Below are 60,948 nucleotides of genomic sequence, written 5' to 3'. Positions count from 1 at the left end.
AATAGGTTAGCTTAATAGGTTAGCTTAATAGGTTAGCTTAATAGGTTAGCTTAATAGGTTAGCTTAATAGGTTAGCTTAATAGGTTAGCTTAATAGGTTAGCTTAATAGGTTAGCTTAATAGGTCAGCTTAATAGGTCAGCTTAATAGGTCAGCTTAATAGGTCAGCTTAATAGGTCAGCTTAATAGGTTAGCTTAATAGGTCAGCTTAATAGGTTAGCTTAATATGTTAGCTTAATAGGTTAGCTTAATAGGTTAGCTTAATAGGTTAGCTTAATAGGTTAGCTTAATAGGTTAGCTTAATAGGTTAGCTTAATAGGTTAGCTTAATAGGTTAGCTTAATAGGTTAGCTTAATTGGTTAGCTTAATAGGTTAGCTTAATTGGTTAGCTTAATTGGTTAGCTTAATTGGTTAGCTTGTCGCCTTGTGAATGGGAGGTTCTGAGATTAAATTATCTGCTACTTGGTTTTTTTTATTGCTACATTTTAATCATTTTAACTGGACACAGGGTTTAATAAAAAGATTTAAAAAAAAACAAACACTTAGATTTATATATATAGAGTTGCTTTGTGTACATTTTATATTGTCTGGAATATAACAGCACATTATCAGGCGCATACTGCTTCTGTCTTTCCTTTTCGTCGCTCTTATATATTGTATCTGAGTTTAACTGTAGGCTCTTTCTTCTTTGTCTACGACTCAAGCTGAGCTGGACGGTTCACTTCAGGTCGATACGAGCTGGTGATTCATTTGAATGTACAGCTCATTACAATATTAGTACACAAATCTATGCCATAGTCAATGTCGTTAAATCGCTTGTTTTCAGGTTTATCCGCTTCAGCGATTAGACTGCTGGCGTGTTTTATAATTAAATAAGTCACTTGAAGCTACGTTGCACAGCAAATAGACTGAAATACAGTCAAACAGTCTTTTATTTACATGGACATATAAGTCATACACAAGTCTGTGTATACACACAATTGTACTCCCTTTTTACAAATGCAAAAATTATATTGTACACAACTATAAACTAATACAATTAGTTAGTATTTTCTGAGTTATATTTTTTTTCTACAGTTGTAGTTGTCATGATTTACCGGTGAATAAAAGGATTTAAGATCGAATTAAAAATACTGAAATTAAAATAAATAAGCAGATATGTACAAAAAACATTGATTCACATCTACCATGCTCACTGAGGAGGAGATTTAATTCATTTTATTTGGAAAACATGTTAAGATAACTCCATTAAAACATGGAGATAGATTCAGATCTAAACTCAAAAATTAATGGCTAGCTTGAGGATATTAAAAGCTAAAACATCACAATTTAAGGCTAAAATATCAATACATACTTCAGTGTTAGGCCTAAATGCATTACTAATAATATCGCGACATGTTAATTTGTTGTTTTAGCTACCTTATCATGTAACTAACAGCCACATATTTACTGATAAGGCTATACTGACCGGTATCCTTTTGTAGTAAATCACTCACTGTTACAGCTACTAGGGTCATGAGCTAATAATATTAACTTGGTTGCATGTAGACAGTGTTTGGTTTTTGATTCTTTTACTTATATTCAATAAAGCTTGATATGGTTTTGAAAATGGCAAGGATAAAAACCATCCAATTCTTCATCAAGCTTATAGCTTATGCTACAATAATATGGTTTCTCATTTGTGTCATCTTTATGGGAAGTGCTAATCATGATGGTAAACCATTGGAGCTAAGAAGGTGAGTTATAAGTTGGTAATAATAATAGATGCTGACAGTGACAGCATTCTGATAATAACAACTAGCATGTAATAATTACATGAAACTGTCTGCCTATCACCTAGTAAATACTCTAACTAGACTGATCAACGTTCACAAAATCGTAATCATTTGTACAGTTATTGCTTACGTATTTGTACTAAAAGCAGAGTTTGTAGAACCCAGCTTTTCTTTTTTCATCAATTGAAGTATATGACTCTTGGCGGATATAAAATCAACTTTTAATGATTCTTATTTTGACTTATAATTGTATTACTTTTAATAATTGTTTTTATTTTAATAAGTTGTTTGCCTTTTCAGCAAGAAACTAGCGATAAAAGTTAACAGCCTTTAAACTGTTATAAAACTGATTAGGCATTTCATAGCCACATTAGTAAGTTATTGCTTTTGTGGGTAACGATCGCAACAGCCAGAGCCAGATCAGAGAGAGAAGCCGACCCCGAGGTGACCGATGCCGCAACAGGGCCAAACCTTGACTCAACAAATATTATGATCCCTAGTAATACTTCCAGTCGGCCAAGGGTTGACTGGCGAGTTGACCGTACTACCAAGGAGCAAAGCCAAACCAAGGTGAAAAGCTATTAAAGATGCAGCAGAAGCGACCAAGAGCAGAGCACCTGGAAAAATCATTATATGAAGTTGATTGTATGCCTACTCTTGACTGTATTGATATATATTTAAAAATATATACATTCATTGCCTTGCACTCTAGTGATTTGTTTTCTTGTAGAGAAATTAGAGGATCTCAGTCGGGTTTTTTTAATTTCCTGTTAAAAGTTTAAATTATTCAATTAGGCTGTATACTTTGTGTCTAATGAAGTCACTTGTTGTGATTTTAAGCACATTAGCATTCATTTTAATATCTGCATGAGCCACATAGAGTTTGCTATTTTCATTTCCTTGATGAGGCTAGCTTTGGATCTTGGTTTCAGGTCTGAAACTCAAACAAATCATCATGAGTTTTACAAACCAAAGCAAGTGTCAAAGATTGTAGAAGTTCCTACCTCCCTACATAAACCAAAAAAGCCAGAAGACAGTTTTTTCAAGTATGTAAACTCAAACAGTAATGTCGGACCTTTATCTCTTCTTTCCCAGATGAGTAAAGCCGTCGCTAATCCTCGTCTTCCGGGTAAGAAGTGATAGGAACTAGTCTATAATGATTCCAAAATAAAACATCAACATAACTTTTTCAAACTGATATATTGAAGCAAGACTTTTCTATCTTTCAAGTAAGCAGATGTTGATAGTCATAGTATTGTAAGCAAATCACAAAAGTTTCAATGTATCAGTTTTCAGTAGAAAAAACATTTTTCTATGACAAACGATGTTCCTTCATAGGTTAACTGTACTAAACTGGGTTTACGCTAACTCCAGCAATTTGTCTTTCAAACTGTGCATACGTGATGTATACATTAGCAAAACTTTAAGAATATCATTAAATAGTGAGTCTTGTAAATTATCAGAGGTTGAAAGAGTATGTAAAGTACATGCGAGTGCGTGTGTGAGCATGAGTGTGCATGCATGTGCGTACATGTGTATTCCTGTGTGTGCGTGTGTGTGTGCATGCATGCGTGCGTGCGTGTGCATATGCGTATGTGTGTGTTTTTTATGTGGTGTGGTATGGTATTGCGTGCTATGCTGTGTTGTGCAGGAGTTTGCATGCGTGTGTATGCATGTGTGACGAAATGGAATTATTTCACCAGTAAAAGTTAAAAGAGAGAGAATGACTAGTCAGAGTTACGCAGAAATAGGATTTCATTTAATGCCTTATTTATAAATTAAAATAACCAAAACCATAACAAGGTTCATACCTATCTATGACAAAAAATGTAAATGAATTAACTGAAAATGAAATACTATACCGTTTATGTTCTGATTTTCATAAGATATGCTTTCTGAAGATGTTTATGTATTACGTATAATTATGACAAATAAAAGTGTACAGCTGATAAATCTGTTTTTTATATGTTTCAGGAGAACTAGGAAAAGGTGTGATGATCAACGAGGAAGACCTCAGTCAAAAGGATAAAGAGAGATATGAAAGAGGCCTGAAGAATAATAACTTCAATGAGTTTGCCAGTGACCAGATATCTGTGCACAGACAGCTCTTAGATATAAGAGACCCTCTGTGAGTGTGTATAACCACTGATTTTGCACTGGTAGATTTACGTGTAGTTCAAGTATTTTCTTCAACTTACCTGTAATTGAATTTACCTGTACATGTACTAGATAAGATGAAATGTGGGTTCGTATTTTTAACTAGCTGGATGCCAGGTGTTAATTGAGTAGTAAAAAAAGTTGCATAAAATTTCTAATTTGAATCAAGATATACAACATTTACCATTCTAATTTTTAAATTACCAAGTATTTTTTTTATTTCTGTTTCTGCTGTAAGTTCAATTAATTTTATGCCATATACACATACTTTTATAGAGGTTTAAGGAGGTTTGGGGACATATTTTTTTTAGTACACTGGCAGTTTCCTGCACCATTGAAGACAGGCAGATGTAATGAGTATATCCCCAATTATTCTATAGTATGGAGTATAGTATAAAGGTTGGGGCGTTTGTCCGCAAAACCAGTGTTTCTGTTTTAAATTCCAGTACAAAGCAGTGTTTTTATTCCTAATGCTAACACATGCTGCAAGAGTGCATGTTTTATTTCTATAACCAGACAAACAAATACTTAGATTTATATATCTACCAGCCGAATGTCCGGCGTTGCACGGATATTAAAAACAGCATATAAACAGTGGCAGGTACTGTAGTTGCCTGCCACTTGCCATTAGCCTAGCATATTGCCAATGGCTAATTTGAGTAAGCAAGTATCCTTATTGCTAAACATAGCAACACAGAGTGCTATGCGTAATTTAGCCTAAATAATTAGATAATGACTCATATTGCCCAGTGAATCCACTGCAACTCTAATAGCTCAATCGGTTAGTTTGTTGCCTGATAAAGGGAGATTCCGAGATCAAATCTTCTGCGATACGGATTTTTCATGGTTAGATACTAATCGACTAAAGCTGAAAAGACTGAAAGATAGACTTTGTGATTTGTTTATATGGACAATTAAATTACTCTCACATATACTAAATAAGATGGAATATATAGTCACTGTATATTTATAAGATTTTATGTAAAAATTTCTGCTTGTATATCCCCAAGTGCTAAATTAAACTCTACTCAGAGCGAGCTTGAAACAAGTCAAATAAACATCAAATGGACATTTTTACACTCTAAATTGATCATCTTAAAACATATGTGTGACTTTTTACTGTTTAAACAGGTAAAAGTTTTAATATTCTTGTATATGAACTCCAAAAACCATTTGTAGTTAACACAATATATACTTGAGTACTTGTTCCTTTTTGCCTGGCAAGATAATGTTTATTATCAAATGTCAAATTCATCCAACCTTAGTGCACTTTGTAGTTTATTCCTCATCTTCTCTCTAGTGGTTGCCTGTTATGAGCAGTTAATTAAACTGAACAGCAATCAGCACGTATTTTCATAGTAGCTAATTGGCAGCACTTACAGCAACTGACAGCAAATGGCAGCAAATTAAATGTGTGTTTAATATTACAAGACTTAATATTAAATAATTAAAAATAATAATATTAAAGTCTTAATACGATTAGTGTAAGCCTTTATACAATGAGACATAATAAACCTTTGTTATATATATTTAAAAAAAATTATAAAAATTAAAATTTTTTTTTAATATTTTATATATATCATTATTAAAATTTTCCACTCGTCTGTCTGTCTGTCTGTCTGTCAGCCGATCTGTGCGCCTGTCTATTTGCTTTTCTGCCACATATCAATCTATATTCTCTGATTGGAACCATTGTTCTGACGTGTCGGAAGGTGGCTCCTTAGCTCAGTTGATTAAAGCATCCGTTTAGTAAGTCGCATGGATTTAAGCTTCATATTGGCCAACATTTTTGTCATCTCATTAATTGATGTACAGAATTTTGTAATTGCATGAAAGTTCGCAAATTTACAGCAAACGCTGTTGTACCATAAAAATAAAGTGATGACATCTATACTGCGCCTTTTCATTTCTTACAATTTAACACCGATTTAAAAGTTGCCTTTTATTAATGAGAGGTCCGTGAGTTCTCTTTGAAAAAATCTCTGATGAAGCTGATTTCAAATAGAAGGAACTGCAATGGAAACTGTTATCTGTCTAATGAAGATTACTCATTTCACCCAATCAAATATTATTCATACAGTAAACTGCTTCTCATAAGTCAACTACAAAGGCTTATGATCGGAAAGAGCAGTAGACATCATTTGAAATTGCAAATTGCAATAAAAAGAACAACTTCAAATATTTTCTGCTGTTTTAATTTTAGCTTGTAGAACTATCACCATCTTTGCTTGCAATATCTTAAATTATTAGTCGTTATCTGCTCTGTAAAAACTTGAAATATTTTTTGTATGAAAAAGTTTAAAAGCTTTTTGCAGGTTCTAGAGGTCAGATCCCAAATCTTTAAAAACTCAAAACGGATATACTAGCTGTTATTTTTTTCCGTGAAAATACTTTTAGTAAGTTGCTAGGTAGGCATCTTTTAACCATCCATAAAATTACTGTAAAGGTTGGATATGTGCCAAATAATTTAGCTGCTATGGCGAGTAGTTATACGAGGGGTTTCCCATGCCTTTAAAAACTTAGGAAAGAATGCGTGAGAATTTAGTCAAACCTATGTTAACTTTGGAAATGATAAATACTCACATAGATAGATTATATATGTACAGAGCAAGCTTTTGGCTTGAACAGTTAAAAGAATCCTGCATAGAACCAGAATCTTCAAATTGAAACTGCAAAATAAAGGTTAAAATTATTTAGGTCTTGGCCAATGTTTGAATGTAATCTATAAGTATATAAGTTTTAGTGTTTGCTTGTTTTTGTTGATCTGTATGTGTGCCGAGTCATAGCAACAAAGTTTTAGAAATAAAAAATCCACTGCGCACTGGATTGGAATTTAATACCTCCAGTTCTGCTAACAGCTATTTATCTAATACACACATCATTCAACTGGCTATACTATGGCATAATTGTACACATACTCCTACCAAATACCAAACTTCCATGGCTTTAAGCTAAACACTTCAGTCTGCATTAAGCTTACAATGTTGGTCAGAAAAAATGTTTAAACTCACATGGGCAGCAAAGCTATTGCAATCAGTGTAGAGCTGTATGAGGCACTGCAGCCGGTACAGTCTGAATTACACAGAAACAAACACCTTCATTTGAAAGCTAGAATGTTAGATGATGTATATGTTGATAAAATATAAATTTTCTGGCAAAAAATTTGTTATTAACTGTGTTACACCAGGCATTAATTAATTAATAACTATAATGCATTATTTTGATATTGTGCTTTTTCGATAGGTTGCAATTGTCTAAGTGTCAAATTTTCCTGGTTTCTGACTAATTTCTAATTCAGACTGTTATTTCAATTTTTCTGTACAAATGAGTTTTCATGATGAACATTCCTACATATCTTTTAAAGTGCAAAATAATTCATTTACACAATTCTTTAGCTCATCAAGTTATTTACAAACCAATAAGATTTAGAGAAAAAGTTTGCTTTTAGAAACTCAATAAAATAAAACTGTTCCATAATAAAGCTACAGAAACTGTATCATTTTGTGTAACTGGTGCATAGGAGATCCTTTAAACTAACTGTAAATAGAGTGTAACTTTGACTGCAATCCGATTCAAATACAATTTTATACAAACAATATCTAAGTAAATATTTATTTGGTATATGGCATCTGAGGTTTCTCAAAATGCTATAAATATGTATAAAGCTTGCTTTCACATAGTTTGGTCCTTAAATAATATTAAACACTGTTTCATACATAGTCTAATCTTAAAATCATGAATGACAGAAAAGAAATAATATTTTCATTATTTATTATTATTGTCATGATTTAAACCTTAAAGCTTGCTGGTTAGTCTTTTAATATTTATCAACAGCTCTATAAAACTTTCTATTCATAATTTGTCTAGCGTGCCTGTAATCTAGACTTGAATCTAGAAACTTTCTAATTCTTTTGGGATTTTTTGTTGTTCATCTTGTTTACTAGTTTTCATTATCATTTTACCTGCTTCAAGCCATTCAAATATTTACCTGCTTCAAGCCATTCAAATATTTACCTGCTTCAAGCCATTCAAATATTTACCTGCTTCAAGCCATTCAAATATTTACCTGCTTCAAGCCATTCAAATATTTGTGAGTTCTTCCTACAAGTTGGTTTAATTGCTATCCACATTTCACTTCCACTCATCTATTTTCCATCCTTTTTTTGACATTTCTAACGTAAAATGTTATCTTTTTGAATTTCTTTCTAATAAAATGTGCATTTTGATAGCATTCATCAGATCATCTAAAATATTTTTCACATCCCCATGCTTTCTCAAATTTTTAATATCAAAATATTAATCTATTTTGTTTTTTTCCCAAAACTGGGATCTCAATTAGCTGTAACAAAAAAAAAAGTAACAGAGAATTATTTTGAAAAAATGTATTTTTTTTATTGTCTCATAAACCAGATGGTTATGATCTGCTACTTGTGGATGTTACTTTGGAATTTAGAATACCAATTATTGGCTGATTATGCATCAGCTCTGCCCTCTTGTAACCAGCACCACACTCTTAGCTTTTCATTTAATCTAAGCAAATAAACCTGTTGCTGTTCAACAATTTTTTCATGCTTCTGGTCATGGCAAAAATGTTTTGTTTTTTTAAAGTCACATGTTTCCTCCAAAAAATTAATCAATTCCCATCTTTATGTTATAGTTTTTCCGCTGATCATTTGTGAAAGTAAAGCTGTTAATGGCACTCTAGCTGGTGACTCCTGCTGTTTATAAGAAGCAGTTAGCCTGATAAGTCAAACTCCTTTAGAGCTATACTATACTAAGAATACTAAATATATTTACTAACAAAAGACTCAGCATATGAAACTTTGAAATTACGAGACACTTTCGGTAGAAAATTTGCTTTGACTATTGAAAGAGGTTTTTAGATAAAAAAGCTAAAAGGCCTTCCATTCTTTATTTTGGCCAAGTCATTTGCTTCATACTTTGGCCAGTTTGCTTCGGGTAGGTGCAGAAACGCAGTTTCATTAGCAAGCAAAAGCTAGTAAATGACAAATTAATGTTTCATTTTTGTTTATTGTATAGTTTGGAACTATCATATCCCAAATGTAGAGTAAAACAATTTTTATCCCACGACCAAACGAGCGGAGCGAATGTTTGAAAGTTTTATGATAAATGCATGTGCACACAACTCACGAAAATTATTCATCAACAACGTTACAAACCCTTGTACCGAAATCTCATTAACAAATTCAACCATTTTGTGTTGAGTCGTTTAAGTATAATAACGATACAAAACACATATAAACCTATTTAAATATATTAACAAGTCTTTGAAAAGTGTCAACAGTATCTTAAAACTTACCCATCTGAACAGATTATACACAAATAGACAGATTAATTTGGCCGAAAATCGTTATTAAAACTTCCAAGCCTTACTTTTATCAAAATTAAGACCGGCAATTGAAGCGCCGAGCGACAGAGAATAGAACCATTAAGTCGTGTGCATTTCTCGAAAAAATAACGTGCACATTTCATCAGTCTATAGCATTGTCGAATTGCCGAAGGTTTCTGTAATTAACGTAGGAGTACTGAAATATAATCGTTTCTTTTTTGCCGATTTCAAAGTAACTGACATTTTATACACTTTTGAGTACTTTGATATTCTAACTGATGTCCAACGCAGTGAAGGTAAAGGACACGACGATGATATTTTTTTCTAACGATTCTTATGAGATTATTACAATATTTAATTATAAGTTTGGATGACTATTGAAGTGTTATAGTCACACTAACAACATCGATGATGGGCAATATGTTACTGCTATTATTTTTTCTAAATAGTTTTGTTAAATAGATTTTCTAAAAATCTATATAAATATCACAACTTCTTGATCTTGTTAGCTATGACGTTTTGAAATGTAAACAAAATTGTGCATTGGTTTTCTATTATTACTGTATTACTATATTACTAATATTGGTTATTCTAACAATATCAATGCATTTTACTTCTAATATTGCATTTCTCCTATTGCAGGGGGAGATATATAAACATACAATCCTTTCCTTTCATTATTGCTAATTGTTGTACATAATAACACCCACACCCAGTACATTACAGCTACCATTGCAATTATCCTATTGCACTGCAGTGCCATTTGACTGCTAATATTGCATTGCTCAACCATCAGTACCCTTTCTTTTTTCCAATATCACTTTGGTCGTGGGCTGTATGACAGTGGAATATCACTTTGGTCGTGGGCTGTATGACAGGGAAATTTCTAGTTTCTAGCAATTAAAGTTTTGTGTTTGCTGTTAGCAAAAATGAGCTTCAGGTCCTCATGCTGTGGAAATTTGTGTTTTAGGCTGCCTTCTGTTAGAAACAGTATTGTCAGTAGTGCGGTAACAGAGGGCAACTGAAAATCATCTATCTTTTGTTGCTCTTCCATTAGTCCGTAAAGTTGTTCTAGTGAAATGTAGAAAAACACCTATTCACATGCATACAATATAAGGCTCTTTTAAAGCAAAAACTTGAAACATCGCTTATGTCAAATAACCCTTTTTGACTGTCTTAGTTTTGCCTTTTTGTTGGGCAAAATCAAATGGTCCCATAACTCTTACAACTTCACTGACAAATATTTTGCATGTTCTTTTCATCATCACAAAACTTTCCATTTTGACAAATTCCTCTATTCTCATATTTAAATTGACTGAGGCATAATTTGGTTGAGGTCAGATGACCTCTTGCTAATGAAGGTCCTTTGGCTTTTACTAGTACCTTGCTAGTCGAGCTGGTTAGCCTGGAGATTTGAGCAGTTCTGTTGAAGACAACCACACTGAAGACTATTAATAAAACTCTGGCTTGATATCTTAAACTTCCGACTACTATAAGACTAATTGTCAAACAATTTTCAGCTTTTATTTGTTCTTTTTTCCAAATTTTTAACATTATTCATTTACTCTTTTTTCTCCTGACATAAACAAAGTAATCCGTTCTTAGTAAAGTACTTTTCTTTAGAAATTTACCTTGTTCATAGTGTCAGCTCTAGTGTTCATATTTCTCTCTACACTGTGTACATAATCCTGTTAAGATTGGGTGTGTGGCTTTCTCAACCTCATAGATGTCGATTTGGCTTTTCCATTTCTATACAGCAATATTGACACTTTATTGAAATATATTATATAAAAAACACATTTCATATTTTTATTTTATTGTCTGCCACCAAGTAAGGTTTTTAGCTAACAAACTATCTCATAAACTCTCTGGTTTTTTAATTTCTGATTTCTGGTTTCCGCTTTCATTCTGTCATTTCTATTTATTGATTGGTATGTTAATTTTTATATTTTTATTGTCTTTTAATTAATGCTTTTTTGTTTGTATCTTTTGCATTTTCACTTTTTGTTGCTACCTAAAAACGACGAATCATACCAGAGACAAAAGTGTTAGAATATTTTTGCTGCTAATTACTCAGGATTTTTGAAAAAAACTGCTGGCAAAATTCAAAGAATTAAAACCTCCCGATTGTTATTGTAAGGAAACTGAAATAGTTTTAAATAAATATAGCTATTTTTTCTGTAGTATTACAAATTTATTTTATTTCAGTATTTTAATTAATTTATTTTAGTATTACCTTACCAAAATACCGTATTTACCTTATGAAAGTTAGCAGGTGCTACTCGTAGTTCATATATAAGTTTTAACTGCAGGTGTAAAACAAAAATATATGCAAAGGATCTACCGGACACAAGTGTGATCATGTGCTTTCATAACGAGGCCTGGTCAGTCTTACTACGATCAGTACACAGTGTTATAGACAGATCCGATTCTAAACTTCTCAAGGAGATTATTCTGGTTGATGATTTCTCTGATATGCGTAAGTGTCTTAGTGACAGTTTTAAATGGAGAGTACTTGAAGCACCTGCTTATGGCTATATCTATGTAGATTGCAATGTTTTGATATTACCTCGTTCTTACTAATTTACACAAGAAATGAGGGATAAATTACCTTTTCACTAAAAAACGTTTTTAGTTAACCATGAATGATGTAAGCTTATCTCTGTATAGTTCGACTTTGCAGTATTGCTTCCTAATTAATCTCTAATCACAAATGATAATGAAAAAGATAATTTGGGCTGTTATCGGGTGTTTTACAGTGAGTTCTATTGACCATCTCGGTAACTAAATGAATATCATGTTTCAAACAGTTTACTAACTTATACTGAATTTCTTTTTAGGACAATTGACTACAAAAGCTGAATTTTTGATAGATCACTATTTAAATTTATTTAATACAATTTATTTAATATTATTTAATTAAATAGTTTAATTATTTCAACTATTTGATTGAGAATATAATTTGTTTATTCAGCTACTTAGAGCTTGAGTTATCAAATTAATTCATCGATTAGATTGAGAAGTTGGCAAGGTAAAGCGTATTAACCACATCGGCACTATTGACCATATGAACAGTATTAACCATATCAGCAGTACTAACTATATCAGCAGTATTAACCATATCAGCAGTATTAACCATATTGGCAGCATTAACCATATCAGCAGTATTAACCATATTGGCAGCATTAACCATATCAGTAGCATTAATCATACCCGTAGTATTAACCATATCAGCAGTATTAACCATATTGGCAGCATTAACCATATCAGCAGTATTAACCATATCAGCAGTATTAACCATATCAACAGTATTAACCATATCAGCAGTACTAACTATATCAGCAGTATTAACCATATTGGCAGCATTAACCATTTCAGCAGTATTAACCATATTGGCAGCATTTACCATATCAGCAGTATTAACCATATTGGCAGCATTAACCATATCAGTAGCATTAATCATACCCGTAGTATTAACCACATCAGCAGTATTAACCATATTGACAGCATTAACCATATCAGTAGCATTAATCATACCCGTAGTATTAACCATTTCAGCAGTATAACCATATCAACAGTATTAACCATATCAACAGTATTAACCATATCAACAGTATTAACCATATCAGCAGTATTAACCATATTGGCAGCATTAACCATATCAGTAGCATTAATCATACCCGTAGTATTAACCATATCAGCAGTATTAACCATATCAGCAGTACTAACTATATCAGCAGTATTAACCATATTGGCAGCATTAACCATTTCAGCAGTATTAACCATATTGGCAGCATTAACCATATCAGCAGTATTAACCATATCAGCAGTATTAACCATATCAGCAGTATTAACCATATCAGCAGTATTAACCATATCAACAGTATTAACCATATCAACAGTATTAACCATATTGGCAGTATTAACCATATCAGCAGTATTAACCATATCAGCAGTATTAACCATATCAGCAGTATTAACCATATCAGCAGTATTAACCATATCAGCAGCATTAACCATATCAACAGTATTAACCATATCAGCAGTATTAACCATATCAACAGTATTAACCATATTGGCAGTATTAACCATATCAGCAGTATTAACCATATCAGCAGTATTAACCATATCAGCAGTATTAACCATATTGCCAGCAATAACCATATCAGTAGCATTAATCATACCCGTAGTATTAACCATATCAGCAGTATTAACCATATTGGCAGCATTAACCATATCAGCAGTATTAACCATATCAGCAGTATTAACCATATCAACAGTATTAACCATATCAGCAGTACTAACTATATCAGCAGTATTAACCATATTGGCAGCATTAACCATTTCAGCAGTATTAACCATATTGGCAGCATTAACCATATCAGCAGTATTAACCATATCAGCAGTATTAACCATATCAGCAGTATTAACCATATCAGCAGTATTAACCATATCAACAGTATTAACCATATCAACAGTATTAACCATATTGGCAGTATTAACCATATCAGCAGTATTAACCATATCAGCAGTATTAACCATATCAGCAGTATTAACCATATCAGCAGTATTAACCATATCAGCAGCATTAACCATATCAACAGTATTAACCATATCAGCAGTATTAACCATATCAACAGTATTAACCATATTGGCAGTATTAACCATATCAGCAGTATTAACCATATCAGCAGTATTAACCATATCAGCAGTATTAACCATATTGCCAGCAATAACCATATCAGTAGCATTAATCATACCCGTAGTATTAACCATATCAGCAGTATTAACCATATTGGCAGCATTAACCATATCAGCAGTATTAACCATATCAGCAGTATTAACCATATCAGCAGTATTAACCATATCAGCAGTATTAACCATATCAGCAGTATTAACCATATCAACAGTATTAACCATATCAACAGTATTAACCATATCAGCAGTATTAACCATATCAACAGTATTAACCATATCAGCAGTATTAACCATATCAGCAGTATTAACCATATCAACAGTATTAACCATATCAACAGTATTAACCATATCAGCAGTATTAACCATATCAACAGTATTAACCATATCAGCAGTATTAACCATATCAGCAGTATTAACCATATCAGCAGTATTAACCATATCAGCAGTATTAACCATATCAGCAGTATTAACCATATCAGCAGCATTAACCATATCAACAGTATTAACCATATCAGCAGTATTAACCATATCAACAGTATTAACCATATTGGCAGTATTAACCATATCAGCAGTATTAACCATATTGCCAGCAATAACCATATCAGTAGCATTAATCATACCCGTAGTATTAACCATATCAGCAGTATTAACCATATTGGCAGCATTAACCATATCAGCAGTATTAACCATATCAGCAGTATCAACCATATTGGCAGTATTAACCATATCAGCAGTACTAACTATATCAGCAGTATTAACCATATTGGCAGCATTAACCATCTCAGCAGTATTAACCATATTGGCAGCATTAACCATATCAGTAGCATTAATCATACCCGTAGTATTAACCACATCAGCAGTATTAACCATATTGACAGCATTAACCATATCAGTAGCATTAATCATACCCGTAGTATTAACCATTTTAGCAGTATAAGCATATCAACAGTATTAACCATATCAACAGTATTAACCATATCAACAGTATTAACCATATCAGCAGTATTAACCATATTGGCAGCATTAACCATATCAGCAGTATTAACCATATCAACAGTATTAACCATATCAGCAGTATTAACCATATCAGCAGTATCAACCATATTGGCAGTATTAACCATATTGGCAGCATTAACCATATCAGCAGTATTAACCATATCAGCAGTACTAACTATATCAGCAGTATTAACCATATTGGCAGCATTAACCATCTCAGCAGTATTAACCATATTGGCAGCATTAACCATATCAGTAGCATTAATCATACCCGTAGTATTAACCATATCAGCAGTATTAACCATATTGGCAGCATTAACCATATCAGCAGTATTAACCATATCAGCAGTATTAACCATATCAGCAGTATTAACCATATCAGCAGTATTAACCATATCAGCAGTATTAACCATATCAGCAGTATTAACCATATTGGCAGCATTAACCATATCAGTAGCATTAATCATACCCGTAGTATTAACCATATCAGCAGTATTAACCATATTGGCAGCATTAACCATATCAGCAGTATTAACCATATCAGCAGTATTAACCATATCAGCAGTATTAACCATATCAGCAGTATTAACCATATCAGCAGTATTAACCATATCAACAGTATTAACCATATCAGCAGTATTAACCATATCAGCAGTATTAACCATATCAGCAGTATTAACCATATCAACAGTATTAACCATATCAGCAGTATTAACCATATCAACAGTATTAACCATATCAACAGTATTAACCATATCAGCAGTATTAACCATATCAACAGTATTAACCATATCAGCAGTATTAACCATATCAGCAGTATTAACCATATCAGCAGTATTAATCATATCAACAGTATTAACCATATCAGCAGTATCAACCATATCAGCAGTACTAACTATATCAGCAGTATTAACCATATCAGCAGTATTAACCATATCAGCAGTATTAACCATATCAGCAGTATTAACCATATCAGCAGTATTAACCATATCAGCAGCATTAACCATATCAACAGTATTAACCATATTGGCAGCATTAACCATATCAACAGTATCAACCATATTGGCAGTATTAACCATATCAGCAGTATTAACCATATCAACAGTATCAACCATATCAGCAGTATTAACCATATCAGCAGTATTAACCATATCAACAGTATTAACCATATCAGCAGTATTAACCATATCAGCAGTATTAACCATATCAGCAGTATTAACCATATCAACAGTATTAACCATATCAGCAGTATCAACCATATCAGCAGTACTAACTATATCAGCAGTATTAACCATATCAGCAGTATTAACCATATCAGCAGTATTAACCATATCAGCAGTATTAACCATATCAGCAGTATTAACCATATCAACACTATTAACCATATCAACAGTATTAACCATATCAACAGTATTAACCATATCAGCAGTATTAACCATATCAGCAGTATTAACCATATCAGCAGTATTAACCATATCAACAGTATTAACCATATCAACAGTATTAATCATATTGGCAGTATTAACCATATTGGCAGTATTAACCATATCAGCAGTATTAACCATATTGGCAGCATTAACCATATCAGCAGTATTAACCATATCAGCAGTATTAACCATATCAACAGTATTAACCATATTGGCAGTATTAACCATATTGGCAGTATTAACCATATCAGCAGTACTAACTATATCAGCAGTATTAACCATATCAACAGTATTAACCATATCAACAGTATTAACCATATTGGCAGCATTAACCATATCAGCAGTATTAACCATATCAGCAGTATTAACCATATCAGCAGTATTAACCATATCAACAGTATTAACCATATCAACAGTATTAACCATATCAGCAGTATTAACCATATTGGCAGCATTAACCATATCAGCAGTATTAACCATATCAGCAGTATTAACCATATCAACAGTATTAACCATATTGGCAGTATTAACCATATTGGCAGTATTAACCATATCAGCAGTACTAACTATATCAGCAGTATTAACCATATCAACAGTATTAACCATATCAACAGTATTAACCATATTGGCAGCATTAACCATATCAACAGTATTAACCATATTGGCAGTATTAACCATATCAGCAGTATTAACCATATCAACAGTATTAACCATATCAGCAGTATCAACCATATCAGCAGTACTAACTATATCAGCAGTATTAACCATATCAGCAGTATTAACCATATCAGCAGTATTAACCATATCAGCAGTATTAACCATATCAGCAGTATTAACCATATCAACACTATTAACCATATCAACAGTATTAACCATATCAACAGTATTAACCATATCAGCAGTATTAACCATATCAGCAGTATTAACCATATCAGCAGTATTAACCATATCAACAGTATTAACCATATCAACAGTATTAATCATATTGGCAGTATTAACCATATTGGCAGTATTAACCATATCAGCAGTATTAACCATATTGGCAGCATTAACCATATCAGCAGTATTAACCATATCAGCAGTATTAACCATATCAACAGTATTAACCATATTGGCAGTATTAACCATATTGGCAGTATTAACCATATCAGCAGTACTAACTATATCAGCAGTATTAACCATATCAACAGTATTAACCATATCAACAGTATTAACCATATTGGCAGCATTAACCATATCAGCAGTATTAACCATATCAGCAGTATTAACCATATCAGCAGTATTAACCATATCAACAGTATTAACCATATCAACAGTATTAATCATATTGGCAGTATTAACCATATCAGTAGTATTAACCATATTGGCAGTATTAACCATATCGGTAGCATTAATCATACCCGCAGTATTAACCATGTCAGTAGCATGAACTACATTGACGGCGTGTTAAAATATTCTTATCAAGTTATATAAGGTAAAGGTTACAAAATGCCTTTGGTCATTATTCATTGGCAATGTGCCAGGCTAATGGCAAGTGGCAGGCAGCTACAGTACCTGCCACTTTTATAAGCTGTTTTTAACACCCATGCAAAGCCTGGCATCTGGCTAATCAAGTTATAAAATGTAAGTGATAGAAAATGCCATTAAGATCGACTAGTCTGGTTTTGCTTTATTGAAGTTGCCATTCCTGTCAGATAGCCCAATTACTAAAAGTCGATGTTGTTCACTTTTTAAAACTTGATTTGCCTCATATTATGTATAGCATATTTAAAGTATAATATATTTAAATCATATTATTAAGCTTATTTAAGAAGAGTGTTCACATAGCAATGATTTGCAAGCAATTACACAGCTAGCACCTCAAACATCTCAAACTTCATGTCTAAAATTAATTTTTGTACAACCATTAAACAACATTTGAACAACCATTTGAACAGCTTTATTTGATTTTAACAATAACTGTTTATTCTTCATTAACTGTTTGTAGCCCATTTGGGTGAGCAACTCCAAAATTACATGGACAAGCTAAGTATAGTGCAAATAATCAGAATGAAGAAGCGGGAAGGTCTAATCAGATCTAGGCTGGCTGGTGCCAAGGCAGCATCTGGTGCCGTGCTGACTTTCTTAGACTCACACATCGAGTGTACTGAAGGTATGTGGGGGTGTGAACTTTATACAGTTTTATCCACTAGCATAGGTAGTATATCGACTTTCCTTTTGAGAAAATTGAGAAGTATATCAGCTTTTGGTTTTTTATACAGTTTATATTGACTTATAAGTTAAGTGAATAGAAGGTAGGTCAAATGTAAATGCCATTTTAAGCCTTTTGGTATAATCTATCCCTGTTGTCTTTCTTTTGAAACTTAATCCATTTTTTTCTGGAACTTACCTATGAATTATGCTGTCTTCATCAATAAAATTATGAATGTTTTGCTCTGCAACCACTGCAACACAATTTGTAAATAATTCATAAAAGACAGCTAACAGATTCTGTTACGAAATTTTGATGACTTATGTATACCTGATTATATATATATTATTATATTGGCAATAATTTCATTTTAAATAGGAATGTTTTAAAATTATGTTATACAATTATAACAAAACAAATAAAAAGAAAGGAAGGACAACAGTAAGCAGTAAATTCAAATAAATGGGTTTAACAAATAAAGTTTAAAATACTTTTCTCTGCTGAGAAAGCGGATAATTTGTTAAAGTAGACGGCAATGAAATTTTCAAAATAATTGTTAGATTTTGTATGCAATTAATTTATGTTACTTAAATTAAATGAGTTGAAAACCTGAAACCGTCGTATAAAAATGAGGACACAAGCCATGAAAGATATTGATACCTTTAATTGGCGTAGAACCACTTCTATTAAAGTAATGTAAAAATGACTTCTCCCTGTTCAGTCATAAAATAGTAAATGTCCCAAACTTGGGAAATTATTTTAGCACTCCTCATTTCAGGACTTTATTATCTAATTTTATTGAGCCACCTCATACTTTTTGGCAAAAAATTAACCTTTAAATTTCTTAATCACCATAAAAAATTTGCCAGTTTTCTTGAACAAAACCTTTGTATTTAAAGCATCCTACAGCAAACTATTTGTTTTTTGACACAATGTGATACATCCAAAGCAGCTCAGCATTTCTTTTGTCTTTCAGGGTGGTTGGAGCCTCTGCTAGATGAGATTCGGATCAACAGAACAACAGTTGTAACTCCAGACATTAATACAATTGACAACATGACTCTAGAATACAAAGCAACTAGTGGAAGTGACATTTATGTCGGAGGCTTCGATTGGAATTTACATTTCATTTGGTATATTCCACCAAAAAATGAGAAGAATCTAAGAAAAAATAAGGTAATAGATAATGTAAAATAGTTAAAAGTATTGTGCTAAAAAAGATTAGGAGATGTTAAAGATTGAACCAGGGTCTGTCTGCATGTACTAAGTTATCTTGCATCTAGACTGCCAACTGGTGATTGTATTAGAATTAAGAAACAGCGAAACAGCTCTCCTGTATATGATAACTAGCTGTGCCTCCTGGCGTTGCCCGGGTATTAAAAATCAGCTTATAAACAATGAGAAATGATGAAATTTGCCTACTACTTGCTATTAGCCTGGCACAATGCCAATGGAAAATGGTATTAAAATCAACTTATAAACAACGAGAAGTAATGAGAGTTGCCTGACATTTGCTATCAGCCTGGCACATTGCCAATAGAAAACTTCAGTAGGCTTGCTAATAAGCCCTAGGCTTCAAATGATGGTACACCATGACATTGCGACAGCGTTGTCCAGCTACAGCTATTCTAATAATAGCTATAACTGGACATACTGAAGAACAACAAAACTCCACATTTATGTATATATCCAGGCAACCAGCTGAATGATAGTTTCCGCTCTAGCCATTCATAAACTTTTGTAAACGATGAATGAAAAACAGATTATGTTATATGTATATTTGATTCATTGTAATGAGAGCTGCAATTTTAATTTTAGTTCCTTCTATTTCAAATCAGCTTAATTTGATTTTCTTTTAAAAAAGACTCACAGGCTCCTCACTATTCAAATATAACTTTTACATCAATTTTAAACTATCAGGACTGATTAAGAGCAGTATGGATGGTAAAGTTCTTTATTTTTGTGTTACTATAGTAGTTGTTTCAAATGTGCCAGTTTTTATGCAATCACAAAACTATGTATACACAATTAATGGGATGATTAATATTATGGCCAATATGGGGCTCAAATGTGGGCTCAAACCTCTGACATTCAGCTTATTACAACGACATGCTCAACAACTGTTGTAACCTCCCACCTCCCACCTCTCAAAGCATCTGAATAATTATGCAAATTAGAGAATAAAGATAGCTTTTGTGACATAAAAAAGAGACGGATGGACAATGACCAACAATAATATAGTTATTGCCTAAAGAAGTAGAACTAGCTAAAACTGAGTAATTGAAATTGCAATTTTTCATATGCGTACTATTTTACACTCAGGCAGGAGTTAGTTACAACTTTATTATGATTAGTGGGTGCAAGTTTGGTTGTTGCTTTCAGTACCAGTCATTGTTATATCTAATGACTATACTAATGTACATTATACTGTTTCAGCGTATGTTAGTATACATGTTGTCACTACATACGTATGATGGTATATCACATTGGCTACAATCTTGGGCTTAGATCAAAGGTACTCAGGGCAAACTCAGATGCTAAATCTAACATAAAATAACATTTCTTACAAAACCAGTTGCAAACTTAAAACAGAAATGTAAAATAGTTACAACTTTGATTGGTATTAGCTACTACAGAGAACTAGAAAAAACATTGTGACTTCCTTCCAAATGTAAAGAAACATACCACATTTAGAAAACTGGCAAGTATATACAGAGGATTGTTTGAGACCTCATGGGTAAAAATTGAGAAATCAACTTATTAACGAAAAGAAAAATATAACTGCTCTACAAGGGAGGAAGCTTTTGAAGTTTCCAACCAGACATATATGTTTCTATGTTTGGTCATTATCTCTGTGTCCTAGGTAGCACCAGTCCATTCCCCTACAATGATTGGAGGCCTCTTTTCCATCAGCAAGGATTACTTTGTAGAGCTGGGTACTTATGATGCAGGGATGGACATTTGGGGTGGAGAGAATCTAGAGATATCATTTAGAATATGGATGTGTGGAGGTACCCTAGAAATCATCCCTTGTTCACGTGTTGGTCATATTTTCAGGTGAGATCAGGTTTTATTTAATTAACCAGCACATCAACTTAATCATACTCGTGTGTATTCAAGTTCTATAATTGCGCCTTATTCATCTTGGTTAGCTTTTTATAAAAATCTAGAAAGATCGTACAGACAACCATTTCTGCTCAAACAATTCTTTCTATTTTAATTATTAGCCAAGACTGAAGAGCATGTCCATATATTCATTATACTAAAATGTAATCACTGAACTAGTACTACTAGTCACTACTAGTCTAGTAGTGACACAGAGTTAACAGCCAAAACTAATACTGAGAATAAAATGCTTTATGTGTAATGTATTATTAATGCTCCCTGAACATAGCTTGTAATAAAACTAATAGTAGCGATAAGTACAGTTGTTTCCTTAATGCTCCCTTAACGGAGCATGGGATAAAACTAAGCCCGGTTCCCATATCAATTGCTAGACTCCGGCGGTAACATGCACAGTAAAACGCTTGCTCAGTAAGACGCTAGGCTCTGCGGGATATGTTCACATAAAGCCACATCGTTAATAATATCGTAAACATAATTGCGTAATCAAATAAAATGTTTGCTCGCCATGCCGTTCCTATAATGGTGACCTTTACCCGGACATTGCATTTCGGGAATGTTTTGCCTGCAACCATTTGCAAAATTTGAACAGCGCTAAACTATTGCGATGCCGCCGGCAACCACCGGCGGTCCTCGGCGGCCTTCGGCGCATACGTTCCCATTTCATCGCTAATAGCGACGTATATGGGAACCTGGCTTAACAGGCCTGATAAATAAATTAGCCCCCTTAATGCTCCCTGACCATAGCAAGTGATAAAATTGGCAGTGCCTATAAGTACAGTTATCCCCTTAAGGGAACAACTGTATTTATCGCTACTGTTAGTTTTACTGCTTGCTATGTTCAGGGAGCATTAAGGAGGCCACTGTATTTACCAGTACTGCCAATTGTATCACCTGCTATGGTCAGCTTTTAATTGCAAGCAAGATTTCAAGTTTTGACAGTTTCTTCCTTCTCCTCTAATTAGCTATTATTAACCCATTTGATTGGCAGTTTAAAAAATAAAAAAAGAAGATGAATTTATGAACAATTTACAATTTTACTGTCCAAAAGTATTTGCTCAAATCAGTTGCATTTCTTTTGCAATCATTTTGAAAGCTGGCTTATGATTGCTATATAACAACCAAGAAGTTGGTCACCAATATCAGTTTAAGTTAAAAGTTAATGAAAAGTTTTACTAATACCTTAATAAAGTACCAAATTTACAGAAGTGCTTTATTTCTTTATCATTATTAACACTGCAAACAACATAAGTTTTTGTATGTTAAGCAAAAAATGTTCATTACCTAATGCAAATGTCACCCATACATCCAGAAAAGGTGTCAGTATAACTTATAGACACTTAATTTTAGAACTCGGATACCATATAAGTTTGCGAAGGCAGCGAACATAATAAAAAAGAACAGCATAAGACTGGCAGAGGTCTGGCTGGATGAATACAAGAACTTCTACTATGAGCGGTTGAATCAGGACCTAGTAAGTATACATTTCAATATTACATAGATTTACCAACACTTCTCCAACTATGTTGACTTACCACTCATTAAGGTAACTTGCTACTCATGAAAGTGACTTACCACTCATGGAAATGACTTACCACTCATGAAAGTGACGTATCACTCATGAAAGTGACTTACCACTCATTAAAATGACTTACCACTCATTAAAGTGATTTACCACTCATTAAAGTGACTTATCACTCATTAAAGTGACTCACCACTCACTAAAGGGATTTACCACTCATTAAAGTGACTTACCACTCATTAAAGTGACTTACCACTCATTAAGGTGACGTTATATATATGAAGGCGGCTTACTTTTCATTACGGTGACTTGCGATTCATTAAGGTGACACAATTCCAAATGCTCACTAATTCTTTAAACACCCACTTGAATAAGACACTCTGCCACTTAGTTGCATTGGAGCAACAACTCCTTACGCATATAATGTGACCATTTTATCATATTTCAGGGAGACTATGGAGACATATCTTCAAGGATCAAGCTTAGGCAGAGATTGAAGTGTAAATCATTTGACTGGTATTTGAAAAATGTTTATCCTGAAAGGTTTATACCAAACCAAGCAATACACTCTGGCCAAGTATGTTTCATGAAATTTTATTTTATTTTTTTACCTCTAAACCCATATTATCAGGTACAATAGGCAGAGATGAGCGAGTTGGATGTTCCATAAAAATAGAACATCTACGTGTAGCTTAGAGTTTTGACAACTATAAAGGGAGTTTCAACCTGTATATTTGCCAGGTTACTTAGGTCAATTTGGAAAATATTTTATCAGAAATTACAGATATTTTTTATCATTTCATATTTTGTTTGTTGATTAGGTGATCTGGATGTCCGAATGTTCCACAGTTAAAATTTACAAAACTGTATCACAGTTAAACACAAAAAACATGTACCCAGTTTTGTTGATTTTAATTTTAAAACATTTGGATGTCAGTTCACTTAAAACAGCAAAAAAATTTCAAACGATAGAAATATCTATACTTTCTAAAAAATCTTTTAAGATTTGGTATGAGTAACCCTTTGAAGAGGTAGTCTTATATTATTGTGTGGCTGAACAGTGGGACACTTCTGTGAATTGCTAGAAGAAACACCCGATTCACAGATTTCAAATTGGCATGCATGTTACTACATGTAAAGTTTGATGGATAACTTGTGTCACCTCTTCTTTGCTTTTCTTACCTTAGTACCTTATAAATACCCTAACATCTCAATGAATAAACATATCGGCAGGTACGGAAAACAATAATATGTAGCCTACTTCTTGGGTTATACCTGTACGTACAAAATAAAGTTAACCACCGTTGCCTGTTTTTACCTGCAGGTGCAAAATAAAGCTAATAACTACTGTCTGGTTTTTACCTGCAGATACAAAATAAGGCTAACAACTACTGCTTAGATGGACCATCCGACTACCTCTCTGATGACGTGCCTATTGGTTTTCAAAAGTGTGACAGCCTCAAAGGTAATCAGCTCTGGTTGATGAGTGAGATAGGAGAAATAAGACGAGATGAGGTCTGTCTTGACTATGCCAACAGCGGTAAAGTGAAAACATATGCTTGTCATGGTGTGAAAGGAAACCAGGAATGGCTGTATCAAAAGGTATGTCAAGGAAATGAAGGAAACTGGGGAAGGGGGGAGGGGGGGGGGTGGTTTAATATCAATCAATTTAGGTGCTGTTCATTTACACTTTTGTAGACTCAAAACATGATGGAAATGTCTGATCATAGATGCAAACATGAAGTTTACCCAGCATGGACTAGTGTGTCACTTTGTTAGTTTCAAACATGATTGTCTCAAAGCGTTAAAAACTGAAAAATGCATTTTCATTATAAGACATTACTAAACGTGGCTGTATTTTAGATAGTACTTTTTCAGTTCTGTATTAAATTAAACAAAAATTAAAGGTTAGAGGACTTAAATGACAAAAAATGGATATGCTCTTTATAAACTATAAAACATATAGCACATATTTTACAAGAGAAGATTAGATTCACTAGGTGAACGAGTAACATTAGCAGGGCAAGTAGAATGTTTACCATAAAATGGTTACTGTAAAACCTCTATTTGAAAGCAATGGCTCTCAATTTTTCAACTCTTCTCACAGGGTGGTTTTTTATTAGAGGTAACGTTCAAATAAAGGTGGTGTTCAAATAGAGGTTTTTCGGTAAGTTTGATTTCATTAAAAAATATAGTACAAAAAATAATCAAACTATTTAACTTATAAACTAATACTATTCCAATAGCAGACCCAAAATAATTTATAAAATGAAAATTCGGATAATTTTAAGCAAAGATTCGGTGGCTATTAAAATGCCTACTGGTATTTTTTATAAATATTTCTAAAACTACTTTTTCTCTATGAAACACGTTATAAGATTATGGGCCTGATATTCAGACTGAATTGAAAACGTTTTTAGTCACCTGCTATTTAGTGTTTACTCACCTTATCTACATGTATGTTTAGTCTGACGCAACAAAAACAGCAAGTTTGAAAGGCAGTCTATGAAGTCAATTTTGGTACTGTTAGTTATTATTTTAAACAGAACTATACATTTTGCTCTGGCTGTAAAATAGTTAATATTTGAATGAAAAAACCAATCTATTTCACTTTTGATGATGCTGACTTTGTATGTTTGTCATAGAACACTTCAACTAGTAGTGGGAGTAGAAAGAATACAACTGCTTGTTGCAGTTCCGTTAAACCAGGAATCAAGCATCTGCTGCATCACCAAAGCCTTAAATATAATAAACAACTCAATAGGTGAAAAATATATTAGAGAGTGACCAACATAAATTTATTGCTAGTTAGTGACAGAAAAAAATTCCTATGAGTGAAAGCCTATAGGCACTTCAGTGAGGTTTCCAAAAAGCTTTTTGCAGTAAGTTTTCATAAGGTGATTTTACTAATGAGTCAAACAGATTCTATGCAACTCTAAAAGAACATTGGTAGTAACAGTGCTGTTAGGAGTAGTAGTAGAAATAATAGTATTATCAGTTGTTCTAGTAGTAGTGGTAGTAGTAGTAGCAGCAGTAGTGGTAGTAATAGTAATCGTAATAGTAGTAGTAATAGTAGTAGTACTATCAGCTGTAGTAGTAGTAGCAGTAGTAGTAGCAGTAGTAGTAGGAGTAGTAGTGGTGTAGCAGTAGTATGTAGTAGTAATAGTAGTAGTAGTAGTGATAGTAGTAGCAGTAGTGATAGTAGTACTAGTAATAGTAGTAGAAGTAGTAGTAGCATTAGTAATAGTAGTAGTAGATGTAGTAGCATTAGTAATAGTAGTGGTAGTGAAAGAGTAAAAGAGTAACCAAACCAGACTTTTACTTCCTCTTTTTCATTAAGATTCACTGTAACCTTTCCATAGTACTGAACGATTAGTCCATGTGGCAAGTGTACGTAGTTTTTTCTGAATGACCTTTATTTGTTTCAGAGTGGACTGATCAAGCATTGTATATCTCAGTTGTGTATAGAAGGTTCAGATGCAGGAGAACTGTTTATGAACACTTGTGATGTTAACAACCTACATCAGCTCTGGTTGTGGCCACATCGTAAAGAATATGGCAGCAAGTCATCAGCATGAATACTTGGTCATATATTTATCATACTAGTATAAGATTTGAACAGCAAGCTTGTCGTCTTAAAGCATCAAGAATAGCAGCAATCCTCTTGGCCACTGGCTTTGCAAGTAAAGATTAACTTCTTAATCTCACTGGCTACACGCCCTCTTCGTTGTTTTCCAGATTACTGGTTTTGTCTCTAGAGTAGTATTTCATTATGTTAATAGCAAAAACTCTATATCACAAGAAGCGCTGGCTCGTTCCTGTTACATAGTTGTAATTGTATTTAAAATTTTTGTGTTCAAGAACAAATTCCATTGTGAGATAGAATTTTATTTAGGTTTTTTGTAGCATTATAACCCCGTTTCGGCACTATAACATAACTATATTTAAGTTTATTGTGCAAAATAGAAATATATAGGTCATTTGTGGGTCATAAAATTTTTAAATCATGTATTAATTAGGTCAGAGTGTAAATATATGACAAGTCTCATCAACATTTGTGTTGTTAAAGTGATTATCTGTACAGCGGATGGAACAAGCAAGGCCTAGGCCACTTCACTTACATGCGGAAATCTGAATCAACACAAAGGTAATTGTTAGCGATCGTTACTTCTGCATCACTTGTTTGCCGGGGAGCAAATCATTTGTCAAAGAGCAGTAAATATACTGTGAAGGAAACCTGCAAGACTCGTTCAACAGCACCACATGAAAACTCTGAAGAATAACTCAGTGTGTTTGAGTTTAGTATATACTAGCCGAATGCACCGCGTTGCACTGGTGGTGAAAACAGCTTATAAACAATGGCGGGTAATGTAGCTGATATTGGCTACTTTTAGTAAGCTAGTATACATACTGCTAGAATTACTATTAAGACCTGTAAGACCAAGCTTAAGTAGCGTTGTATGTAATACAGAGCCGCTATAAGTATTTTAACCCAGATAATGACTATCTGTCCAAATAATCAATTGTATCCCTGTAGCTTAATAGGTTAGCTTAATAGGTTAGCTTAATAGGTTAGCTTAATAGGTTAGCTTAATAGGTTAGCTTAATAGGTTAGCTTAATAGGTTAGCTTAATTGGTTAGCATAATAGGTTAGCTTAATAGGTTAGCTTAATAGGTTAGCTTAATTGGTTAGCTTAATAGGTTAGCTTAATAGGTTAGCTTAATAGGTTAGCTTAATTGGTTAGCATAATAGGTTAGCTTAATAGGTTAGCTTAATAGGTTAGCTTAATAGGTTAGCTTAATAGGTTAGCTTAATAGGTTAGCTTAATAGGTTAGCTTAATAGGTTAGCTTAATAGGTTAGCTTAATAGGTTAGCTTAATAGGTTAGCATAATAGGTTAGCTTAATAGGTTAGCTTAATAGGTTAGCTTAATTGGTTAGCTTAATTGGTTAGCTTAATAGGTCAGCTTAATAGGTTAGCTTGTCGCCTTGTGAATGGGAGGTTCTGAGATTAAATTATCTGCTACTTGGTTTTTTTTATTGCTACATTTTAATCATTTTAACTGGACACAGGGTTTAATAAAAAGATTTAAAAAAAAACAAACACTTAAATTTATATATATATAGAGTTGCTTTGTGTACATTTTATATTGTCTGGAATATAACAGCACATTATCAGGCGCATACTGCTTCTGTCTTTCCTTTTCGTCGCTCTTATATATTGTATCTGAGTTTAACTGTAGGCTCTTCCTTCTTTGTCTACGACTCAAGCTGAGCTGGACGGTTCACTTCAGGTCGATACGAGCTGGTGATTTATTTGAATGTACAGCTCATTACAATATTAGTACACAAATCTATGCCATAGTCAATGTCGTTAAATCGCTTGTTTTCAGGTTTATCCGCTTCAGCGATTAGACTGCTGGCGTGTTTTATAATTAAATAAGTCACTTGAAGCTACGTTGCACAGCAAATAGACTGAAATAAAGTCAAACAGTCTTTTATTTACATAGACATATAAGTCATACACAAGTCTGTGTATACACACAATTGTACTCCCTTTTTACAAATGCAAAAATTATATTGTACACAACTATAAACTAATACAATTAGTTAGTATTTTCTGAGTTATATTTTTTTTCTACAGTTGTAGTTGTCATGATTTACCGGTGAATAAAAGGATTTAAGTTCGAATTAAAAATACTGAAATTAAAATAAATAAGCAGATATGTACAAAAAACATTGATTCACATCTACCATGCTCACTGAGGAGGAGATTTAATTCATTTTATTTGGAAAACATGTTAAGATAACTCCATTAAAACATGGAGATAGATTCAGATCTAAACTCAAAAATTAATGGCTAGCTTGAGGATATTAAAAGCTAAAACATCACAATTTAAGGCTAAAATATCAATACATACTTCAGTGTTAGGCCTAAATGCATTACTAATAATATCGCGACATGTTAATTTGTTGTTTTAGCTACCTTATCATGTAACTAACAGCCACATATTTACTGATAAGACTATACTGACCGGTATCCTTTTGTAGTAAATCACTCACTGTTACAGCTACTAGGGTCATGAGCTAATAATATTAACTTGGTTGCATGTAGACAGTGTTTGGTTTTTGATTCTGTTACTTATATTCAATAAAGCTTGATATGGTTTTGAAAATGGCAAGGATAAAAACCATCCAATTCTTCATCAAGCTTATAGCTTATGCTACAATAATATGGTTTCTCATTTGTGTCATCTTTATGGGAAGTGCTAATCATGATGGTAAACCATTGGAGCTAAGAAGGTGAGTTATAAGTTGGTAATAATAATAGATGCTGACAGTGACAGCATTCTGATAATAACAACTAGCATGTAATAATTACATGAAACTGTCTGCCTATCACCTAGTAAATACTCTAACTAGACTGATCAACGTTCACAAAATCGTAATCATTTGTACAGTTATTGCTTACGTATTTGTACTAAAAGCAGAGTTTGTAGAACCCAGCTTTTCTTTTTTCATCAATTGAAGTATATGACTCTTGGCGGATATAAAATCAACTTTTAATGATTTTTATTTTGACTTATAATTGTATTACTTTTAATAATTGTTTTTATTTTAATAAGTTGTTTGCCTTTTCAGCAAGAAACTAGCGATAAAAGTTAACAGCCTTTAAACTGTTATAAAACTGATTAGGCATTTCATAGCCACATTAGTAAGTTATTGCTTTTGTGGGTAACGATCGCAACAGCCAGAGCCAGATCAGAGAGAGAAGCCGACCCCGAGGTGACCGATGCCGCAACAGGGCCAAACCTTGACTCAACAAATATTATGATCCCTAGTAATACTTCCAGTCGGCCAAGGGTTGACTGGCGAGTTGACCGTACTACCAAGGAGCAAAGCCAAACCAAGGTGAAAAGCTATTAAAGATGCAGCAGAAGCGACCAAGAGCAGAGCACCTGGAAAAATCATTATATGAAATTGATTGTATGCCTACTCTTGACTGTATTGATATATATTTAAAAATATATACATTCATTGCTTTGCACTCTAGTGATTTGTTTTCTTGTAGAGAAATTAGAGGATCTCAGTCGGGTTTTTTTAATTTCCTGTTAAAAGTTTAAATTATACAATTAGGCTGTATACTTTGTGTCTAATGAAGTCACTTGTTGTGATTTTAAGCACATTAGTATTCATTTTAATATCTGCATGAGCCACATAGAGTTTGCTATTTTCATTTCCTTGATGAGGCTAGCTTTGGATCTTGGTTTCAGGTCTGAAACTCAAACAAATCATCATGAGTTTTACAAACCAAAGCAAGTGTCAAAGATTGTAGAAGTTCCTACCTCCCTACATAAACCAAAAAAGCCAGAAGACAGTTTTTTCAAGTATGTAAACTCAAACAGTAATGTCGGACCTTTATCTCTTCTTTCCCAGATGAGTAAAGCCGTCGCTAATCCTCGTCTTCCGGGTAAGAAGTGATAGGAACTAGTCTATAATGATTCCAAAATAAAACATCAACATAACTTTTTCAAACTGATATATTGAAGCAAGACTTATCTATCTTTCAAGTAAGCAGATGTTGATAGTCATAGTATTGTAAGCAAATCACAAAAATTTCAATGTATCAGTTTTCAGTAGAAAAAACATTTTTCTATGACAAACGATGTTCCTTCATAGGTTAACTGTACTAAACTGGGTTTACGCTAACTCCAGCAATTTGTCTTTCAAACTGTGCATACATGATGTATACATTAGCAAAACTTTAAGAATATCATTAAATAGTGAGTCTTGTAAATTATCAGAGGTTGAAAGAGTATGTAAAGTACATGCGCGTGCGTGTGTGAGCATGAGTGTGCATGCATGTGCGTACATGTGTATTCCTGCGTGTGTGTGTGCATGCATGCGTGCGTGCGTGTGCGTATGCGTATGTGTGTGTTTTTTATGTGGTGTGGTATGGTATTACGTGCTATGCTGTGTTGTGCAGGAGTTTGCATGCGTGTGTATGCATGTGTGACGAAATGGAATTATTTCACCAGTAAAAGTTAGAAGAGAGAGAATGACTAGTCAGAGTTACGCAGAAATAGGATTTCATTTAATGCCTTATTTATAAATTAAAATAACCAAAACCATAACAAGGTTCATACCTATCTATGACAAAAAATGTAAATGAATTAACTGAAAATGAAATACTTTACCGTTTATGTTCTGATTTTCATAAGATATGCTTTCTGAAGATGTTTATGTATTACGTATAATTATGACAAATAAAAGTGTACAGCTGATAAATCTGTTTTTTATATGTTTCAGGAGAACTAGGAAAAGGTGTGATGATCAACGAGGAAGACCTCAGTCAAAAGGATAAAGAGAGATATGAAAGAGGCCTGAAGAATAATAACTTCAATGAGTTTGCCAGTGACCAGATATCTGTGCACAGACAGCTCTTAGATATAAGAGACCCTCTGTGAGTGTGTATAACCACTGATTTTGCACTGGTAGATTTACGTGTAGTTCAAGTATTTTCTTCAACTTACCTGTAATTGAATTTACCTGTACATGTACTAGATAAGATGAAATGTGGGTTTGTATTTTTAACTAGCTGGATGCCAGGTGTTAATTGAGTAGTAAAAAAAGTTGCATAAAATTTCTAATTTGAATCAAGATATACAACATTTACCATTCTAATTTTTAAATTACCAAGTATTTTTTTTATTTCTGTTTCTGCTGTAAGTTCAATTAACTTTATGCTATATACACATACTTTTATAGAGGTTTAAGGAGGTTTTGGGACATATTTTTTTTAGTACACTGGCAGTTTCCTGCACCATTGAAGACAGGCAGATGTAATGAGTATATCCCAATTATTCTATAGTATGGAGTATAGTATAAAGGTTGGGGCGTTTGTCCGCAAAACCAGTGTTTCTGTTTCAAGTTGCAGTACAAAGCAGTGTTTTTATTCCTAATGCTAACACGTGCTGCAAGAGTGCATGTTTTATTTCTATAACCAGACAAACAAATACTTAGATTTATATATCTACTAGCCGAATGTCCGGCGTTGCACGGATATTAAAAACAGCATATAAACAGTGACAGGTAATGTAGTTGCCTGCCACTTGCCATTAGCCTAGCATATTGCCAATGGCTAATTTGAGTAAGCAAGTATCCTTATTGCTAAACATAGCAACACAGAGTGCTATGCGTAATTTAGCCTAAATAATTAGATAATGACTCATATTGCCCAGTGAATCCACTGCAACTCTAATAGCTCAATCGGTTAGTTTGTTGCCTGATAAAGGGAGATTCCGAGATCAAATCTTCTGCGATACGGATTTTTCATGGTTAGATACTAATCGACTAAAGCTGAAAAGACTGAAAGATAGACTTTGTGATTTGTTTATATGGACAATTAAATTACTCTCACATATACTAAATAAGATGGAATATATAGTCACTGTATATTTATAAGATTTTATGTAAAAATTTCTGCTTGTATATCCCCAAGTGCTAAATTAAACTCTACTCAGAGCGAGCTTGAAACAAGTCAAATAAACATCAAATTGACATTTTTACACTCTAAATTGATCATCTTAAAACATATGTGTGACTTTTTATTGTTTAAACAGGTAAAAGCTTTAATATTCTTGTATATTAACTCTAAAAACCATCTGTAGTTAACACAATATATACTTGAGTACTTGTTCCTTTTTGCCTGGCAAGATAATGTTTATTATCAAATGTCAAATTCATCCAACCTTAGTGCACTTTGTAGTTTATTCCTTATCTTCTCTCTAGTGGTTGCCTGTTACGAGCAGTTAATTAAACTGAACAGCAATCAGCTCGTATTTTCATAGTAGCTAATTGGCAGCACTTACAGCAACTGACAGCAAATGGCAGCAAATTAAATGTGTGTTTAATATTACAAGACTTAATATTAAATAATTAAAAATAATAATATTAAAGTCTTAATACGATTAGTGTAAGCCTTTATACAATGAGACATAATAAACCTTTGTTATATATATTTAAAAAAAATTATAAAAATTAAAATTTTTTTTTAATATTTTATATATATCATTATTAAAATTTTCCACTCGTCTGTCTGTCTGTCTGTCTGTCAGCCGGTCTGTGCGCCTGTCTATTTGCTTTTCTGCCACATATCAATCTATATTCTCTGATTAGAACCATTGTTCTGACGTGTCGGAAGGTGGCTCCTTAGCTCAGTTGATTAAAGCATCCGTTTAGTAAGTCGCATGGATTTAAACTTCATATTGGCCAACATTTTTGTCATCTCATTAATTGATGTACAGAATTTTGTAATTGCATGAAAGTTCACAAATTTACAGCCAATGCTGTTGTACCATAAAAATAAAGTGATGACATCTATACTGCGCCTTTTCATTTCTTACAATTTAACACCGATTTAAAAGTTGCCTTTTATTAATGAGAGGTCCGTGAGTTCTTTTTGAAAAAATCTCTGATGAAGCTGATTTCAAATAGAAGGAACTGCAATGGAAACTGTTATCTGTCTAATGAAGATTACTCATTTCACCCAATCAAATATTATTCATACAGTAAACTGCTTCTCATAAGTCAACTACAAAGGCTTATGATCGGAAAGAGCAGTAGACATCATTTGAAATTGCAAATTGCAATAAAAAGAACAACTTCAAATATTTTCTGCTGTTTTAATTTTAGCTTGTAGAACTATCACCATCTTTGCTTGCAATATCTTAAATTATTAGTAGTTATCTGCTCTGTAAAAACTTGAAATATTTTTTGTATGAAAAAGTTTAAAAGCTTTTTGCAGGTTCCAGAGGTCAGATCCCAAATCTTTAAAAACTCAAAACGGATATACTAGCTGTTATTTTTTTCCGTGAAAATACTTTTAGTAAGTTGCTAGGTAGGCATCTTTTAACCATCCATAAAATTACTGTAAAGGTTGGATATGTGCCAAATAATTTAGCTGCTATGGCGAGTAGTTATACGAGGGGTTTCCCATGCCTTTAAAACCTGAGGAAAGAATGCGTGAGAATTTAGTCAAACCTATATTAACTTTAGAAATGATAAATACTCACATAGATAGATTATATATGTATAGAGCAAGCTTTTGGCTTGAACAGTTAAAAGAATCCTGCATAGAACCAGAATCTTCAAATTGAAACTGCAAAATAAAGGTTAAAATTATTTAGGTCTTGGCCAATGTTTGAATGTAATCTATAAGTATATAAGTCTTAGTGTTTGCTTGTTTTTGTTGATCTGTATGTGTGCCGAGTCATAGCAACAAAGTTTTAGAAATAAAAAATCCACTGCGCACTGGATTGGAATTTAATACCTCCAGTTCTGCTAACAGCTATTTATCTAATACACACATCATTCAACTGGCTATACTATGGCATAATTGTACACATACTCCTACCAAATACCAAACTTCCATGGCTTTAAGCTAAACACTTCAGTCTGCATTAAGCTTACAATGTTGGTCAGAAAAAATGTTTAAACTCACATGGGCAGCAAAGCTATTGCAATCAGTGTAGAGCTGTATTAGGCACAGCAGCCGGCGTAGTACTAATTACACAGAAACAAACAAACACCTTCATTTGAAAGCTAGAATGTTAGATGATGTATATGTTGATAAAATATAAATTTTCTGGCAAAAAATTTGTTGTTAACTGTGTTACACCAGGCATTAATTAATTAATAACTATAATGCATTATTTTGATATTGTGCTTTTTCGATAGGTTGCAATTATCTAAGTGTCAAATTTTCCTGGTTTCTGACTAATTTCTAATTCAGACTGTTATTTCAATTTTTCTGTACAAATGAGTTTTCATGATGAACATTCCTACATATCTTTTAAAGTGCAAAATAATTCATTTACACAATTCTTTAGCTCATCAAATTATTTACAAACCAATAAGATTTAGAGAAAAAGTTTGCTTTTAGAAACTCAATAAAATAAAACTGTTCCATAATAAAGCTACAGAAACTGTATCATTTTGTGTAACTGGTGCATAGGAGATCCTTTAAACTAGTTTTAAATAGAGTGTAACTTTGACTGCAATCCGATTCAAATACAATTTTATACAAACAATATCTAAGTAAATATTTATTTGGTATATGGCATCTGAGGTTTCTCAAAATGCTATAAATATGTATAAAGCTTGCTTTCACATAGTTTGGTCCTTAAATAATATTAAACACTGTTTCATACATAGTCTAATCTTAAAATCATGAATGACAGAAAAGAAATAATATTTTCATTATTTATTATTATTGTCATGATTTAAACCTTAAAGCTTGCTGGTTAGTCTTTTAATATTTATCAACAGCCCTATAAAACTTTCTATTCATAATTTGTCTAGCGTGCCTGTAATCTAGACTTGAATCTAGAAACTTTCTAATTCTTTTGGGATTTTTTGTTGTTCATCTTGTTTACTAGTTTTCATTATCATTTTACCTGCTTCAAGCCATTCAAATATTTACCTGCTTCAAGCCATTCAAATATTTACCTGCTTCAAGCCATTCAAATATTTACCTGCTTCAAGCCATTCAAATATTTACCTGCTTCAAGCCATTCAAATATTTACCTGCTTCAAGCCATTCAAATATTTGTGAGTTTTTCCTACAAGTTGGTTTAATTGCTATCCACATTTCACTTCCACACATCTATTTTCCATCCTTTTTTTGACATTTCTAACGTAAAATGTTATCTTTTTGAGTTTCTTGCTAATAAAATGTGCATTTTGATAGCATTCATCAGAGCATCTAAAATATTTTTCACATCCCCATGCTTTCTCAAATTTTTAATATCAAAATATTAATCTATTTTGTTTTTTTCCCAAAACTGGGATCTCAATTAGCTGTAACAAAAAAAAAAGTAACAGAGAATTATTTTGAAAAAATGTATTTTTTTGATTGTCTCACAAACCAGATGGTTATGATCTGCTACTTGTGGATGTTACTTTGGAATTTAGAATACCAACTATTGGCTGATTATGCATCAGCTCTGCCCTTTTGTAACCAGCACCACACTCTTAGCTTTTCAGTTAATCTAAGCAAATAAACCTGTTGATGTTCAACAATTTTTTCATGCTTCTTGTCATGGCAAAAATGTTTTGTTTTTTTAAAGTCACATGTTTCCTCCAAAAAATTAATCAATTCCCATCTTTATGTTATAGTTTTTTCCGCTGATCATTTGTGAAAGTAAAGCTGTTAATGGCACTCTAGCTGGTGACTCCTGCTGTTTATAAGAAGCAGTTAGCCTGATAAGTCAAACTCCTTTAGAGCTATACTATACTAAGAATACTAAATATATTTACTAACAAAAGACTCAGCATATGAAACTTTGAAATTACGAGACACTTTCGGTAGAAAATTTGCTTTGACTATTGAAAGAGGTTTTTAGATAAAAAAGCTAAAAGGCCTTCCATTCTTTATTTTGGCCAAGTCATTTGCTTCATACTTTGGCCAGTTTGCTTCGGGTAGGTGCAGAAACGCAGTTTCATTAGCAAGCAAAAGCTAGTAAATGACAAATTAATGTTTCATTTTTGTTTATTGTATAGTTTGGAACTATCATATCCCAAATGTAGAGTAAAACAATTTTTATCCCACGACCAAACGAGCGGAGCGAATGTTTGAAAGTTTTATGATAAATGCATGTGCACACAACTCCCGAAAATTATTCATCAACAACGTTACAAACCCTTGTACCGAAATCTCATTAACAAATTCAACCATTTTTTGTTGAGTCGTTTAAGTATAATAACGATACAAAACACATATAAACCTATTTAAATATATTACCAAGTCTTTGAAAAGTGTCAACAGTATCTTAAAACTTACCCATCTGAACAGATTATACACAAATAGACAGATTAATTTGGCCGAAAATCGTTATTAAAACTTCCAAACCTTACTTTTATCAAAATTAAGACCGGTAATTGAAGCGCCGAGCGACAGAGAATAGAACCATTAAGTCGTGTGCATTTCATGAAAAAATAACGTGCACATTTCATCAGTCTATAGCATTGTCGAATTGCCGAAGGTTTCTGTAATTAACGTAGGAGTACTGAAATATAATCGTTTCTTTTTTGCCAATTTCAAAGTAACTGACATTTTATACACTTTTGAGTACTTTGATATTCTAACTGATGTCCAACGCAGTGAAGGTAAAGGACACGACGATGATATTTTTTTCTAACGATTCTTATGAGATTATTACAATATTTAATTATAAGTTTGGATGACTATTGAAGTGTTATAGTCACACTAACAACATCGATGATGGGCAATATGTTACTGCTATTATTTTTTCTAAATAGTTTTGTTAAATAGATTTTCTAAAAATCTATATAAATATCACAACTTCTTGATCTTGTTAGCTATGACGTTTTGAAATGTAAACAAAATTGTGCATTGGTTTTCTATTATTACTGTATTACTATATTACTAATATTGGTTATTCTAACAATATCAATGCATTTTACTTCTAATATTGCATTTCTCCTATTGCAGGGGGAGATACATGTATATAAACATACAATCCTTTCCTTTCATTATTGCTAATTGTTGTACATAATAACACCCACACCCAGTACATTACAGCTACCATTGCAATTATCCTATTGCACTGCAGTGCCATTTGACTGCTAATATTGCATTGCTCAACCATCAGTACCCTTTCTTTTTTCCAATATCACTTTGGTCGTGGGCTGTATGACAGTGGAATATCACTTTGGTCGTGGGCTGTATGACAGGGAAATTTCTAGTTTCTAGCAATTAAAGTTTTGTGTTTGCTGTTAGCAAAAATGAGCTTCAGGTCCTCATGCTGTAGAAATTTGTGTTTTAGGCTGCCTTCTGTTAGAAACAGTATTGTCAGTAGTGCGGTAACAGAGGGCAACTGAAAATCATCTATCCTTTGTTGCTCTGCCATTAGTCCGTAAAGTTGTTCTAGTGAAATGTAGAAAAAACACCTATTCACATGCATACAATATAAGGCTCTTTTAAAGCAAAAACTTGAAACATCGCATATGTCAAATAACCCTTTTTGACTGTCTTAGTTTTGCCTTTTTGTTGGGCAAAATCAAATGGTCCCATAACTCTTACAACTTCACTGACAAATATTTTGCATGTTCTTTTCATCATCACAAAACTTTCCATTTTGACAAATTCCTCTATTCTCATATTTAAATTGACTGAGGCATAATTTGGTTGAGGTCAGATGCCCTCTTGCTAATGAAGGTCCTTTGGCTTTTACTAGTACCTTGCTAGTCGAGCTGGTTAGCCTGGAGATTTGAGCAGTTCTGTTGAAGACAACCACACTGAAGACTATTAATAAAACTCTGGCTTGATATCTTAAACTTCCGACTACTATAAGACTAATTGTCAAACAATTTTCAGCTTTTATTTGTTCTTTTTTCCAAATTTTTAACATTATTCATTTACTCTTTTTTCTCCTGACATAAACAAAGTAATCCGTTCTTAGTAAAGTACTTTTCTTTAGAAATTTACCTTGTTCATAGTGTCAGCTCTAGTGTTCATATTTCTCTCTACACTGTGTACATAATCCTGTTAAGATTGGGTGTGTGGCTTTCTCAACCTCATAGATGTCGATTTGGCTTTTCCATTTCTATACAGCAATATTGACACTTTATTGAAATATATTATATAAAAAACACATTTCGTATTTTTATTTTATTGTCTGCCACCAAGTAAGGTTTTTAGCTAACAAACTATCTCATAAACTCTCTGGTTTTTTAATTTCTGATTTCTGGTTTCCGCTTTCATTCTGTCATTTCTATTTATTGATTGGTATGTTAATTTTTATATTTTTATTGTCTTTTAATTAATGCTTTTTTGTTTGTATCTTTTGCATTTTCACTTTTTGTTGCTACCTAAAAACGACGAATCATACCAGAGACAAAAGTGTTAGAATATTTTTGCTGCTAATTACTCAGGATTTTTGAAAAAAACTGCTGGCAAAATTCAAAGAATTAAAACCTCCCGATTGTTATTGTAAGGAAACTGAAATAGTTTTAAATAAATATAGCTATTTTTTCTGTAGTATTACAAATTTATTTTATTTCAGTATTTTAATTAATTTATTTTAGTATTACCTTACCAAAATACCGTATTTACCTTATGAAAGTTAGCAGGTGCTACTCGTAGTTCAGATATAAGTTTTAACTGCAGGTGTAAAACAAAGATATATGCAAAGGATCTACCGGACACAAGTGTGATCATGTGCTTTCATAACGAGGCCTGGTCAGTCTTGCTACGATCAGTACACAGTGTTATAGACAGATCCGATTCTAAACTTCTCAAGGAGATTATTCTGGTTGATGATTTCTCTGATATGCGTAAGTGTCTTAGTGACAGTTTTAAATGGAGAGTACTTGAAGCACCTGCTTATGGCTATATCTATGTAGATTGCAATGTTTTGATATTACCTCGTTCTTACTAATTTACACAAGAAATGAGGGATAAATTACCTTTTCACTAAAAAACGTTTTTAGTTAACCATGAATGATGTAAGCTTATCTCTGTATAGTTCGACTTTGCAGTATTGCTTCCTAATTAATCTCTAATCACAAATGATAATGAAAAAGATAATTTGGGCTGTTATCGGGTGTTTTACAGTGAGTTCTATTGACCATCTCGGTAACTAAATGAATATCATGTTTCAAACAGTTTACTAACTTATACTGAATTTCTTTTTAGGACAATTGACTACAAAAGCTGAATTTTTGATAGATCACTATTTAAATTTATTTAATACAATTTATTTAATATTATTTAATTAAATAGTTTAATTATTTCAACTATTTGATTGAGAATATAATTTGTTTATTCAGCTACTTAGAGCTTGAGTTATCAAATTAATTCATCGATTAGATTGAGAAGTTGGCAAGGTAAAGCGTATTAACCACATCGGCACTATTGACCATATGAACAGTATTAACCATATCAGCAGTACTAACTATATCAGCAGTATTAACCATATCAGCAATATTGACCATATCAGCAGTATTAACCATATCAACAGTATTAACCATATCAACAGTATTAATCATATTGGCAGTATTAACCATATTGGCAGTATTAACCATATCAGCAGTATTAACCATATTGGCAGCATTAACCATATCAGCAGTATTAACCATATTGGCAGCATTAACCATATCAGCAGTATTAACCATATCAACAGTATTAACCATATCAGCAGTATTAACCATATTGGCAGTATTAACCATATTGGCAGTATTAACCATATCAACAGTATTAACCATATCAGCAGTACTAACTATATCAGCAGTATTAACCATATCAACAGTATTAACCATATTGGCAGTATTAACCATATCAGCAGTATTAACCATATTGGCAGCAATAACCATATCAGCAGTATTAACCATATTGGCAGCATTAACCATATCAGCAGTATTAACCATATCAACAGTATTAACCATATCAGCAGTATTAACCATATTGGCAGCATTAACCATATCAGCAGTATTAACCATATTGGCAGTATTAACCATATCAGCAGTATTAACCATATCAACAGTATTAACCATATTGGCAGTATTAACCATATTGGCAGTATTAACCATATCAGCAGTACTAACTATATCAGCAGTATTAACCATATCAACAGTATTAACCATATTGGCAGTATTAACCATATCGGTAGCATTAATCATACCCGCAGTATTAACCATGTCAGTAGCATGAACTACATTGACGGCGTGTTAAAATATTCTTATCAAGTTATATAAGGTAAAGGTTACAAAATGCCTTTGGTCATTATTCATTGGCAATGTGCCAGGCTAATGGCAAGTGGCAGGCAACTACATTACCTGCCACTTTTATAAGCTGTTTTTAACACCCATGCAAAGCCTGGCATCTGGCTAATCAAGTTATAAAATGTAAGTGATAGAAAATGCCATTAAGATCGACTAGTCTGGTTTTGCTTTATTGAAGTTGCCATTCCTGTCAGATAGCCCAATTACTAAAAGTCGATGTTGTTCACTTTTTAAAACTTGATTTGCCTCATATTATGTATAGCATATTTAAAGTATAATATATTTAAATCATATTATTAAGCTTATTTAAGAAGAGTGTTCACATAGCAATGATTTGCAAGCAATTACACAGCTAGCACCTCAAACATCTCAAACTTCATGTCTAAAATTAATTTTTGTACAACCATTAAACAACATTTGAACAACCATTTGAACAGCTTTATTTGATTTTAACAATAACTGTTTATTCTTCATTAACTGTTTGTAGCCCATTTGGGTGAGCAACTCCAAAATTACATGGACAAGCTAAGTATAGTGCAAATAATCAGAATGAAGAAGCGGGAAGGTCTAATCAGATCTAGGCTGGCTGGTGCCAAGGCAGCATCTGGTGCCGTGCTGACTTTCTTAGACTCACACATCGAGTGTACTGAAGGTATGTGGGGGTGTGAACTTTATACAGTTTTATCCACTAGCATAGGTAGTATATCGACTTTCCTTTTGAGAAAATTGAGAAGTATATCAGCTTTTGGTTTTTTATACAGTTTATATTGACTTATAAGTTAAGTGAATAGAAGGTAGGTCAAATGTAAATGCCATTTTAAGCCTTTTGGTATAATCTATCCCTGTTGTCTTTCTTTTGAAACTTTATCCATTTTTTTCTGGAACTTACCTATGAATTATGCTGTCTTCATCAATAAAATTATGAATGTTTTGCTCTGCAACCACTGCAACACAATTTGTAAATAATTCATAAAAGACAGCTAACAGATTCTGTTACGAAATTTTGATGACTTATGTATACCTGATTATATATATATTATTATATTGGCAATAATTTCATTTTAAATAGGAATGTTTTAAAATTATGTTATACAATTATAACAAAACAAATAAAAAGAAAGGAAGGACAACAGTAAGCAGTAAAATCAAATAAATGGGTTTAACAAATAAAGTTTAAAATACTTTTCTCTGCTGAGAAAGCGGATAATTTGTTAAAGTAGACGGCAATGAAATTTTCAAAATAATTGTTAGATTTTGTATGCAATTAATTTATGTTACTTAAATTAAATGAGTTGAAAACCTGAAACCGTCGTATAAAAATGAGGACACAAGCCATGAAAGATATTGATACCTTTAATTGGCGTAGAACCACTTCTATTAAAGTAATGTAAAAATGACTTCTCCCTGTTCAGTCATAAAATAGTAAATGTCCCAAACTTGGGAAATTATTTTAGCACTCCTCATTTCAGGACTTTATTATCTAATTTTATTGAGCCACCTCATACTTTTTGGCAAAAAATTAACCTTTAAATTTCTTAATCACCATAAAAAATTTGCCAGTTTTCTTGAACAAAACCTTTGTATTTAAAGCATCCTACAGCAAACTATTTGTTTTTTGACACAATGTGATACATCCAAAGCAGCTCAGCATTTCTTTTGTCTTTCAGGGTGGTTGGAGCCTCTGCTAGATGAGATTCGGATCAACAGAACAACAGTTGTAACTCCAGACATTAATACAATTGACAACATGACTCTAGAATACAAAGCAACTAGTGGAAGTGACATTTATGTCGGAGGCTTCGATTGGAATTTACATTTCATTTGGTATATTCCACCAAAAAATGAGAAGAATCTAAGAAAAAATAAGGTAATAGATAATGTAAAATAGTTAAAAGTATTGTGCTAAAAAAGATTAGGAGATGTTAAAGATTGAACCAGGGTCTGTCTGCATGTACTAAGTTATCTTGCATCTAGACTGCCAACTGGTGATTGTATTAGAATTAAGAAACAGCGAAACAGCTCTCCTGTATATGATAACTAGCTGTGCCTCCTGGCGTTGCCCGGGTATTAAAAATCAGCTTATAAACAATGAGAAATGATGAAATTTGCCTACTACTTGCTATTAGCCTGGCACAATGCCAATGGAAAATGGTATTAAAATCAACTTATAAACAACGAGAAGTAATGAGAGTTGCCTGACATTTGCTATCAGCCTGGCACATTGCCAATAGAAAACTTCAGTAGGCTTGCTAATAAGCCCTAGGCTTCAAATGATGGTACACCATGACATTGCGACAGCGTTGTCCAGCTACAGCTATTCTAATAATAGCTATAACTGGACATACTGAAGAACAACAAAACTCCACATTTATGTATATATCCAGGCAACCAGCTGAATGATAGTTTCCGCTCTAGCCATTCATAAACTTTTGTAAACGATGAATGAAAAACAGATTATGTTATATGTATATTTGATTCATTGTAATGAGAGCTGCAATTTTAATTTTAGTTCCTTCTATTTCAAATCAGCTTAATTTGATTTTCTTTTAAAAAAGACTCACAGGCTCCTCACTATTCAAATATAACTTTTACATCAATTTTAAACTATCAGGACTGATTAAGAGCAGTATGGATGGTAAAGTTCTTTATTTTTGTGTTACTATAGTAGTTGTTTCAAATGTGCCAGTTTTTATGCAATCACAAAACTATGTATACACAATTAATGGGATGATTAATATTATGGCCAATATGGGGCTCAAATGTGGGCTCAAACCTCTGACATTCAGCTTATTACAACGACATGCTCAACAACTGTTGTAACCTCCCACCTCCCACCTCTCAAAGCATCTGAATAATTATGCAAATTAGAGAATAAAGATAGCTTTTGTGACATAAAAAAGAGACGGATGGACAATGACCAACAATAATATAGTTATTGCCTAAAGAAGTAGAACTAGCTAAAACTGAGTAATTGAAATTGCAATTTTTCATATGCGTACTATTTTACACTCAGGCAGGAGTTAGTTACAACTTTATTATGATTAGTGGGTGCAAGTTTGGTTGTTGCTTTCAGTACCAGTCATTGTTATATCTAATGACTATACTAATGTACATTATACTGTTTCAGCGTATGTTAGTATACATGTTGTCACTACATACGTATGATGGTATATCACATTGGCTACAATCTTGGGCTTAGATCAAAGGTACTCAGGGCAAACTCAGATGCTAAATCTAACATAAAATAACATTTCTTACAAAACCAGTTGCAAACTTAAAACAGAAATGTAAAATAGTTACAACTTTGATTGGTATTAGCTACTACAGAGAACTAGAAAAAACATTGTGACTTCCTTCCAAATGTAAAGAAACATACCACATTTAGAAAACTGGCAAGTATATACAGAGGATTGTTTGAGACCTCATGGGTAAAAATTGAGAAATCAACTTATTAACGAAAAGAAAAATATAACTGCTCTACAAGGGAGGAAGCTTTTGAAGTTTCCAACCAGACATATATGTTTCTATGTTTGGTCATTATCTCTGTGTCCTAGGTAGCACCAGTCCATTCCCCTACAATGATTGGAGGCCTCTTTTCCATCAGCAAGGATTACTTTGTAGAGCTGGGTACTTATGATGCAGGGATGGACATTTGGGGTGGAGAGAATCTAGAGATATCATTTAGAATATGGATGTGTGGAGGTACCCTAGAAATCATCCCTTGTTCACGTGTTGGTCATATTTTCAGGTGAGATCAGGTTTTATTTAATTAACCAGCACATCAACTTAATCATACTCGTGTGTATTCAAGTTCTATAATTGCGCCTTATTCATCTTGGTTAGCTTTTTATAAAAATCTAGAAAGATCGTACAGACAACCATTTCTGCTCAAACAATTCTTTCTATTTTAATTATTAGCCAAGACTGAAGAGCATGTCCATATATTCATTATACTAAAATGTAATCACTGAACTAGTACTACTAGTCACTACTAGTCTAGTAGTGACACAGAGTTAACAGCCAAAACTAATACTGAGAATAAAATGCTTTATGTGTAATGTATTATTAATGCTCCCTGAACATAGCTTGTAATAAAACTAATAGTAGCGATAAGTACAGTTGTTTCCTTAATGCTCCCTTAACGGAGCATGGGATAAAACTAAGCCCGGTTCCCATATCAATTGCTAGACTCCGGCGGTAACATGCACAGTAAAACGCTTGCTCAGTAAGACGCTAGGCTCTGCGGGATATGTTCACATAAAGCCACATCGTTAATAATATCGTAAACATAATTGCGTAATCAAATAAAATGTTTGCTCGCCATGCCGTTCCTATAATGGTGACCTTTACCCGGACATTGCATTTCGGGAATGTTTTGCCTGCAACCATTTGCAAAATTTGAACAGCGCTAAACTATTGCGATGCCGCCGGCAACCACCGGCGGTCCTCGGCGGCCTTCGGCGCATACGTTCCCATTTCATCGCTAATAGCGACGTATATGGGAACCTGGCTTAACAGGCCTGATAAATAAATTAGCCCCCTTAATGCTCCCTGACCATAGCAAGTGATAAAATTGGCAGTGCCTATAAGTACAGTTATCCCCTTAAGGGAACAACTGTATTTATCGCTACTGTTAGTTTTACTGCTTGCTATGTTCAGGGAGCATTAAGGAGGCCACTGTATTTACCAGTACTGCCAATTGTATCACCTGCTATGGTCAGCTTTTAATTGCAAGCAAGATTTCAAGTTTTGACAGTTTCTTCCTTCTCCTCTAATTAGCTATTATTAACCCATTTGATTGGCAGTTTAAAAAATAAAAAAAGAAGATGAATTTATGAACAATTTACAATTTTACTGTCCAAAAGTATTTGCTCAAATCAGTTGCATTTCTTTTGCAATCATTTTGAAAGCTGGCTTATGATTGCTATATAACAACCAAGAAGTTGGTCACCAATATCAGTTTAAGTTAAAAGTTAATGAAAAGTTTTACTAATACCTTAATAAAGTACCAAATTTACAGAAGTGCTTTATTTCTTTATCATTATTAACACTGCAAACAACATAAGTTTTTGTATGTTAAGCAAAAAATGTTCATTACCTAATGCAAATGTCACCCATACATCCAGAAAAGGTGTCAGTATAACTTATAGACACTTAATTTTAGAACTCGGATACCATATAAGTTTGCGAAGGCAGCGAACATAATAAAAAAGAACAGCATAAGACTGGCAGAGGTCTGGCTGGATGAATACAAGAACTTCTACTATGAGCGGTTGAATCAGGACCTAGTAAGTATACATTTCAATATTACATAGATTTACCAACACTTCTCCAACTATGTTGACTTACCACTCATTAAAGTAACTTGCTACTCATGAAAGTGACTTACCACTCATGGAAATGACTTACCACTCATGAAAGTGACGTATCACTCATGAAAGTGACTTACCACTCATTAAAATGACTTACCACTCATTAAAGTGATTTACCACTCATTAAAGTGACTTATCACTCATTAAAGTGACTCACCACTCACTAAAGGGATTTACCACTCATTAAAGTGACTTACCACTCATTAAAGTGACTTACCACTCATTAAGGTGACGTTATATATATGAAGGCGGCTTACTTTTCATTACGGTGACTTGCGATTCATTAAGGTGACACAATTCCAAATGCTCACTAATTCTTTAAACACCCACTTGAATAAGACACTCTGCCACTTAGTTGCATTGGAGCAACAACTCCTTACGCATATAATGTGACCATTTTATCATATTTCAGGGAGACTATGGAGACATATCTTCAAGGATCAAGCTTAGGCAGAGATTGAAGTGTAAATCATTTGACTGGTATTTGAAAAATGTTTATCCTGAAAGGTTTATACCAAACCAAGCAATACACTCTGGCCAAGTATGTTTCATGAAATTTTATTTTATTTTTTTACCTCTAAACCCATATTATCAGGTACAATAGGCAGAGATGAGCGAGTTGGATGTTCCATAAAAATAGAACATCTACGTGTAGCTTAGAGTTTTGACAACTATAAAGGGAGTTTCAACCTGTATATTTGCCAGGTTACTTAGGTCAATTTGGAAAATATTTTATCAGAAATTACAGATATTTTTTATCATTTCATATTTTGTTTGTTGATTAGGTGATCTGGATGTCCGAATGTTCCACAGTTAAAATTTACAAAACTGTATCACAGTTAAACACAAAAAACATGTACCCAGTTTTGTTGATTTTAATTTTAAAACATTTGGATGTCAGTTCACTTAAAACAGCAAAAAAATTTCAAACGATAGAAATATCTATACTTTCTAAAAAATCTTTTAAGATTTGGTATGAGTAACCCTTTGAAGAGGTAGTCTTATATTATTGTGTGGCTGAACAGTGGGACACTTCTGTGAATTGCTAGAAGAAACACCCGATTCACAGATTTCAAATTGGCATGCATGTTACTACATGTAAAGTTTGATGGATAACTTGTGTCACCTCTTCTTTGCTTTTCTTACCTTAGTACCTTATAAATACCCTAACATCTCAATGAATAAACATATCGGCAGGTACGGAAAACAATAATATGTAGCCTACTTCTTGGGTTATACCTGTACGTACAAAATAAAGTTAACCACCGTTGCCTGTTTTTACCTGCAGGTGCAAAATAAAGCTAATAACTACTGTCTGGTTTTTACCTGCAGATACAAAATAAGGCTAACAACTACTGCTTAGATGGACCATCCGACTACCTCTCTGATGACGTGCCTATTGGTTTTCAAAAGTGTGACAGCCTCAAAGGTAATCAGCTCTGGTTGATGAGTGAGATAGGAGAAATAAGACGAGATGAGGTCTGTCTTGACTATGCCAACAGCGGTAAAGTGAAAACATATGCTTGTCATGGTGTGAAAGGAAACCAGGAATGGCTGTATCAAAAGGTATGTCAAGGAAATGAAGGAAACTGGGGAAGGGGGGAGGGGGGGGGGGTGGTTTAATATCAATCAATTTAGGTGCTGTTCATTTACACTTTTGTAGACTCAAAACATGATGGAAATGTCTGATCATAGATGCAAACATGAAGTTTACCCAGCATGGACTAGTGTGTCACTTTGTTAGTTTCAAACATGATTGTCTCAAAGCGTTAAAAACTGAAAAATGCATTTTCATTATAAGACATTACTAAACGTGGCTGTATTTTAGATAGTACTTTTTCAGTTCTGTATTAAATTAAACAAAAATTAAAGGTTAGAGGACTTAAATGACAAAAAATGGATATGCTCTTTATAAACTATAAAACATATAGCACATATTTTACAAGAGAAGATTAGATTCACTAGGTGAACGAGTAACATTAGCAGGGCAAGTAGAATGTTTACCATAAAATGGTTACTGTAAAACCTCTATTTGAAAGCAATGGCTCTCAATTTTTCAACTCTTCTCACAGGGTGGTTTTTTATTAGAGGTAACGTTCAAATAAAGGTGGTGTTCAAATAGAGGTTTTTCGGTAAGTTTGATTTCATTAAAAAATATAGTACAAAAAATAATCAAACTATTTAACTTATAAACTAATACTATTCCAATAGCAGACCCAAAATAATTTATAAAATGAAAATTCGGATAATTTTAAGCAAAGATTCGGTGGCTATTAAAATGCCTACTGGTATTTTTTATAAATATTTCTAAAACTACTTTTTCTCTATGAAACACGTTATAAGATTATGGGCCTGATATTCAGACTGAATTGAAAACGTTTTTAGTCACCTGCTATTTAGTGTTTACTCACCTTATCTACATGTATGTTTAGTCTGACGCAACAAAAACAGCAAGTTTGAAAGGCAGTCTATGAAGTCAATTTTGGTACTGTTAGTTATTATTTTAAACAGAACTATACATTTTGCTCTGGCTGTAAAATAGTTAATATTTGAATGAAAAAACCAATCTATTTCACTTTTGATGATGCTGACTTTGTATGTTTGTCATAGAACACTTCAACTAGTAGTGGGAGTAGAAAGAATACAACTGCTTGTTGCAGTTCCGTTAAACCAGGAATCAAGCATCTGCTGCATCACCAAAGCCTTAAATATAATAAACAACTCAATAGGTGAAAAATATATTAGAGAGTGACCAACATAAATTTATTGCTAGTTAGTGACAGAAAAAAATTCCTATGAGTGAAAGCCTATAGGCACTTCAGTGAGGTTTCCAAAAAGCTTTTTGCAGTAAGTTTTCATAAGGTGATTTTACTAATGAGTCAAACAGATTCTATGCAACTCTAAAAGAACATTGGTAGTAACAGTGCTGTTAGGAGTAGTAGTAGAAATAATAGTATTATCAGTTGTTCTAGTAGTAGTGGTAGTAGTAGTAGCAGCAGTAGTGGTAGTAATAGTAATCGTAATAGTAGTAGTAATAGTAGTAGTACTATCAGCTGTAGTAGTAGTAGCAGTAGTAGTAGCAGTAGTAGTAGGAGTAGTAGTGGTGTAGCAGTAGTATGTAGTAGTAATAGTAGTAGTAGTAGTGATAGTAGTAGCAGTAGTGATAGTAGTACTAGTAATAGTAGTAGAAGTAGTAGTAGCATTAGTAATAGTAGTAGTAGATGTAGTAGCATTAGTAATAGTAGTGGTAGTGAAAGAGTAAAAGAGTAACCAAACCAGACTTTTACTTCCTCTTTTTCATTAAGATTCACTGTAACCTTTCCATAGTACTGAACGATTAGTCCATGTGGCAAGTGTACGTAGTTTTTTCTGAATGACCTTTATTTGTTTCAGAGTGGACTGATCAAGCATTGTATATCTCAGTTGTGTATAGAAGGTTCAGATGCAGGAGAACTGTTTATGAACACTTGTGATGTTAACAACCTACATCAGCTCTGGTTGTGGCCACATCGTAAAGAATATGGCAGCAAGTCATCAGCATGAATACTTGGTCATATATTTATCATACTAGTATAAGATTTGAACAGCAAGCTTGTCGTCTTAAAGCATCAAGAATAGCAGCAATCCTCTTGGCCACTGGCTTTGCAAGTAAAGATTAACTTCTTAATCTCACTGGCTACACGCCCTCTTCGCTGTTTTCCAGATTACTGGTTTTGTCTCTAGAGTAGTATTTTATTATGTTAATAGCAAAAACTCTATATCACAAGAAGCGCTGGCTCGTTCCTGTTACATAGTTGTAATTGTATTTAAAATTTTTGTGTTCAAGAACAAATTCCATTGTGAGATAGAATTTTATTTAGGTTTTTTGTAGCATTATAACCCCGTTTCGGCACTATAACATAACTATATTTAAGTTTATTGTGCAAAATAGAAATATATAGGTCATTTGTGGGTCATAAAATTTTTAAATCATGTATTAATTAGGTCAGAGTGTAAATATATGACAAGTCTCATCAACATTTGTGTTGTTAAAGTGATTATCTGTACAGCGGATGGAACAAGCAAGGCCTAGGCCACTTCACTTACATGCGGAAATCTGAATCAACACAAAGGTAATTGTTAGCGATCGTTACTTCTGCATCACTTGTTTGCCGGGGAGCAAATCATTTGTCAAAGAGCAGTAAATATACTGTGAAGGAAACCTGCAAGACTCGTTCAACAGCACCACATGAAAACTCTGAAGAATAACTCAGTGTGTTTGAGTTTAGTATATACTAGCCGAATGCACCGCGTTGCACTGGTGGTGAAAACAGCTTATAAACAATGGCGGGTAATGTAGCTGATATTGGCTACTTTTAGTAAGCTAGTATACATACTGCTAGAATTACTATTAAGACCTGTAAGACCAAGCTTAAGTAGCGTTGTATGTAATACAGAGCCGCTATAAGTATTTTAACCCAGATAATGACTATCTGTCCAAATAATCAATTGTATCCCTGTAGCTTAATAGGTTAGCTTAATAGGTTAGCTTAATAGGTTAGCTTAATAGGTTAGCTTAATAGGTTAGCTTAATAGGTTAGCTTAATAGGTTAGCTTAATTGGTTAGCATAATAGGTTAGCTTAATAGGTTAGCTTAATAGGTTAGCTTAATTGGTTAGCTTAATAGGTTAGCTTAATAGGTTAGCTTAATAGGTTAGCTTAATTGGTTAGCATAATAGGTTAGCTTAATAGGTTAGCTTAATAGGTTAGCTTAATAGGTTAGCTTAATAGGTTAGCTTAATAGGTTAGCTTAATAGGTTAGCTTAATAGGTTAGCTTAATAGGTTAGCTTAATAGGTTAGCTTAATAGGTTAGCATAATAGGTTAGCTTAATAGGTTAGCTTAATAGGTTAGCTTAATTGGTTAGCTTAATTGGTTAGCTTAATAGGTCAGCTTAATAGGTTAGCTTGTCGCCTTGTGAATGGGAGGTTCTGAGATTAAATTATCTGCTACTTGGTTTTTTTTATTGCTACATTTTAATCATTTTAACTGGACACAGGGTTTAATAAAAAGATTTAAAAAAAAACAAACACTTAAATTTATATATATATAGAGTTGCTTTGTGTACATTTTATATTGTCTGGAATATAACAGCACATTATCAGGCGCATACTGCTTCTGTCTTTCCTTTTCGTCGCTCTTATATATTGTATCTGAGTTTAACTGTAGGCTCTTCCTTCTTTGTCTACGACTCAAGCTGAGCTGGACGGTTCACTTCAGGTCGATACGAGCTGGTGATTTATTTGAATGTACAGCTCATTACAATATTAGTACACAAATCTATGCCATAGTCAATGTCGTTAAATCGCTTGTTTTCAGGTTTATCCGCTTCAGCGATTAGACTGCTGGCGTGTTTTATAATTAAATAAGTCACTTGAAGCTACGTTGCACAGCAAATAGACTGAAATAAAGTCAAACAGTCTTTTATTTACATAGACATATAAGTCATACACAAGTCTGTGTATACACACAATTGTACTCCCTTTTTACAAATGCAAAAATTATATTGTACACAACTATAAACTAATACAATTAGTTAGTATTTTCTGAGTTATATTTTTTTTCTACAGTTGTAGTTGTCATGATTTACCGGTGAATAAAAGGATTTAAGTTCGAATTAAAAATACTGAAATTAAAATAAATAAGCAGATATGTACAAAAAACATTGATTCACATCTACCATGCTCACTGAGGAGGAGATTTAATTCATTTTATTTGGAAAACATGTTAAGATAACTCCATTAAAACATGGAGATAGATTCAGATCTAAACTCAAAAATTAATGGCTAGCTTGAGGATATTAAAAGCTAAAACATCACAATTTAAGGCTAAAATATCAATACATACTTCAGTGTTAGGCCTAAATGCATTACTAATAATATCGCGACATGTTAATTTGTTGTTTTAGCTACCTTATCATGTAACTAACAGCCACATATTTACTGATAAGACTATACTGACCGGTATCCTTTTGTAGTAAATCACTCACTGTTACAGCTACTAGGGTCATGAGCTAATAATATTAACTTGGTTGCATGTAGACAGTGTTTGGTTTTTGATTCTGTTACTTATATTCAATAAAGCTTGATATGGTTTTGAAAATGGCAAGGATAAAAACCATCCAATTCTTCATCAAGCTTATAGCTTATGCTACAATAATATGGTTTCTCATTTGTGTCATCTTTATGGGAAGTGCTAATCATGATGGTAAACCATTGGAGCTAAGAAGGTGAGTTATAAGTTGGTAATAATAATAGATGCTGACAGTGACAGCATTCTGATAATAACAACTAGCATGTAATAATTACATGAAACTGTCTGCCTATCACCTAGTAAATACTCTAACTAGACTGATCAACGTTCACAAAATCGTAATCATTTGTACAGTTATTGCTTACGTATTTGTACTAAAAGCAGAGTTTGTAGAACCCAGCTTTTCTTTTTTCATCAATTGAAGTATATGACTCTTGGCGGATATAAAATCAACTTTTAATGATTTTTATTTTGACTTATAATTGTATTACTTTTAATAATTGTTTTTATTTTAATAAGTTGTTTGCCTTTTCAGCAAGAAACTAGCGATAAAAGTTAACAGCCTTTAAACTGTTATAAAACTGATTAGGCATTTCATAGCCACATTAGTAAGTTATTGCTTTTGTGGGTAACGATCGCAACAGCCAGAGCCAGATCAGAGAGAGAAGCCGACCCCGAGGTGACCGATGCCGCAACAGGGCCAAACCTTGACTCAACAAATATTATGATCCCTAGTAATACTTCCAGTCGGCCAAGGGTTGACTGGCGAGTTGACCGTACTACCAAGGAGCAAAGCCAAACCAAGGTGAAAAGCTATTAAAGATGCAGCAGAAGCGACCAAGAGCAGAGCACCTGGAAAAATCATTATATGAAATTGATTGTATGCCTACTCTTGACTGTATTGATATATATTTAAAAATATATACATTCATTGCTTTGCACTCTAGTGATTTGTTTTCTTGTAGAGAAATTAGAGGATCTCAGTCGGGTTTTTTTAATTTCCTGTTAAAAGTTTAAATTATACAATTAGGCTGTATACTTTGTGTCTAATGAAGTCACTTGTTGTGATTTTAAGCACATTAGTATTCATTTTAATATCTGCATGAGCCACATAGAGTTTGCTATTTTCATTTCCTTGATGAGGCTAGCTTTGGATCTTGGTTTCAGGTCTGAAACTCAAACAAATCATCATGAGTTTTACAAACCAAAGCAAGTGTCAAAGATTGTAGAAGTTCCTACCTCCCTACATAAACCAAAAAAGCCAGAAGACAGTTTTTTCAAGTATGTAAACTCAAACAGTAATGTCGGACCTTTATCTCTTCTTTCCCAGATGAGTAAAGCCGTCGCTAATCCTCGTCTTCCGGGTAAGAAGTGATAGGAACTAGTCTATAATGATTCCAAAATAAAACATCAACATAACTTTTTCAAACTGATATATTGAAGCAAGACTTTTCTATCTTTCAAGTAAGCAGATGTTGATAGTCATAGTATTGTAAGCAAATCACAAAAATTTCAATGTATCAGTTTTCAGTAGAAAAAACATTTTTCTATGACAAACGATGTTCCTTCATAGGTTAACTGTACTAAACTGGGTTTACGCTAACTCCAGCAATTTGTCTTTCAAACTGTGCATACATGATGTATACATTAGCAAAACTTTAAGAATATCATTAAATAGTGAGTCTTGTAAATTATCAGAGGTTGAAAGAGTATGTAAAGTACATGCGCGTGCGTGTGTGAGCATGAGTGTGCATGCATGTGCGTACATGTGTATTCCTGCGTGTGTGTGTGCATGCATGCGTGCGTGCGTGTGCGTATGCGTATGTGTGTGTTTTTTATGTGGTGTGGTATGGTATTACGTGCTATGCTGTGTTGTGCAGGAGTTTGCATGCGTGTGTATGCATGTGTGACGAAATGGAATTATTTCACCAGTAAAAGTTAAAAGAGAGAGAATGACTAGTCAGAGTTACGCAGAAATAGGATTTCATTTAATGCCTTATTTATAAATTAAAATAACCAAAACCATAACAAGGTTCATACCTATCTATGACAAAAAATGTAAATGAATTAACTGAAAATGAAATACTTTACCGTTTATGTTCTGATTTTCATAAGATATGCTTTCTGAAGATGTTTATGTATTACGTATAATTATGACAAATAAAAGTGTACAGCTGATAAATCTGTTTTTTATATGTTTCAGGAGAACTAGGAAAAGGTGTGATGATCAACGAGGAAGACCTCAGTCAAAAGGATAAAGAGAGATATGAAAGAGGCCTGAAGAATAATAACTTCAATGAGTTTGCCAGTGACCAGATATCTGTGCACAGACAGCTCTTAGATATAAGAGACCCTCTGTGAGTGTGTATAACCACTGATTTTGCACTGGTAGATTTACGTGTAGTTCAAGTATTTTCTTCAACTTACCTGTAATTGAATTTACCTGTACATGTACTAGATAAGATGAAATGTGGGTTTGTATTTTTAACTAGCTGGATGCCAGGTGTTAATTGAGTAGTAAAAAAAGTTGCATAAAATTTCTAATTTGAATCAAGATATACAACATTTACCATTCTAATTTTTAAATTACCAAGTATTTTTTTTATTTCTGTTTCTGCTGTAAGTTCAATTAACTTTATGCTATATACACATACTTTTATAGAGGTTTAAGGAGGTTTTGGGACATATTTTTTTTAGTACACTGGCAGTTTCCTGCACCATTGAAGACAGGCAGATGTAATGAGTATATCCCAATTATTCTATAGTATGGAGTATAGTATAAAGGTTGGGGCGTTTGTCCGCAAAACCAGTGTTTCTGTTTCAAGTTGCAGTACAAAGCAGTGTTTTTATTCCTAATGCTAACACGTGCTGCAAGAGTGCATGTTTTATTTCTATAACCAGACAAACAAATACTTAGATTTATATATCTACTAGCCGAATGTCCGGCGTTGCACGGATATTAAAAACAGCATATAAACAGTGACAGGTAATGTAGTTGCCTGCCACTTGCCATTAGCCTAGCATATTGCCAATGGCTAATTTGAGTAAGCAAGTATCCTTATTGCTAAACATAGCAACACAGAGTGCTATGCGTAATTTAGCCTAAATAATTAGATAATGACTCATATTGCCCAGTGAATCCACTGCAACTCTAATAGCTCAATCGGTTAGTTTGTTGCCTGATAAAGGGAGATTCCGAGATCAAATCTTCTGCGATACGGATTTTTCATGGTTAGATACTAATCGACTAAAGCTGAAAAGACTGAAAGATAGACTTTGTGATTTGTTTATATGGACAATTAAATTACTCTCACATATACTAACTAAGATGGAATATATAGTCACTGTATATTTATAAGATTTTATGTAAAAATTTCTGCTTGTATATCCCCAAGTGCTAAATTAAACTCTACTCAGAGCGAGCTTGAAACAAGTCAAATAAACATCAAATTGACATTTTTACACTCTAAATTGATCATCTTAAAACATATGTGTGACTTTTTATTGTTTAAACAGGTAAAAGCTTTAATATTCTTGTATATTAACTCTAAAAACCATCTGTAGTTAACACAATATATACTTGAGTACTTGTTCCTTTTTGCCTGGCAAGATAATGTTTATTATCAAATGTCAAATTCATCCAACCTTAGTGCACTTTGTAGTTTATTCCTTATCTTCTCTCTAGTGGTTGCCTGTTACGAGCAGTTAATTAAACTGAACAGCAATCAGCTCGTATTTTCATAGTAGCTAATTGGCAGCACTTACAGCAACTGACAGCAAATGGCAGCAAATTAAATGTGTGTTTAATATTACAAGACTTAATATTAAATAATTAAAAATAATAATATTAAAGTCTTAATACGATTAGTGTAAGCCTTTATACAATGAGACATAATAAACCTTTGTTATATATATTTAAAAAAAATTATAAAAATTAAAATTTTTTTTTAATATTTTATATATATCATTATTAAAATTTTCCACTCGTCTGTCTGTCTGTCTGTCTGTCAGCCGGTCTGTGCGCCTGTCTATTTGCTTTTCTGCCACATATCAATCTATATTCTCTGATTAGAACCATTGTTCTGACGTGTCGGAAGGTGGCTCCTTAGCTCAGTTGATTAAAGCATCCGTTTAGTAAGTCGCATGGATTTAAACTTCATATTGGCCAACATTTTTGTCATCTCATTAATTGATGTACAGAATTTTGTAATTGCATGAAAGTTCACAAATTTACAGCCAATGCTGTTGTACCATAAAAATAAAGTGATGACATCTATACTGTGCCTTTTCATTTCTTACAATTTAACACCGATTTAAAAGTTGCCTTTTATTAATGAGAGGTCCGTGAGTTCTTTTTGAAAAAATCTCTGATGAAGCTGATTTCAAATAGAAGGAACTGCAATGGAAACTGTTATCTGTCTAATGAAGATTACTCATTTCACCCAATCAAATATTATTCATACAGTAAACTGCTTCTCATAAGTCAACTACAAAGGCTTATGATCGGAAAGAGCAGTAGACATCATTTGAAATTGCAAATTGCAATAAAAAGAACAACTTCAAATATTTTCTGCTGTTTTAATTTTAGCTTGTAGAACTATCACCATCTTTGCTTGCAATATCTTAAATTATTAGTAGTTATCTGCTCTGTAAAAACTTGAAATATTTTTTGTATGAAAAAGTTTAAAAGCTTTTTGCAGGTTCCAGAGGTCAGATCCCAAATCTTTAAAAACTCAAAACGGATATACTAGCTGTTATTTTTTTCCGTGAAAATACTTTTAGTAAGTTGCTAGGTAGGCATCTTTTAACCATCCATAAAATTACTGTAAAGGTTGGATATGTGCCAAATAATTTAGCTGCTATGGCGAGTAGTTATACGAGGGGTTTCCCATGCCTTTAAAACCTGAGGAAAGAATGCGTGAGAATTTAGTCAAACCTATATTAACTTTAGAAATGATAAATACTCACATAGATAGATTATATATGTATAGAGCAAGCTTTTGGCTTGAACAGTTAAAAGAATCCTGCATAGAACCAGAATCTTCAAATTGAAACTGCAAAATAAAGGTTAAAATTATTTAGGTCTTGGCCAATGTTTGAATGTAATCTATAAGTATATAAGTCTTAGTGTTTGCTTGTTTTTGTTGATCTGTATGTGTGCCGAGTCATAGCAACAAAGTTTTAGAAATAAAAAATCCACTGCGCACTGGATTGGAATTTAATACCTCCAGTTCTGCTAACAGCTATTTATCTAATACACACATCATTCAACTGGCTATACTATGGCATAATTGTACACATACTCCTACCAAATACCAAACTTCCATGGCTTTAAGCTAAACACTTCAGTCTGCATTAAGCTTACAATGTTGGTCAGAAAAAATGTTTAAACTCACATGGGCAGCAAAGCTATTGCAATCAGTGTAGAGCTGTATTAGGCACAGCAGCCGGCGTAGTACTAATTACACAGAAACAAACAAACACCTTCATTTGAAAGCTAGAATGTTAGATGATGTATATGTTGATAAAATATAAATTTTCTGGCAAAAAATTTGTTGTTAACTGTGTTACACCAGGCATTAATTAATTAATAACTATAATGCATTATTTTGATATTGTGCTTTTTCGATAGGTTGCAATTATCTAAGTGTCAAATTTTCCTGGTTTCTGACTAATTTCTAATTCAGACTGTTATTTCAATTTTTCTGTACAAATGAGTTTTCATGATGAACATTCCTACATATCTTTTAAAGTGCAAAATAATTCATTTACACAATTCTTTAGCTCATCAAATTATTTACAAACCAATAAGATTTAGAGAAAAAGTTTGCTTTTAGAAACTCAATAAAATAAAACTGTTCCATAATAAAGCTACAGAAACTGTATCATTTTGTGTAACTGGTGCATAGGAGATCCTTTAAACTAGTTTTAAATAGAGTGTAACTTTGACTGCAATCCGATTCAAATACAATTTTATACAAACAATATCTAAGTAAATATTTATTTGGTATATGGCATCTGAGGTTTCTCAAAATGCTATAAATATGTATAAAGCTTGCTTTCACATAGTTTGGTCCTTAAATAATATTAAACACTGTTTCATACATAGTCTAATCTTAAAATCATGAATGACAGAAAAGAAATAATATTTTCATTATTTATTATTATTGTCATGATTTAAACCTTAAAGCTTGCTGGTTAGTCTTTTAATATTTATCAACAGCCCTATAAAACTTTCTATTCATAATTTGTCTAGCGTGCCTGTAATCTAGACTTGAATCTAGAAACTTTCTAATTCTTTTGGGATTTTTTGTTGTTCATCTTGTTTACTAGTTTTCATTATCATTTTACCTGCTTCAAGCCATTCAAATATTTACCTGCTTCAAGCCATTCAAATATTTACCTGCTTCAAGCCATTCAAATATTTACCTGCTTCAAGCCATTCAAATATTTACCTGCTTCAAGCCATTCAAATATTTACCTGCTTCAAGCCATTCAAATATTTGTGAGTTTTTCCTACAAGTTGGTTTAATTGCTATCCACATTTCACTTCCACACATCTATTTTCCATCCTTTTTTTGACATTTCTAACGTAAAATGTTATCTTTTTGAGTTTCTTGCTAATAAAATGTGCATTTTGATAGCATTCATCAGAGCATCTAAAATATTTTTCACATCCCCATGCTTTCTCAAATTTTTAATATCAAAATATTAATCTATTTTGTTTTTTTCCCAAAACTGGGATCTCAATTAGCTGTAACAAAAAAAAAAAGTAACAGAGAATTATTTTGAAAAAATGTATTTTTTTGATTGTCTCACAAACCAGATGGTTATGATCTGCTACTTGTGGATGTTACTTTGGAATTTAGAATACCAACTATTGGCTGATTATGCATCAGCTCTGCCCTTTTGTAACCAGCACCACACTCTTAGCTTTTCAGTTAATCTAAGCAAATAAACCTGTTGATGTTCAACAATTTTTTCATGCTTCTTGTCATGGCAAAAATGTTTTGTTTTTTTAAAGTCACATGTTTCCTCCAAAAAATTAATCAATTCCCATCTTTATGTTATAGTTTTTTCCGCTGATCATTTGTGAAAGTAAAGCTGTTAATGGCACTCTAGCTGGTGACTCCTGCTGTTTATAAGAAGCAGTTAGCCTGATAAGTCAAACTCCTTTAGAGCTATACTATACTAAGAATACTAAATATATTTACTAACAAAAGACTCAGCATATGAAACTTTGAAATTACGAGACACTTTCGGTAGAAAATTTGCTTTGACTATTGAAAGAGGTTTTTAGATAAAAAAGCTAAAAGGCCTTCCATTCTTTATTTTGGCCAAGTCATTTGCTTCATACTTTGGCCAGTTTGCTTCGGGTAGGTGCAGAAACGCAGTTTCATTAGCAAGCAAAAGCTAGTAAATGACAAATTAATGTTTCATTTTTGTTTATTGTATAGTTTGGAACTATCATATCCCAAATGTAGAGTAAAACAATTTTTATCCCACGACCAAACGAGCGGAGCGAATGTTTGAAAGTTTTATGATAAATGCATGTGCACACAACTCCCGAAAATTATTCATCAACAACGTTACAAACCCTTGTACCGAAATCTCATTAACAAATTCAACCATTTTTTGTTGAGTCGTTTAAGTATAATAACGATACAAAACACATATAAACCTATTTAAATATATTACCAAGTCTTTGAAAAGTGTCAACAGTATCTTAAAACTTACCCATCTGAACAGATTATACACAAATAGACAGATTAATTTGGCCGAAAATCGTTATTAAAACTTCCAAACCTTACTTTTATCAAAATTAAGACCGGTAATTGAAGCGCCGAGCGACAGAGAATAGAACCATTAAGTCGTGTGCATTTCATGAAAAAATAACGTGCACATTTCATCAGTCTATAGCATTGTCGAATTGCCGAAGGTTTCTGTAATTAACGTAGGAGTACTGAAATATAATCGTTTCTTTTTTGCCAATTTCAAAGTAACTGACATTTTATACACTTTTGAGTACTTTGATATTCTAACTGATGTCCAACGCAGTGAAGGTAAAGGACACGACGATGATATTTTTTTCTAACGATTCTTATGAGATTATTACAATATTTAATTATAAGTTTGGATGACTATTGAAGTGTTATAGTCACACTAACAACATCGATGATGGGCAATATGTTACTGCTATTATTTTTTCTAAATAGTTTTGTTAAATAGATTTTCTAAAAATCTATATAAATATCACAACTTCTTGATCTTGTTAGCTATGACGTTTTGAAATGTAAACAAAATTGTGCATTGGTTTTCTATTATTACTGTATTACTATATTACTAATATTGGTTATTCTAACAATATCAATGCATTTTACTTCTAATATTGCATTTCTCCTATTGCAGGGGGAGATACATGTATATAAACATACAATCCTTTCCTTTCATTATTGCTAATTGT

At 33.0% G+C, this 60,948-nt stretch overlaps 3 protein-coding genes across 3 annotated transcripts in view; all 3 read left to right on the top strand.

Annotated features, from left to right (window-relative positions):
- Nucleotides 1-1,606: 1,606 nt before the first annotated feature.
- Nucleotides 1,607-26,815, top strand: LOC137387957 (polypeptide N-acetylgalactosaminyltransferase 5-like). Its single transcript, XM_068074474.1, has 11 exons — nt 1,607-1,734; nt 2,706-2,782; nt 3,745-3,901; nt 11,593-11,759; nt 18,389-18,553; nt 19,569-19,768; nt 21,456-21,649; nt 23,066-23,189; nt 23,686-23,814; nt 24,606-24,839; nt 26,666-26,815. The coding sequence occupies exons 1-11, from the start codon at nt 1,607-1,609 to the stop codon at nt 26,813-26,815; spliced, it is 1,725 nt and encodes a 574-aa protein (XP_067930575.1).
- Nucleotides 26,816-29,411: 2,596 nt separating this feature from the next.
- On the top strand, nt 29,412-49,956 carry LOC137387956 (polypeptide N-acetylgalactosaminyltransferase 5-like). The gene is made up of 11 exons (XM_068074473.1): nt 29,412-29,539; nt 30,511-30,587; nt 31,544-31,700; nt 39,429-39,595; nt 41,529-41,693; nt 42,709-42,908; nt 44,596-44,789; nt 46,206-46,329; nt 46,826-46,954; nt 47,746-47,979; nt 49,807-49,956. Exons 1-11 carry the CDS (start codon nt 29,412-29,414, stop codon nt 49,954-49,956), a joined length of 1,725 nt encoding a protein of 574 aa, XP_067930574.1.
- A 2,596-nt stretch (nt 49,957-52,552) lies between these two features.
- LOC137387955 (polypeptide N-acetylgalactosaminyltransferase 5-like) overlaps nt 52,553-60,948 on the top strand; it is a 22,267-nt gene continuing 13,871 nt past the window's right edge. Inside the window, exons 1-3 of the mRNA XM_068074472.1 lie at nt 52,553-52,680; nt 53,652-53,728; nt 54,685-54,841. Coding sequence (XP_067930573.1) covers nt 52,553-52,680; nt 53,652-53,728; nt 54,685-54,841 — 362 coding nt within the window. The remainder of the gene's footprint in view (nt 52,681-53,651; nt 53,729-54,684; nt 54,842-60,948) is intronic.

The sequence above is a fragment of the Watersipora subatra genome, chromosome 2, assembly GCF_963576615.1.
Source record: "Watersipora subatra chromosome 2, tzWatSuba1.1, whole genome shotgun sequence".
Taxonomy (NCBI): domain Eukaryota; kingdom Metazoa; phylum Bryozoa; class Gymnolaemata; order Cheilostomatida; family Watersiporidae; genus Watersipora; species Watersipora subatra.
Note: the sequence above shows the minus strand (reverse complement) of the source record. Positions and strands in the feature narration are given on the sequence as shown.

Bases quoted from the DNA above. Each gene is read 5' to 3' on its own strand.
- LOC137387957 (XM_068074474.1), top strand. From the start codon at position 1,607: ATGGCAAGGATAAAAACCATCCAATTCTTCATCAAGCTTATAGCTTAT. The intron at 11,760-18,388 runs GTAAGTGTCTTA...AACTGTTTGTAG, and splicing joins TGATGATTTCTCTGATATGC to CCCATTTGGGTGAGCAACTC. The intron at 24,840-26,665 runs GTATGTCAAGGA...TATTTGTTTCAG, and splicing joins AGGAATGGCTGTATCAAAAG to AGTGGACTGATCAAGCATTG.
- LOC137387956 (XM_068074473.1), top strand. From the start codon at position 29,412: ATGGCAAGGATAAAAACCATCCAATTCTTCATCAAGCTTATAGCTTAT. The intron at 30,588-31,543 runs TACATAAACCAA...TTTTATATGTTT, and splicing joins TGTAGAAGTTCCTACCTCCC to CAGGAGAACTAGGAAAAGGT. The intron at 42,909-44,595 runs GTAATAGATAAT...TCTGTGTCCTAG, and splicing joins AGAATCTAAGAAAAAATAAG to GTAGCACCAGTCCATTCCCC.